The sequence below is a fragment of the Manis pentadactyla genome, chromosome 12 (genome assembly GCF_030020395.1).
Source record: "Manis pentadactyla isolate mManPen7 chromosome 12, mManPen7.hap1, whole genome shotgun sequence".
Lineage (NCBI taxonomy): Eukaryota > Metazoa > Chordata > Mammalia > Pholidota > Manidae > Manis > Manis pentadactyla.
This window is the reverse complement of record NC_080030.1, coordinates 89,576,719-89,648,807: the sequence shown is the minus strand read 5'-3', so window position 1 is coordinate 89,648,807 and position 72,089 is coordinate 89,576,719. Positions and strand designations below refer to the sequence as shown.

General features: G+C 48.5%; 1 protein-coding gene and 1 pseudogene across 1 annotated transcript; one reads left to right on the top strand and one right to left on the bottom strand.

The window, feature by feature from the left end:
- Positions 1 to 19,229: 19,229 nt before the first annotated feature.
- Positions 19,230 to 61,352, bottom strand: LOC130679811 (uncharacterized). Its single transcript, XM_057489240.1, has 8 exons — positions 60,846 to 61,352; positions 59,153 to 59,670; positions 35,440 to 35,551; positions 33,279 to 33,610; positions 32,535 to 32,801; positions 31,613 to 31,721; positions 19,996 to 20,086; positions 19,230 to 19,247 (listed from the first exon to the last, which is right to left on the bottom strand). Coding segments are annotated over exons 1-6 (1,737 nt in total). The 3' UTR covers positions 19,230 to 19,247; positions 19,996 to 20,086; positions 31,613 to 31,720.
- On the top strand, positions 29,099 to 31,002 carry LOC130679862 (cytochrome c oxidase subunit 1-like; annotated as a pseudogene).
- Positions 61,353 to 72,089: the final 10,737 nt, after the last annotated feature.

The window sequence follows — 72,089 nt, the reverse complement described above, 5'->3', positions numbered from 1 at the left end:
GAACAAAATATTAGCAAACCAAATTCAAAAATACATCAAGGGGATCAAACACCCTGATCAAGTGGGAATCATCCCAGGGATGCAAGGATGGTGACAGCATTCGAAAATCCATCCACACCATCCACCACATAAACAGAAAGAAAGACAAAAACCACATGATCATCTCCACAGATGCTGAAAAAGCATCCGACAAAATGCAACATCCATTCACGATAAAAACTCTCAGCCAAATGGGTATACAGGGCGAGCACCTCAACCTAATAAAGGCCGTATATGACAAACCCACAGCCAACGTCATACTCAACAGCGAGAGGCTGAAAGCCGTTCCTCTGAGACGGGGAACGAGACAGGGGTGCCCACTCTCCCCACCGCTATTCAACACAGTCCCGGGGATCCCAGCCACGGCAATTAGACCAGACAAAGAAATACAAGGAATCCAGACTGGTAAAGAAGCAGCTAGGCGGTCACCATCTGCAGATGACACGATACTGTACGTAAGGAAACCCTGAAGACTCCACTCCAAAACTGCTAGAACTGATAACCGGAATACAGCAGAGCTGCGGGACACAAAACCAACACACAGAAATCTGCGGCTTTCCTGTACACTAACAATGAACCAAAGGAGAGGGAAATCAGGAAAACAATTCCATTCACAACTGCATCAAAAAGAATAAAATACCTAGGAATAAACCTAACCAAGGAAGCGAAAGACCTATACCCTGAAAACTATAAGACACTCTTAAGAGAAATTAAAGAGGACGCTAACAAATGGAAACTCATCCCACGCTCTTGGCTAGGAAGAATTAATATCGTCAGAATGGCCATCCTGCCCAAAGCAATCCACAGATCGGATGCAGTCCCTATCAAATCACCAACAGCATTCTTCCACGTACTGGAACAAATAGTTCAAAAATTCATATGGAAACGCCAAAGATCCCGAATAGCCAAAGCAATCCTGAGAAGGAAGAAGAAAGCATGTCTCTGTGTGTGTGTGTGTGTGTGTGTGTGTGTGTGTGTGTGTGTGTGTGTGTGGTGTGTGTGTGTGGTGTGTGTGTGTCTGTGGTGTGTGTGTGTGTGTGTGTGGTCTGTGTGTGTGTGTGTGGTGTGTGTGTGTGTGGGTGGGTGCGGTATCTCGCTCCCCAACATCAAGCTCTACTACAAAGCCACAGTCTTGATCAAGACAGTTTGCTCCTGGCACTAGAACAGAGCCACAGACGGGTGGAACAGAATAAGAGACTCCAGACATTAACCCAAACATATGTGGTCAATTAATATATGATGAGGGAGCCAGGGACATACAATGGGGAAATGACACTCTCTTCAACAGACGGTGCTGGCAAAACTGGACAGCTACACGTAAGAGAATGAAACTGGATCACTGTCTAACCCCATACAGAAGAGTAAATTCGAAATGGATCCAAGACCTGAATGTGAGTCATGAAACCATAAAACTCTCAGGAAAGAACATATAGGCACAAATCTCCTGGACATAAACATGAGCGACTTCTTCAAGAACATAACCTCCCCGGGCAAGGGAAACAAGAGCAGAAATGAACTGGTGGGACTACATCAAGCTGAAGAGCTTCTGTACAGCAAAGGACACCCTCAATAGAACAAAAAGGTACCCTAAAGTATATGCGAGAATATATTCATCAATGACAGATCCGATAAAGGGTTGACATCCAAAATACATAAAGAGGAGCTCACGCACCTCAACAAACAAGAAAAGCAAATAATCCCATTAAAAAATAGGCAGAGGATCTGAACAGACACTTCTCCAAAGAAGAAATCGAGGTGGCCAACAGGCACATGAAAAGATCCTCCACACCGCCAATCCTCAGAGAAATGCAAATTAAAACCACCATGAGGTATCACCTCACACCAGTCAGGATGGCCACCATGGGGAAGACACACAACAACAGACGGTGGCGAGGATGTGGAGAAAGGGGAACCCTCCGACACTGCTGGTGGGAATGGACATCTCAGCTCAACCATTGTGGAAAGCAGTATGGAGGTTCCTCAGGAAGCTCAAAATAGAAATACCACTTGACCCGGGAATTCCACTTCTAGGAATTTACCCTAAGAGTGCAGCAGCCCAGTTTGAAAAAGACAGATGCACCCCTATGCTTATCGCAGCGCTATTTACAAGGGCCGAGAAATGGAAGCAACCTAAGTGTCCATCAGCAGCAGATGAATGGGTAAAGAAGACGTGGTACATACTATACACAATGGAGTATCACTCAGCCATAAGAAGAAAACAAATCCTACCGTTGGCAACAACACGGATGGAGCTAGAGGGTATTATGACTATGCTCAGTGAAATAAGCCAGGCGGAGAAAGACAAGTACCAAGTGATTTCACTCATATGTGGAGTATAAGAACAAAGAGAAACTGAAGGAACAAAACAGCAGCAGAATCACAGAACCCAAGAATGGACTAACAGCTCACAAAGGGAAAGGGACTGGGGAGGATGGGTGGGAAGGGAGGGATAACGGTGGGGAAAAAGAAAGGGGGCCATACGATTATTAGCATGTATAATGTGGGGCGGGGTTGGAGGGGGGCGCGCACAGGGAGGACTGTGCGACACAGAGCAGACAAGTAGTGATTCTACAGCATCCTACTACACTGATGGACAGTGACTGTCACGGGGTTTGTGGGGGGGGACTTGGTGAAGGGGGGAGTCGAGGAAACATAATGTTCTTCATGTAACTGTAGATTAAGGATAACAAAATGAATAAACATAAGAAAATGACAGTAAGAAAATAAAAAGTGTTTCCCAGTTTACTGTGTTGTGTTACTCGTATACCAGACACAGGCCCCAAAACGAGACCAAAGAGAAAAATCTGGGCCGCCAGGCTCAGTGAGAACGTGGAATGTTGCTATGCTGAAACCTGGTGGTCCCTGACCTACGCTTTCCGGGAAGCGAAGAAAGAACCTGCCCGCTAGCTAGAAAGGGAAGTCACGCGGACGGTCCCCTCCTCGGAATCTGTCACCCGCCTGGCTGGCCATGGCGGAGGAAGCATGTCTGGCTCCAGGCCTCCCAGAGAAGATGGGAAGGCCCAGGGCGAGGGCGGGCGGCGCCCCGGCAGCCCCGGCCTCAGGGACCGCGGGGGCACAGCATTGGCCGCCGCGCCCCGGGTCCCAAGCGCGTGCAGAGGCGACACCCGGGCGGGCGTAGCTCTGACAGACGTGAGCACTGCGGCCCTGAATGGTCTGCGTGGTGGTCTGGCTGGCCCTGACACCTGCACGGCCCTCGGCCGGCAGTCCCGGGGGGGGGGGCGGGAGGGCTGGGGACACTACTGGGGCTGGCGTGGGGCCCACGCCCTGTGACACTGGGCCAGGGTCTCCTCTGGGTGGGGCTGGTGTGCTCACGGCAGTGGGGGCTCCCCTCCCCCCTGGGTGACATCACGGTTGCCCGGGCGGCTGCTCTGTGATGCGTCCCCTGGCTGACCTATCAGAGGCTGCCCTAGCTGGGCAGCTCCGTGCGCGCTGAGGAGGTCTGAGGAGGAGTTGGAAGCTCTCCCTAGCTTCGTACCCTATTCTCATGCCTGTCTCAAACGAAGGACCTATGGACACCACACCGCTGGGGCCGGACTCTGACGCGGAGGGCGAGCCTCTGAACACCATGCCGCCCCCGTGGGCCACCGCCGCCCTGGGGCCGGACTCTGACACGGCCGGCGAGCCCATGGACACCACGCCGCCGCCGTGGGCCGCCGCCGCCCTGGGGCCGGACTCTGACACGGCCGGCGAGCCCATGGACACCACGCCGCCGCCGTGGGCCGCCGCCGCCCTGGGGCCGGACTCTGACACGGCCGGCGAGCCCATGGACACCACGCCGCCGCCGTGGGCCGCCGCCGCCCTGGGGCCGGACTCTGACACGGCCGGCGAGCCCATGGACACCACGCCGCCGCCGTGGGCCGCCGCCGCCCTGGGGCGGGACTCTGACTCGGCCGGCGAGCCCATGGACACCACGCCGCCGCCGTGGGCCGCCGCCGCCCTGGGGCCGGACTCTGACTCGGCCGGCGAGCCCATGGACACCACGCCGCCGCCGTGGGCCGCCGCCGCCCTGGGGCCGGACTCTGACACGGCCGGCGAGCCCATGGACACCACGCCGCCGCCGTGGGCCGCCGCCGCCCTGGGGCCGGACTCTGACACGGCCGGCGAGCCCATGGACACCACGCCGCCGCCGTGGGCCGCCGCCGCCCTGGGGCCGGACTCTGACACGGCCGGCCAGCCCATGGACACCACGCCGCCGCCGTGGGCCGCCGCCGCCCTGGGGCCGGACTCTGACACGGCCGGCCAGCCCATGGACACCACGCCGCCGCCGTGGGCCGCCGCCGCCCTGGGGCCGGACTCTGACACGGCCGGCCAGCCCATGGACACCACGCCGCCGCCGTGGGCCGCCGGCCCGGGGCCCGACTCTGACACGGCCGGCGCGCCTATGCGCACCACTGCGCCCCTGCGGGCCATCTTCCGGTCCCCACCGGCCCGATGCCACACGTGGCACAACCGCCGGGCTCAGCCCTACCCCCGACGACGGTGACGCGCTGGACACGCCGCCACCCTTGCGGCCGTCTACCGGTCTCCCCCAGCCCCGTACAAGGCCCATGTCCTTTTGTTGGCGCTTCCTATCCTCCCTGCTATCCATTAAAGAAAGTCTTTCCCAGATCTGTGTGGGTGTATTGTATTTTCCCACTAAACCCTGTTCTTGCTAATATGCCTCTGGCTGTCTTTACTCTTTCACTCTGCTACAGAGGAAGAACTCACATACACGAGTGATAACGCTTTGAGCCACACCGAACAATGTAACATGCCCCATGCCCCAGTGACCGGGATGTGGAAGTAGCCGCGTTTTATGACTGTGCGTGCTCCACGCGAGGCCTGCGTGCTGAGCGTTTAAGGGATGACAGCCCAGGGGGAGGCAAGTCCAGAGGAGGGAGACCGGGTTGGCTAACGAGGCCCCTTCCCTCTTCTCTGCCACTGCTCTGAGCTCGCCGCAGGCTAGGGAATCCCTGCTGTGACACAGAAAACCACTCTTTTCATTTTGGTTCTTAAACATGTTTAATTCTGTGTGTGTGTGTGTGTGTGTGTGTGTGTGTGCGCGCGCGCGCGCGTGCGTGTATCACTGCCCCTATCGGTCTAAAAGTAACAAAGAAATGCGCGATAGAGCGAACAACTTGCAAACAGTGACCAGAAAGAGTAAACTTTTCCACTAGCCTCTGGGGATATAGATATCCCAAGTGTTTCTATGCAATTGTAGAAAGATTTTGCTGGAAATCTCGCTGGGACCACTCTGAACCATCACGTTAGTTAAGGCAATAAGCCAGGACAGGAGAGCAGCAAAGAGCACCCACGGTGCGTCTCCTACGTATAAGGCCAAGGGGTACAGGCTTTAATTCTACCACCTCACTTCATCTCACCATGACTGACGTGGGGTGACCCTTACGCACCACCTTCATACATGAGTAAAAAGTTACTTCAGAATCACTTCCCTTAACAGAACATAAATAAATGCAAGGACATCAACATTCCTCGAATTCCTGCCACCGCCACCCAACTCTTTATGCTCAGCACCCTTTCCACACCAACAGAAAACACAGCTCTAAATGCTACTATTCCATTTCAGATAGACCTCACTCACATCTAAATGCCTAAATGCACTGAAACTCCACCTCCACCTTGACAACAGAGGGGAGCAGTTTCCCCGCGAGCTAGCTGGCCTGCCACCTCAGCAAGCCCACGGGCCACTAGCCCACACCAGCCCCGCGTGTCCCCAAGAAGGCGGCTCACTGAACCTGCGACTACACATGCTCTCTGGAGATGGGCGGCCAAGCAGGGCCACCCAGGTGACATCGGCGCGCAGGCACACAGACCTACTACTGGGCGTGCACCTGCCTCGGCCCCAGCAGGCCGGCCGGGGTGCTCCCTGTGTGGGGCCTCGGATCTGCCCCGCAGCTCACGCAGCCGCCCCGGCAGGGCCAGCCCCAGGGCAGAGCACCCGGAGGGCCCCAGCCCGCACTGGTTAGAGAGTCCAGCCGGCCATCTACACCCAGCGGACTCGGGCCACCTACCCAGGTGTTCCAACCCACGGCCACTCCTCTCAAGACCCAAAGACATAGCTAACTCACAGAAACAAACACAAGGAATCAAGACTGAGAAGGAGACAGAGGAATGACTGCGCGCCTAGTGACGGTACGTTGACAAAAATGGACAAAATAAATAAACACATAGATAGATTGAGACAGATACATGAGATAGATGGATAGATTAGATCAGACTGACAGATGAGATAGAATGATAGGTTACATAGACCATATAGATACATATAGAGAGATTAGACAGACTAGGCAGACAGACAGATTAGATAGATGATACATGATAGATCAGGTGGACAGATTAGACAGACACCTATAGATACACATAGATAGATGACAGGTAGATAGATTGATAAGATGACAGACTAGATAGATGATATAGATACATATAGGTTAGATAGCCACATTGATATAGATACATATAGATGACAGATAACAGACAGATAGGTGGTAGATTAGATAGTTTGGATAGATAGACACAGAGATGACAGTAGATAGATGAGAGTAGAGAGATCAGATAGATAAGATAGACAGATAGACAGACAGACAGACAGACAGACAGACAGACAAGACAGACAGGTAAGAAAGCATAATACTCAACAAACCTATCGCTCATAACCAGGAGAGCAACGATGAAAGCACAGAGAAGAACTACAAGCGAAAAGGAGACAGAAATCAAGTTGAAGAAGTGCCATAAGGACACAGCTATCAATTATCACAGTAAAGGGAAAGACTTTAAATGCTCCAAACAAAAGACACAGGGTTGAATGAATGGATGAAAACTCAAGACCGCCTACGTGCTCCCTTACAGGAGGCTCACTTGAGATCCAAGCACACAGACAAACTACAAGTTGAAGGGGTGGGAAAAGGTACCCTATCCAAGTGAAACTGAAACTGAAAAAGAAAAAAAAAAAAAAATTAAAGATGGCTTGGTGGGATTAAAGACGGCAGGCAGTGTGAGAGGGGAGGCAGAAACCTCCTCCGAAAACCACATACATGCGTACATTCATACAGTGTGGAAATACAACAACTACACCAGATCCTGGAAGAGAAGCAGGAGAGGAGGCTGCCGCGGCAGGCCGTCACCTCAAGGTGAAGGGTGACGTACCAAAGCCGTGATCCGGAGGGACCCGGCAGGCCCTTCCCGCACCCGAGCTCACCGGAGGGAGGAAGAGAAACGGAAACGGGGAGGCGGGTGGAGGCCTAGGGCTGCTGAACACCCAGCCCTGGAGATCTGCTCTGGGAGCACGGACCTACCTCACGTGATGCTCTGGAGGACCGGTGGGGTTGGAAAGCAAAGACAGGCGGAGCACTTGGAGAGACTTGAGGTTCCTGCCACTCGCGCCAACACAGGGATCCACATCCGGCTGCTGTGGGATGAAAGAAAGGCGGGCAGTCTGAGAGACTTCCTAACAGCGAGAGAGCTGCTAAAGGGGCAAGGGTTGCACAGAGCTTGCCGCTCGGGAGAAAGCACAGGTGCGCAAAACTGTCCGGGTGCACTCTGCCCAGCAGGTGGGGGAACTTTTAGGAGCTCCGGGCGCTCCACCCACCCTGGCTGCCTACGTAGCTCCAAAGCCCCCCACCGTGATGTGACTGATAACACAACACGGCGGCCTGCTGCACCTTCCTCCCCCGCCAGCACCGGCTCGCAAACCGGCTGCCCCCCTCCATCGCGCCAGGCCAGCGACAGGACGGCCCCACCTACGGCAGCCACGGGTGCAAAGCACAGAGGCTTCTCCCTGCGTGCTCCGCAAACTGGCCCTGGCGGTGGACACAGGCACTGCGGCCGGGAAGCGGGAAAGACCTCTTCCCTCCCGCGGGCACCAGCGCCGCCCCCGTGACCCCTGCCTGCCATCACCCCAAGGGCTGAGCAGCTCCAGAGGGAAAAGCTTCTGGGCGCTGTACAGGGCGCCACCTACAAATACGAAACGTCAAAGCCAAAGGAACCTGGTAACTGGACTCGATCCATCTTTGTGAGAGGGATCTCAACATAAAAATCAGAAACATGCTCATGGAGCTCCAGCAAAAAGTTGCCCCTGTCTCTTGGGCATAATTCTCTCTCTCTGTCTCTCTCTCTCTCTCTGTCTCTCTCCCAGGAGCACTTTGGAGGCCTTGTTCTGAGAGGGATGCTGGGGCAGCCCAGCAGGAACGGGCACAGCTCTCAGATCCACCCCGGCCAGTGCCAGGGCAGTCCCACACGGGGCCTGACCGAACTGCAACGGGGGGACGCCGCACGTGTAACTCCGCAGGAAATAACAGTGCCGCACGCTAGCCTTCCCGTTAATGGCTAGTGGCTAGGTGGCTCCACCGATACCAGGTGACGTCCACATCCCGGGCCTTACCTCCGTGGCAACCTTTTTTCCCCGTGAACCTTGAAAGCAGCACATGGAAAGATACTTACTACCAGTCTCCACCATCTCACCTCTCAGTTTAGGCTCGATGTTCCCGTATCACATCTTCTCCTCTTCGTTCCAGTTTTCTTGGCGGGTTGGTGTTCTGAGGGGGGGAAAAAAAAAAAAAAAAAAAATAATTGACTCAGAATTGGAACGAGATGGCAGGGGGTATAGGATTCTGTTTAAGCACCATCAGTAGAACAAAGACATCCGACAGCATGGGAGGACAGATTCAAAGATGGCATATCCGATAAGGGGTTGATGACATCTAAAATAAGTATGAAGTGCCCACGCACCTCCACACACAAAAAGCAAATAATCCAATTAAAACATGGGCAGAGGATCTGAACAGACACTTCTCCAAAGAAGAAATTCAGGTGGCCAGCAGGCACACGGAAAGATGCTCCACATCGCTACGATCATCAGAGAAATGCAAATTAAAACCACCACCATGAGATATCACCTCACACCAGTCAGGACGGCCACCATCGGGAAGACACACAACAACAGACGGTGGCGAGGATGTGGAGAAAGGGGAACCCTGCGACACTGCTGGTGGGCATGTACATCTCAGTTCAACCATTGTGGAAAGCAGTATGGAGGTTCCTCAAAAAACAGAAAAGTACAAATACCATTTGACCCAGGAATTCCACTCCCAGCAATGTACCCTAAGAATGCAGGAGCCTAGTTTGAAAAAGACACACGCACCCCTATGTCTATCACAGCACTACGCACAATAGCCAAGAAATGGAAGCAACGTGAGTGTCCGTCAGTAGGCGGATGGATAAAGAAGAGGTGGTACATACGCAAGATGGAATATTATTCAGCCGTAAGAAGAAAAGAAATCCTACCGTTTGCGACAACACGGATGGAGCTAGAGGGTATTATGCTCAGTGAAATGAGCAGGATGGAGAAAGACAAGCATCAGATGACTTCACTCATCTGTGGAGTAAAAGAACAAAGCAGAAACTGAAGGAACAAAACAGCAGCAGACTCACAGAACCCAAGAGTGGACTAACAGTTACCAAAGGGAAAGGGACTGGGGAGGATGGGTGGGGAGGGAGGGATAAGTGGGGAAAAAGAGGCATTACGGCTCGCACACATAACGTAGGGGGTGGGGCGGCGGGGGTGCCGGGGCCCGGGGAAGGCAGCATAACACAGAGAAGACAGGTAGGGATTCCACAGCGTCTTACGACGCCGAAGGACAGTGACTGTAATGGGGTAAGGGGTGGGGGGGACTTGATAAGATAGTGGGAGGGGGAGTCCAGTAACCATGTTGCTCATGTAATTGTACATTAACGGTCACACACACGCAAAAATCACAACGAGCTATCACCTCACACCAGTCAGAATGGCTAGTACCAAAAGAAGAGAAAAAAAAAAAAAACAAAAGAAGCAAAACAAGAAATAACAAGCGTTGATGAGGAAGTGGACAAAGGGAACCCTCGTGCACTGTTGGTGACCATGTAAATTGGTGCAGCTACTATGGGAAACAGTGTGGAGGTTCCTAAAAATATCCATAGCGGTACCACATGACCCAGCGTTCTTTTTCATACACAGCAGTGGAACTCCCTTCAGGATACCGGACCTGTTCCCAATGCATACACCACCAAGCAATTCTCCAACACCAGCAGGGTTTCTGAGAACTCTCAACTCTGATGACATCTGCCTGGACGCAGCACAAGATTCCCCAGGGTAAGGTTTCTATCCTCAAGACTGCCCTCCACCCCCAACTCCAGAGCCCGGTTGCCAGGCCCATGCAATTAGCTTGTGCTTCCCACCTACATACAGGCTAGGATTGGAAGTTCCAACGACCTCCCCCTTAGGTACTGCCCAAGTCGCTAGGGTGCCTCAGCAGCTCAGGAAAACACGTTTACCAGTTTAACAAAGAGTATCATAAAGGACACAGCAGCGCACGCGCGCGCTTCACACGCACACGCACGCGCACACACGGCAAGGTCCCAAGTAAAGGAGCTTCTATCCTCCCGGGACTTGGGGCCTGGCATGGTGGCATGTGCAGGCGACCTGGTTCCCCAAGCATGGAAGCTCTGACAGAGAAGCAGGAGATGAGAGAGAGAGCTGTGCTCTTCTCATAGGGTTCTGTGAGGGCTTCACTGCAGAGTCATGGCTGACTAAATCGCTGGCCATTGCTGATTCAACCTCCAGCCCTCATCCCTTTCCTCTTCCTTCCCTGGGGGCTGGGGGCTGCAAGTTCCCACCCGCTAACCACAAGCCTGGTGCCCCTGGCGACCAGCCTCTACCCTGGGCTAGGGCCCCAAAGCCTCTGCATTAACCTAACAAGACACCCATTGGACAGTCGTGGCTCAGAAGGATTTTCAGGAACTGCGGATGAGGAGCAAGAATACCTAGGAAATGAACAAAATATTAGCAAACCAAATTCAAAAATACATCAAGGGGATCAAACACCCTGATCAAGTGGGAATCATCCCAGGGATGCAAGGATGGTGACAGCATTCGAAAATCCATCCACACCATCCACCACATAAACAGAAAGAAAGACAAAAACCACATGATCATCTCCACAGATGCTGAAAAAGCATCCGACAAAATGCAACATCCATTCACGATAAAAACTCTCAGCCAAATGGGTATACAGGGCGAGCACCTCAACCTAATAAAGGCCGTATATGACAAACCCACAGCCAACGTCATACTCAACAGCGAGAGGCTGAAAGCCGTTCCTCTGAGACGGGGAACGAGACAGGGGTGCCCACTCTCCCCACCGCTATTCAACACAGTCCCGGGGATCCCAGCCACGGCAATTAGACCAGACAAAGAAATACAAGGAATCCAGACTGGTAAAGAAGCAGCTAGGCGGTCACCATCTGCAGATGACACGATACTGTACGTAAGGAAACCCTGAAGACTCCACTCCAAAACTGCTAGAACTGATAACCGGAATACAGCAGAGCTGCGGGACACAAAACCAACACACAGAAATCTGCGGCTTTCCTGTACACTAACAATGAACCAAAGGAGAGGGAAATCAGGAAAACAATTCCATTCACAACTGCATCAAAAAGAATAAAATACCTAGGAATAAACCTAACCAAGGAAGCGAAAGACCTATACCCTGAAAACTATAAGACACTCTTAAGAGAAATTAAAGAGGACGCTAACAAATGGAAACTCATCCCACGCTCTTGGCTAGGAAGAATTAATATCGTCAGAATGGCCATCCTGCCCAAAGCAATCCACAGATCGGATGCAGTCCCTATCAAATCACCAACAGCATTCTTCCACGTACTGGAACAAATAGTTCAAAAATTCATATGGAAACGCCAAAGATCCCGAATAGCCAAAGCAATCCTGAGAAGGAAGAAGAAAGCATGTCTCTGTGTGTGTGTGTGTGTGTGTGTGTGTGTGTGTGTGTGTGTGTGTGTGTGGTGTGTGTGTGTGGTGTGTGTGTGTCTGTGGTGTGTGTGTGTGTGTGTGTGGTCTGTGTGTGTGTGTGTGGTGTGTGTGTGTGTGGGTGGGTGCGGTATCTCGCTCCCCAACATCAAGCTCTACTACAAAGCCACAGTCTTGATCAAGACAGTTTGCTCCTGGCACTAGAACAGAGCCACAGACGGGTGGAACAGAATAAGAGACTCCAGACATTAACCCAAACATATGTGGTCAATTAATATATGATGAGGGAGCCAGGGACATACAATGGGGAAATGACACTCTCTTCAACAGACGGTGCTGGCAAAACTGGACAGCTACACGTAAGAGAATGAAACTGGATCACTGTCTAACCCCATACAGAAGAGTAAATTCGAAATGGATCCAAGACCTGAATGTGAGTCATGAAACCATAAAACTCTCAGGAAAGAACATATAGGCACAAATCTCCTGGACATAAACATGAGCGACTTCTTCAAGAACATAACCTCCCCGGGCAAGGGAAACAAGAGCAGAAATGAACTGGTGGGACTACATCAAGCTGAAGAGCTTCTGTACAGCAAAGGACACCCTCAATAGAACAAAAAGGTACCCTAAAGTATATGCGAGAATATATTCATCAATGACAGATCCGATAAAGGGTTGACATCCAAAATACATAAAGAGGAGCTCACGCACCTCAACAAACAAGAAAAGCAAATAATCCCATTAAAAAATAGGCAGAGGATCTGAACAGACACTTCTCCAAAGAAGAAATCGAGGTGGCCAACAGGCACATGAAAAGATCCTCCACACCGCCAATCCTCAGAGAAATGCAAATTAAAACCACCATGAGGTATCACCTCACACCAGTCAGGATGGCCACCATGGGGAAGACACACAACAACAGACGGTGGCGAGGATGTGGAGAAAGGGGAACCCTCCGACACTGCTGGTGGGAATGGACATCTCAGCTCAACCATTGTGGAAAGCAGTATGGAGGTTCCTCAGGAAGCTCAAAATAGAAATACCACTTGACCCGGGAATTCCACTTCTAGGAATTTACCCTAAGAGTGCAGCAGCCCAGTTTGAAAAAGACAGATGCACCCCTATGCTTATCGCAGCGCTATTTACAAGGGCCGAGAAATGGAAGCAACCTAAGTGTCCATCAGCAGCAGATGAATGGGTAAAGAAGACGTGGTACATACTATACACAATGGAGTATCACTCAGCCATAAGAAGAAAACAAATCCTACCGTTGGCAACAACACGGATGGAGCTAGAGGGTATTATGACTATGCTCAGTGAAATAAGCCAGGCGGAGAAAGACAAGTACCAAGTGATTTCACTCATATGTGGAGTATAAGAACAAAGAGAAACTGAAGGAACAAAACAGCAGCAGAATCACAGAACCCAAGAATGGACTAACAGCTCACAAAGGGAAAGGGACTGGGGAGGATGGGTGGGAAGGGAGGGATAACGGTGGGGAAAAAGAAAGGGGGCCATACGATTATTAGCATGTATAATGTGGGGCGGGGTTGGAGGGGGGCGCGCACAGGGAGGACTGTGCGACACAGAGCAGACAAGTAGTGATTCTACAGCATCCTACTACACTGATGGACAGTGACTGTCACGGGGTTTGTGGGGGGGGACTTGGTGAAGGGGGGAGTCGAGGAAACATAATGTTCTTCATGTAACTGTAGATTAAGGATAACAAAATGAATAAACATAAGAAAATGACAGTAAGAAAATAAAAAGTGTTTCCCAGTTTACTGTGTTGTGTTACTCGTATACCAGACACAGGCCCCAAAACGAGACCAAAGAGAAAAATCTGGGCCGCCAGGCTCAGTGAGAACGTGGAATGTTGCTATGCTGAAACCTGGTGGTCCCTGACCTACGCTTTCCGGGAAGCGAAGAAAGAACCTGCCCGCTAGCTAGAAAGGGAAGTCACGCGGACGGTCCCCTCCTCGGAATCTGTCACCCGCCTGGCTGGCCATGGCGGAGGAAGCATGTCTGGCTCCAGGCCTCCCAGAGAAGATGGGAAGGCCCAGGGCGAGGGCGGGCGGCGCCCCGGCAGCCCCGGCCTCAGGGACCGCGGGGGCACAGCATTGGCCGCCGCGCCCCGGGTCCCAAGCGCGTGCAGAGGCGACACCCGGGCGGGCGTAGCTCTGACAGACGTGAGCACTGCGGCCCTGAATGGTCTGCGTGGTGGTCTGGCTGGCCCTGACACCTGCACGGCCCTCGGCCGGCAGTCCCGGGGGGGGGGGCGGGAGGGCTGGGGACACTACTGGGGCTGGCGTGGGGCCCACGCCCTGTGACACTGGGCCAGGGTCTCCTCTGGGTGGGGCTGGTGTGCTCACGGCAGTGGGGGCTCCCCTCCCCCCTGGGTGACATCACGGTTGCCCGGGCGGCTGCTCTGTGATGCGTCCCCTGGCTGACCTATCAGAGGCTGCCCTAGCTGGGCAGCTCCGTGCGCGCTGAGGAGGTCTGAGGAGGAGTTGGAAGCTCTCCCTAGCTTCGTACCCTATTCTCATGCCTGTCTCAAACGAAGGACCTATGGACACCACACCGCTGGGGCCGGACTCTGACGCGGAGGGCGAGCCTCTGAACACCATGCCGCCCCCGTGGGCCACCGCCGCCCTGGGGCCGGACTCTGACACGGCCGGCGAGCCCATGGACACCACGCCGCCGCCGTGGGCCGCCGCCGCCCTGGGGCCGGACTCTGACACGGCCGGCGAGCCCATGGACACCACGCCGCCGCCGTGGGCCGCCGCCGCCCTGGGGCCGGACTCTGACACGGCCGGCGAGCCCATGGACACCACGCCGCCGCCGTGGGCCGCCGCCGCCCTGGGGCCGGACTCTGACACGGCCGGCGAGCCCATGGACACCACGCCGCCGCCGTGGGCCGCCGCCGCCCTGGGGCGGGACTCTGACTCGGCCGGCGAGCCCATGGACACCACGCCGCCGCCGTGGGCCGCCGCCGCCCTGGGGCCGGACTCTGACACGGCCGGCGAGCCCATGGACACCACGCCGCCGCCGTGGGCCGCCGCCGCCCTGGGGCCGGACTCTGACACGGCCGGCCAGCCCATGGACACCACGCCGCCGCCGTGGGCCGCCGCCGCCCTGGGGCCGGACTCTGACACGGCCGGCCAGCCCATGGACACCACGCCGCCGCCGTGGGCCGCCGGCCCGGGGCCCGACTCTGACACGGCCGGCGCGCCTATGCGCACCACTGCGCCCCTGCGGGCCATCTTCCGGTCCCCACCGGCCCGATGCCACACGTGGCACAACCGCCGGGCTCAGCCCTACCCCCGACGACGGTGACGCGCTGGACACGCCGCCACCCTTGCGGCCGTCTACCGGTCTCCCCCAGCCCCGTACAAGGCCCATGTCCTTTTGTTGGCGCTTCCTATCCTCCCTGCTATCCATTAAAGAAAGTCTTTCCCAGATCTGTGTGGGTGTATTGTATTTTCCCACTAAACCCTGTTCTTGCTAATATGCCTCTGGCTGTCTTTACTCTTTCACTCTGCTACAGAGGAAGAACTCACATACACGAGTGATAACGCTTTGAGCCACACCGAACAATGTAACATGCCCCACGCCCCAGTGACCGGGATGTGGAAGTAGCCGCGTTTTATGACTGTGCGTGCTCCACGCGAGGCCTGCGTGCTGAGCGTTTAAGGGATGACAGCCCAGGGGGAGGCAAGTCCAGAGGAGGGAGACCGGGTTGGCTAACGAGGCCCCTTCCCTCTTCTCTGCCACTGCTCTGAGCTCGCCGCAGGCTAGGGAATCCCTGCTGTGACACAGAAAACCACTCTTTTCATTTTGGTTCTTAAACATGTTTAATTCTGTGTGTGTGTGTGTGTGTGTGTGTGTGTGTGCGCGCGCGCGCGCGTGCGTGTATCACTGCCCCTATCGGTCTAAAAGTAACAAAGAAATGCGCGATAGAGCGAACAACTTGCAAACAGTGACCAGAAAGAGTAAACTTTTCCACTAGCCTCTGGGGATATAGATATCCCAAGTGTTTCTATGCAATTGTAGAAAGATTTTGCTGGAAATCTCGCTGGGACCACTCTGAACCATCACGTTAGTTAAGGCAATAAGCCAGGACAGGAGAGCAGCAAAGAGCACCCACGGTGCGTCTCCTACGTATAAGGCCAAGGGGTACAGGCTTTAATTCTACCACCTCACTTCATCTCACCATGACTGACGTGGGGTGACCCTTACGCACCACCTTCATACATGAGTAAAAAGTTACTTCAGAATCACTTCCCTTAACAGAACATAAATAAATGCAAGGACATCAACATTCCTCGAATTCCTGCCACCGCCACCCAACTCTTTATGCTCAGCACCCTTTCCACACCAACAGAAAACACAGCTCTAAATGCTACTATTCCATTTCAGATAGACCTCACTCACATCTAAATGCCTAAATGCACTGAAACTCCACCTCCACCTTGACAACAGAGGGGAGCAGTTTCCCCGCGAGCTAGCTGGCCTGCCACCTCAGCAAGCCCACGGGCCACTAGCCCACACCAGCCCCGCGTGTCCCCAAGAAGGCGGCTCACTGAACCTGCGACTACACATGCTCTCTGGAGATGGGCGGCCAAGCAGGGCCACCCAGGTGACATCGGCGCGCAGGCACACAGACCTACTACTGGGCGTGCACCTGCCTCGGCCCCAGCAGGCCGGCCGGGGTGCTCCCTGTGTGGGGCCTCGGATCTGCCCCGCAGCTCACGCAGCCGCCCCGGCAGGGCCAGCCCCAGGGCAGAGCACCCGGAGGGCCCCAGCCCGCACTGGTTAGAGAGTCCAGCCGGCCATCTACACCCAGCGGACTCGGGCCACCTACCCAGGTGTTCCAACCCACGGCCACTCCTCTCAAGACCCAAAGACATAGCTAACTCACAGAAACAAACACAAGGAATCAAGACTGAGAAGGAGACAGAGGAATGACTGCGCGCCTAGTGACGGTACGTTGACAAAAATGGACAAAATAAATAAACACATAGATAGATTGAGACAGATACATGAGATAGATGGATAGATTAGATCAGACTGACAGATGAGATAGAATGATAGGTTACATAGACCATATAGATACATATAGAGAGATTAGACAGACTAGGCAGACAGACAGATTAGATAGATGATACATGATAGATCAGGTGGACAGATTAGACAGACACCTATAGATACACATAGATAGATGACAGGTAGATAGATTGATAAGATGACAGACTAGATAGATGATATAGATACATATAGGTTAGATAGCCACATTGATATAGATACATATAGATGACAGATAACAGACAGATAGGTGGTAGATTAGATAGTTTGGATAGATAGACACAGAGATGACAGTAGATAGATGAGAGTAGAGAGATCAGATAGATAAGATAGACAGATAGACAGACAGACAGACAGACAGACAGACAGACAAGACAGACAGGTAAGAAAGCATAATACTCAACAAACCTATCGCTCATAACCAGGAGAGCAACGATGAAAGCACAGAGAAGAACTACAAGCGAAAAGGAGACAGAAATCAAGTTGAAGAAGTGCCATAAGGACACAGCTATCAATTATCACAGTAAAGGGAAAGACTTTAAATGCTCCAAACAAAAGACACAGGGTTGAATGAATGGATGAAAACTCAAGACCGCCTACGTGCTCCCTTACAGGAGGCTCACTTGAGATCCAAGCACACAGACAAACTACAAGTTGAAGGGGTGGGAAAAGGTACCCTATCCAAGTGAAACTGAAACTGAAAAAGAAAAAAAAAAAAAAATTAAAGATGGCTTGGTGGGATTAAAGACGGCAGGCAGTGTGAGAGGGGAGGCAGAAACCTCCTCCGAAAACCACATACATGCGTACATTCATACAGTGTGGAAATACAACAACTACACCAGATCCTGGAAGAGAAGCAGGAGAGGAGGCTGCCGCGGCAGGCCGTCACCTCAAGGTGAAGGGTGACGTACCAAAGCCGTGATCCGGAGGGACCCGGCAGGCCCTTCCCGCACCCGAGCTCACCGGAGGGAGGAAGAGAAACGGAAACGGGGAGGCGGGTGGAGGCCTAGGGCTGCTGAACACCCAGCCCTGGAGATCTGCTCTGGGAGCACGGACCTACCTCACGTGATGCTCTGGAGGACCGGTGGGGTTGGAAAGCAAAGACAGGCGGAGCACTTGGAGAGACTTGAGGTTCCTGCCACTCGCGCCAACACAGGGATCCACATCCGGCTGCTGTGGGATGAAAGAAAGGCGGGCAGTCTGAGAGACTTCCTAACAGCGAGAGAGCTGCTAAAGGGGCAAGGGTTGCACAGAGCTTGCCGCTCGGGAGAAAGCACAGGTGCGCAAAACTGTCCGGGTGCACTCTGCCCAGCAGGTGGGGGAACTTTTAGGAGCTCCGGGCGCTCCACCCACCCTGGCTGCCTACGTAGCTCCAAAGCCCCCCACCGTGATGTGACTGATAACACAACACGGCGGCCTGCTGCACCTTCCTCCCCCGCCAGCACCGGCTCGCAAACCGGCTGCCCCCCTCCATCGCGCCAGGCCAGCGACAGGACGGCCCCACCTACGGCAGCCACGGGTGCAAAGCACAGAGGCTTCTCCCTGCGTGCTCCGCAAACTGGCCCTGGCGGTGGACACAGGCACTGCGGCCGGGAAGCGGGAAAGACCTCTTCCCTCCCGCGGGCACCAGCGCCGCCCCCGTGACCCCTGCCTGCCATCACCCCAAGGGCTGAGCAGCTCCAGAGGGAAAAGCTTCTGGGCGCTGTACAGGGCGCCACCTACAAATACGAAACGTCAAAGCCAAAGGAACCTGGTAACTGGACTCGATCCATCTTTGTGAGAGGGATCTCAACATAAAAATCAGAAACATGCTCATGGAGCTCCAGCAAAAAGTTGCCCCTGTCTCTTGGGCATAATTCTCTCTCTCTGTCTCTCTCTCTCTCTCTGTCTCTCTCCCAGGAGCACTTTGGAGGCCTTGTTCTGAGAGGGATGCTGGGGCAGCCCAGCAGGAACGGGCACAGCTCTCAGATCCACCCCGGCCAGTGCCAGGGCAGTCCCACACGGGGCCTGACCGAACTGCAACGGGGGGACGCCGCACGTGTAACTCCGCAGGAAATAACAGTGCCGCACGCTAGCCTTCCCGTTAATGGCTAGTGGCTAGGTGGCTCCACCGATACCAGGTGACGTCCACATCCCGGGCCTTACCTCCGTGGCAACCTTTTTTCCCCGTGAACCTTGAAAGCAGCACATGGAAAGATACTTACTACCAGTCTCCACCATCTCACCTCTCAGTTTAGGCTCGATGTTCCCGTATCACATCTTCTCCTCTTCGTTCCAGTTTTCTTGGCGGGTTGGTGTTCTGAGGGGGGGAAAAAAAAAAAAAAAAAAAATAATTGACTCAGAATTGGAACGAGATGGCAGGGGGTATAGGATTCTGTTTAAGCACCATCAGTAGAACAAAGACATCCGACAGCATGGGAGGACAGATTCAAAGATGGCATATCCGATAAGGGGTTGATGACATCTAAAATAAGTATGAAGTGCCCACGCACCTCCACACACAAAAAGCAAATAATCCAATTAAAACATGGGCAGAGGATCTGAACAGACACTTCTCCAAAGAAGAAATTCAGGTGGCCAGCAGGCACACGGAAAGATGCTCCACATCGCTACGATCATCAGAGAAATGCAAATTAAAACCACCACCATGAGATATCACCTCACACCAGTCAGGACGGCCACCATCGGGAAGACACACAACAACAGACGGTGGCGAGGATGTGGAGAAAGGGGAACCCTGCGACACTGCTGGTGGGCATGTACATCTCAGTTCAACCATTGTGGAAAGCAGTATGGAGGTTCCTCAAAAAACAGAAAAGTACAAATACCATTTGACCCAGGAATTCCACTCCCAGCAATGTACCCTAAGAATGCAGGAGCCTAGTTTGAAAAAGACACACGCACCCCTATGTCTATCACAGCACTACGCACAATAGCCAAGAAATGGAAGCAACGTGAGTGTCCGTCAGTAGGCGGATGGATAAAGAAGAGGTGGTACATACGCAAGATGGAATATTATTCAGCCGTAAGAAGAAAAGAAATCCTACCGTTTGCGACAACACGGATGGAGCTAGAGGGTATTATGCTCAGTGAAATGAGCAGGATGGAGAAAGACAAGCATCAGATGACTTCACTCATCTGTGGAGTAAAAGAACAAAGCAGAAACTGAAGGAACAAAACAGCAGCAGACTCACAGAACCCAAGAGTGGACTAACAGTTACCAAAGGGAAAGGGACTGGGGAGGATGGGTGGGGAGGGAGGGATAAGTGGGGAAAAAGAGGCATTACGGCTCGCACACATAACGTAGGGGGTGGGGCGGCGGGGGTGCCGGGGCCCGGGGAAGGCAGCATAACACAGAGAAGACAGGTAGGGATTCCACAGCGTCTTACGACGCCGAAGGACAGTGACTGTAATGGGGTAAGGGGTGGGGGGGACTTGATAAGATAGTGGGAGGGGGAGTCCAGTAACCATGTTGCTCATGTAATTGTACATTAACGGTCACACACACGCAAAAATCACAACGAGCTATCACCTCACACCAGTCAGAATGGCTAGTACCAAAAGAAGAGAAAAAAAAAAAAAACAAAAGAAGCAAAACAAGAAATAACAAGCGTTGATGAGGAAGTGGACAAAGGGAACCCTCGTGCACTGTTGGTGACCATGTAAATTGGTGCAGCTACTATGGGAAACAGTGTGGAGGTTCCTAAAAATATCCATAGCGGTACCACATGACCCAGCGTTCTTTTTCATACACAGCAGTGGAACTCCCTTCAGGATACCGGACCTGTTCCCAATGCATACACCACCAAGCAATTCTCCAACACCAGCAGGGTTTCTGAGAACTCTCAACTCTGATGACATCTGCCTGGACGCAGCACAAGATTCCCCAGGGTAAGGTTTCTATCCTCAAGACTGCCCTCCACCCCCAACTCCAGAGCCCGGTTGCCAGGCCCATGCAATTAGCTTGTGCTTCCCACCTACATACAGGCTAGGATTGGAAGTTCCAACGACCTCCCCCTTAGGTACTGCCCAAGTCGCTAGGGTGCCTCAGCAGCTCAGGAAAACACGTTTACCAGTTTAACAAAGAGTATCATAAAGGACACAGCAGCGCACGCGCGCGCTTCACACGCACACGCACGCGCACACACGGCAAGGTCCCAAGTAAAGGAGCTTCTATCCTCCCGGGACTTGGGGCCTGGCATGGTGGCATGTGCAGGCGACCTGGTTCCCCAAGCATGGAAGCTCTGACAGAGAAGCAGGAGATGAGAGAGAGAGCTGTGCTCTTCTCATAGGGTTCTGTGAGGGCTTCACTGCAGAGTCATGGCTGACTAAATCGCTGGCCATTGCTGATTCAACCTCCAGCCCTCATCCCTTTCCTCTTCCTTCCCTGGGGGCTGGGGGCTGCAAGTTCCCACCCGCTAACCACAAGCCTGGTGCCCCTGGCGACCAGCCTCTACCCTGGGCTAGGGCCCCAAAGCCTCTGCATTAACCTAACAAGACACCCATTGGACAGTCGTGGCTCAGAAGGATTTTCAGGAACTGCGGATGAGGAGCAAGAATACCTAGGAAATGAACAAAATATTAGCAAACCAAATTCAAAAATACATCAAGGGGATCAAACACCCTGATCAAGTGGGAATCATCCCAGGGATGCAAGGATGGTGACAGCATTCGAAAATCCATCCACACCATCCACCACATAAACAGAAAGAAAGACAAAAACCACATGATCATCTCCACAGATGCTGAAAAAGCATCCGACAAAATGCAACATCCATTCACGATAAAAACTCTCAGCCAAATGGGTATACAGGGCGAGCACCTCAACCTAATAAAGGCCGTATATGACAAACCCACAGCCAACGTCATACTCAACAGCGAGAGGCTGAAAGCCGTTCCTCTGAGACGGGGAACGAGACAGGGGTGCCCACTCGCCCCACCGTTATTCAACACAGTCCCGGGGGTCCCAGCCACGGCAATTAGACCAGACAAAGAAATACAAGGAATCCAGACTGGTAAAGAAGCAGCTAGGCGGTCACCATCTGCAGATGACACGATACTGTACGTAAGGAAACCCTGAAGACTCCACTCCAAAACTGCTAGAACTGATAACCGGAATACAGCAGAGCTGCGGGACACAAAACCAACACACAGAAATCTGCGGCTTTCCTGTACACTAACAATGAACCAAAGGAGAGGGAAATCAGGAAAACAATTCCATTCACAACTGCATCAAAAAGAATAAAATACCTAGGAATAAACCTAACCAAGGAAGCGAAAGACCTATACCCTGAAAACTATAAGACACTCTTAAGAGAAATTAAAGAGGACGCTAACAAATGGAAACTCATCCCACGCTCTTGGCTAGGAAGAATTAATATCGTCAGAATGGCCATCCTGCCCAAAGCAATCCACAGATCGGATGCAGTCCCTATCAAATCACCAACAGCATTCTTCCACGTACTGGAACAAATAGTTCAAAAATTCATATGGAAACGCCAAAGATCCCGAATAGCCAAAGCAATCCTGAGAAGGAAGAAGAAAGCATGTCTCTGTGTGTGTGTGTGTGTGTGTGTGTGTGTGTGTGTGTGTGTGTGGTGTGTGTGTGTGGTGTGTGTGTGTCTGTGGTGTGTGTGTGTGTGTGTGTGGTCTGTGTGTGTGTGTGTGTGTGGGTGGGTGCGGTATCTCGCTCCCCAACATCAAGCTCTACTACAAAGCCACAGTCTTGATCAAGACAGTTTGCTCCTGGCACTAGAACAGAGCCACAGACGGGTGGAACAGAATAAGAGACTCCAGACATTAACCCAAACATATGTGGTCAATTAATATATGATGAGGGAGCCAGGGACATACAATGGGGAAATGACACTCTCTTCAACAGACGGTGCTGGCAAAACTGGACAGCTACACGTAAGAGAATGAAACTGGATCACTGTCTAACCCCATACAGAAGAGTAAATTCGAAATGGATCCAAGACCTGAATGTGAGTCATGAAACCATAAAACTCTCAGGAAAGAACATATAGGCACAAATCTCCTGGACATAAACATGAGCGACTTCTTCAAGAACATAACCTCCCCGGGCAAGGGAAACAAGAGCAGAAATGAACTGGTGGGACTACATCAAGCTGAAGAGCTTCTGTACAGCAAAGGACACCCTCAATAGAACAAAAAGGTACCCTAAAGTATATGCGAGAATATATTCATCAATGACAGATCCGATAAAGGGTTGACATCCAAAATACATAAAGAGGAGCTCACGCACCTCAACAAACAAGAAAAGCAAATAATCCCATTAAAAAATAGGCAGAGGATCTGAACAGACACTTCTCCAAAGAAGAAATCGAGGTGGCCAACAGGCACATGAAAAGATCCTCCACACCGCCAATCCTCAGAGAAATGCAAATTAAAACCACCATGAGGTATCACCTCACACCAGTCAGGATGGCCACCATGGGGAAGACACACAACAACAGACGGTGGCGAGGATGTGGAGAAAGGGGAACCCTCCGACACTGCTGGTGGGAATGGACATCTCAGCTCAACCATTGTGGAAAGCAGTATGGAGGTTCCTCAGGAAGCTCAAAATAGAAATACCACTTGACCCGGGAATTCCACTTCTAGGAATTTACCCTAAGAGTGCAGCAGCCCAGTTTGAAAAAGACAGATGCACCCCTATGCTTATCGCAGCGCTATTTACAAGGGCCGAGAAATGGAAGCAACCTAAGTGTCCATCAGCAGCAGATGAATGGGTAAAGAAGACGTGGTACATACTATACACAATGGAGTATCACTCAGCCATAAGAAGAAAACAAATCCTACCGTTGGCAACAACACGGATGGAGCTAGAGGGTATTATGACTATGCTCAGTGAAATAAGCCAGGCGGAGAAAGACAAGTACCAAGTGATTTCACTCATATGTGGAGTATAAGAACAAAGAGAAACTGAAGGAACAAAACAGCAGCAGAATCACAGAACCCAAGAATGGACTAACAGCTCACAAAGGGAAAGGGACTGGGGAGGATGGGTGGGAAGGGAGGGATAACGGTGGGGAAAAAGAAAGGGGGCCTTACGATTATTAGCATGTATAATGTGGGGCGGGGTTGGGGGGGGGGGCGCGCACAGGGAGGACTGTGCGACACAGAGCAGACAAGTAGTGATTCTACAGCATCCTACTACACTGATGGACAGTGACTGTCACGGGGTTTGTGGGGGGGGACTTGGTGAAGGGGGGAGTCGACAAAACATAATGTTCTTCATGTAACTGTAGATTACGGATAACAAAAAAAAAACTTAACAACAAACTATCACCTCACACCAGTCAGAACGGCTTGTACCAAAAAACAAGAAATAACAAACGTTGATGAGGATGTGGAGAAAATGGAGCCCTCGTGCTTTTTTGTGACCATATAAATTGGTTCAGCTACTGTGGAAAACAGTGTGGAGGTTCCTAAAAATATCCATAGCGGTATCACATGACCCAGCGTTCTTTTTCATACACAGCAGTGGAACTCCCTTCAGGATACCGGGCCTGTTTCCAATGCATACAACACCAGACAATTCTCGAACACCAGCAGGGTTTCTGAGAACTCTCAACTCTGACAACATCTGCCTGGAGGCAGCACCAGATTCCCCAGGGTAAGGTTTCTATCCCCAAACTGCCCTCCACCCCAAATCCAGAGACCGGTTACCAGGCCCACACAATTAGCCTGTGCTTCCCACCTACAGGCTATTATTGGAGGTTCCAACGACCTCCCCCTTAGGTCTGACCAAGTTGCTAGAGTGCCTCAGAAGCTCAGGGAACACGTTTACCAGTTCAACAAAGAGTACATATCATAAGGCACACAACAGCCAGATGAACACACACATACGGCAAGGTCCCAAATAGAGCAACTTCTATCCTCCAGGTTCTTGGGTTCTGGCATGGTGGCCTGTGAAGGCGACCTGGTTTCCCAAGCAAGGAAGCTCTGATAGAGAAGCTGAAGTTGAGAGAGAGAGATGTGCTTTTCTCATGGGGTTTTGTGAGGACTTCACTGCAGAGTCATGACTGACTAAATCGCTGGCCATTGCTGATTCAACCTCCAGCCCTCATCCCTTTCCTATTCTTCCCTGGGGGCTGAAAGTTCCCACCCTCTAACCACAAGCCTGGTGTTCCTGGCAACCAGCCTCTACCCTGGGCTAGTGCCCCAAAGCCTCTGCATTAACCTAACAAGACACCCATTGGACAGTTATGGCTCAGAAGGATTTTCAGGAACTGTGGATGAGGAGCAAAAATACCTAGGAAATGAATTTTGGTCATCTGAATTACCAAATATTTTCTTCTTATCAATCATTACATCGTAACAGGTGTCCACACATACCCATAATGCCTGCAGGGACCTCTCTCTCCCTGAGAGGAGGCACAGAGCTCCCCACTTCCACTATTATTTCCTTCCTTCCTGTGTCATTGATCTGCACCAAAGACGATCCCTTTCAGGAGAATGAAGCCAAGGCTTCCGGCATATGCCAAGGCCGAGGCCCTCCTCCCCAGGGACATGGGCAGAGAGATGGGAGAAATGGCTTCAGGAGTCTGTTTTCCTGTCAGCCGCTCTCCACTCCCCCAGCCTCAGCTGTCACCTCACCACCCAGCCTTACACACTGGGGCCTATGAAGACCAAAACCCTGGAGTCAGAGCAGCTGGATAGCTGCCGTATGTGCTCAGCTGTGCAATGCTAGGGGCTCCGCTCCTCTCAGGGCTCAGGTTGGAAAAACCCGACAGGGAAGAGGAGGTGGCCCAGCGACTCCCCGTCACCATGTCGAATGTGGCAGCGCAAGCTCCACTTCCGCTGGAGATTCTTCCTGGCTGTCTGAGCACTTGCAAGGCAGCACGATACGGTGTAGTTAGGGCGGGAATTTCCCAAACCTAGAATTTTAATTTCCTGAGTATGAGCAGACTTTATGCTGCTCTGACTACAATGGAGCACAAAGAATGTCTATGCAGTAGGTCCCACTTCTGAGTGACAGCACCCACGTCACCCGTTCGCAGCTGCCTCTGGTGACCAAGATGAGAACTAACTGGATGTTACTGGGAAGTTTTGACTGTCAAAGAAAGTACAGAAGTTTTTGAGACACGTTCTCCATCCACTCTCTGCATTTGCAGTGACACAGAGCAGGGAAATGGGATGAGGTTCATGCCACTGTAAAATACACTCAGCCTAAGAAAAGCCCACTTTATACTTTAACTTCATCTACATGCTGTTCTGCTTCTTCCAGCCCCTCTATCAATTAAGGAACATTGTAACCACGATGGGAGAGAGACCTGAGAAGGGCAAATGAACCTAGGGTGATAAAAAATGCTGAGATCTGGATCAACACAGTCCCCTGAATAATTCTACTCTTAAGACAAAACTTCAAAGGAATTAGGAATCAGCTGTATGCAGCATGCCTTACACCCAGAGCTACCCAAAAGGCCCTTAACTGCGCCTCCTCTCTCAGGTCACCTGCACTCCCGTTTGGGTGTGTACACTGTCTGACAGTAAATGAACCTTCTTGTTGCACAAGCCAACTGGACTTGTCTCTGAACTATTTACCCTAAGACAAAAACCCTCTGACCTCCACGTCCAGCGGTAAATGTCTCTGTCACTTTGCTACTTTATTCAGCTTTCTAGTTTTATAATCCTTTTCTCTCTCCCTGTTTTATTTAAGGCCAATGGAGAAGCAGTAGTTCTTAGGAGATAATCTCACTCCATCCAGTGTTCCATGGCTCCCCAAATTCTGGGACTGTAGGGATATAATTCTCACGCCGTGCAGATCAAGTGGACACCGGATACCAGGAGTTGCCAAGGAATATGCCCTGTGCCAAGCAGCAATTCAGTGAACTTTCTTTTCTCCCTCTGCTCTTCCTTGCTCTCTACTGCCTGCACAGCTCCTGACATTCGCTTTCTACTCTTGCTTTAATGAATTCCTTTCTTACTGGCACACATTTGACCTGGTCGAGAATTCTTTCCCTATCAGAGTCAAGAACTGTCCCTGATTCGGGGTGAGGTTTCACCTAGTACCCAGGGAGAGACCTGCCCAGCAACACCAGCATTCAGCTGCTGCTGTATAGGAGAGGGACCCACATGGGCTGAGTCCACACCCACAGCCATGTTCCTGGAAAAGCAGGTGAGGCCAGGCTTCCACTCCTAACCCAGGGCCTTGGGCTCCTGAATTCTCTCCAATTCCCCTTTCCCGTCCGTCCGTCCCTGGACAGTGTCTGCCACTGCCGCACCTTCTACAGCACGGCAGTCCATCTTGATCTCTCCAGGTCTCCACCAGGACTCCAAATAAAAATACTTGCTATAATTCCTATTTTAAGGAAAAAATTCAATCCGCAATCTATAGAGGCAACAACAAAACATTTCCTAGTACAAGCTACCGCCCGCATCTATATTACTAATGCTAGCCATCACTACCAATCTCATATTCTATGGACAATGGGCTATCACAAAAATGTATGATACCATGGCATCTATCATCATTACCACAGCCATAGCCATAAAACTGGGAATAGCCCCATTCCACTTCTGAGTTCCAGAAGTAGCACAAGGAACCCTGCTGTCATAGGGCATACTACTATTAACCCGACAAAAAATCACACCCATCTCAGTTCTGTGTTAAATTTCACCCACAGTTAACATAAACTTGATAATACCTATGGCAGCACTCTCAATTTTAATTGGAGGCTGAGTGGGTCTAAACCAAACACAATTACAAAAAAATTACAGCTTACTCCTCAATTGCCCACACGGGTTGAATAATAATAATAACAACATTAGAGACTGACGAAAATTAGGCTTGGGGTGGATTAATGATTGTGCATTGAGCATTGACTCCCCTATACAGAATTTTATTGTTGTTAACAACCATTTGATCAATAAATATGAGAGATGCCCTCACAAAAAAAAAAAAAAAAAAAAAGAAGGACAGACTTCCAATGGTAAAATAAATAAGTAACCAGGATGTAATGTATAGCATAAGGAATATAGTCAAGATATTGTAACAGCTTGGTAGGGTGATAGCTGGAACCTAGAATTATGTATATAAATGTTTTATCACTATGTTGTACACCTGAAACTAATGTAATGTAATACTGTGCGTCAACTACCCTTCAATAAAAAATAATTATCTAAAAAAAATAAATAAATAATAATAATAATAATAATAATAACAGCATATAACCCAACTATTACTATTCTAAATCTCCTAATGTATATTATAATGACCCTATCAATATTCATAATGCTAATATACAATTCATTGACAACAACCTTATCTTTGTCTCACCTATCAAATAAGACACTGCTAACTACAACCATTATGCTCACAATCCTAACTATCACTTGGAGGCCTTCCACCATTATCCAGATTTTTACCTAAGTGCATGATCATTCAAGAACTTAGCAGAAACAACAACATAATATTGTCAATAGCAGCGATAGCTCTACTAAACTTCTATTTTTATATGCGCTGACTTACTCCACAACACTAACAATATTCCCAATAACCAACAACATAAAAGTGACAATTTGAAACTATGAAACACATAAAATTAGCCCCACCCCTAATTATTCTATCCACAATAAATACTTCCACTAATTCCGACCGTATCAATTCTAAACTGGAAATTTAGATTACACAGACCAAGACCCTTCAAAGCTCTAAGCAAGTATAAAACACTTAATTTCTAATCCTAAGGACTGTAAGACTCTATCCTACATCACTTGAATGCAAATCAAACACTTTGATTAAGCTAAATCCTCACTAGATTGATGGGATACAAACCCATGAAACTTTAGTTAACAGCTAAAAACCCTAATCAGCTGGCTTCAATCTACTTCTCCCGCCATAAAAAAAAAAAAAAAAAAGGTGGCGAGAGAAGTCCCGGCAGAATTGAAGCTGCTTCTCTCAATTTTCAATTCAGTATGTAAAACACCTCAGGACTTGGCAAGAAGAGGACTTTACCTCTATCTTTCGATTTACAGTCTAATACTTATTCAGCCACCTTACCCATGTTCATCAATCATTGATTATTTTCAACTAATCACAAAGACATCGGCACATTATACCTTCTTTTTGGCACTTGACCTGGAATAGTGGGACCCGCTCTAAGCCTCCTTACAGTGCTGAACTAGGCCAGCCTGGGACCCCTTAGGTAGTGACCACATCTATAATGTAAGCATAACCGTGCACGCCTTTCTAATAATTTTCTTTATGGTGATACCTATTATAATAGGGGGCTTTGGAAACTGACTAGTGCCTTTAATAATTAGTGCCCCAGACATAGCATTTCCCCATATAAATAATAACATAAGTTTTGACTCCTCCCTCCCTCCTTTCTTCTTCTCCTAGCATCCTCTACAGTCGAAACAGGAACTGGAACCCGGTGAACCATACATGCCCCCCTTAGCAGGTAATTTAGCACATGTAAGGGCCTCAGTGGATTTAACCTTTTTTTCTCTTCACTTAGCAAGTGTCAATTCTAGGGGCTTTAGTAACTGCATCACAACTATTATTAACACAAAACCTCCCACTATAAGCCAATATCAAACTCCACTACTTGTGTGATCAGTTCTAGTTACAGCCGTACTCCTACTACTGTCTCTACCGTGTTCTAGCTGCCAGCATTAGTATGCTTTAACAGATATCAACCTAAACACATTTTTTGATCCTGCTGGGGGAGGGGATCCAATTTTATATCAACACTTATTCTGATTTTTGGTCACCACAAAGTATATATTTTAATCCTTCCTGGCTTTGGAATCATCTCTCATATTGTAACCTACTATTCTGGGAAAAATAACCTTTTGGGTATATGGGCATAGTCTGGGCAATAATGTCAATTGGCTTTCTAGGCTTCATTATATGAGCATATACATTTACAGTAGGCATAGACGTTGATACACAAGCCTGTTTTACATCCGCCACTATAATTATTGCAATTCCAACAGGTGTGAAAGTATACAGTTGATTAGCAACTCTGCATGGTGGAAATGTAAAATGATCCCCGGCCATATTATGGGCCCTGAGCTTTATTTTCTTGCTTACAGTAGGGGGCTTAACTGGTATTGTACTACTTAATTCACCATTAGACATTATTCTTTATGATACTTACTATGTAGTACAGCCCATTTTATTATGTGCTCTCCATAGGTGCGGTTTTTGCTATTATGGGGGGATTTGTACATTGATTTCCTCTATTTTCAGGATATACCTTCAACCCTACATGAACAAAGATTCACTTTACAATTATATTTGTAGGTGTTAATATAATTTATCCCCCCTCAACATTTTCTCAGACTTTCAGGAATACCACATTATTCTGATAACCCAGATGCTTACACAACATGAAATACTGTGTCGCCCAGAGGATCCTTTATTTCACTAACTGCTGATAGTTTTTATAATCTGAGAAGCTTTAGCTTCTAAATGAGAAGTGCACATAGTAGAACTAACTAATACCAATCTTGAATGATTACACAGCTGCTCCCCACCTTACCATACATCTGAGGAGCCTGCCTTTGTCAACTTAAACAAACAAGGAATCAAACCACCAAAAAATGCTTTCAAGCCAATATCATAACCTCTTTCTCAATTACTGAAGTATTAGTAAAATTTACATAACTTTGTCAATGTTAAATTATAGGTCTAAGTCCTTCATACTTCCATAGCATGCCCCTTTCAACTCAGGCTAAGGCCTTGGGAGCCACAAGCCTAGAGGGAGAATGAACTCGATGCTACCTGACATTTACCCCAGGAAACTGACCCTCTGGCTGGGCTTCCTGGTGCTCATCAGGGTCTGTAAGTAACGCCAAGGAGAGGGGGGCCAGGAGATTATGTGTGCTTCAGGCCTCCTCACCTCCTCTGTCCAAAAGCTACCCTCTGTTTTGATAGCACCATGGAACAAAATATTAACTCCTATACTGTACTTCATTATTTATTAGTTTTCTAATAGCATGTACCAGATTGGGTTGCATCAGCAAGCTGGAATGACCACTTCACTAAAAAGCCTGCCTAGATGGCTGCACGACAGAAACTACCCACACCTACACCCACGGATGCATGTATATTAGAGCAGCCCAAGTTCACCTCCACAGAGTGCCAGAATACACGCTGTGTGTCTCTCTCTCCAACACTGACCCTTGTCAAAGGACCATAATTTTTGTTCTTAAAAAAACTTTACACCAAAATACATACAATAAAATGCACAAATCGCAAAGCTTGATGAAGTCTGATGTATGTACACACATCACCATCGCCTAGATCAAGATTATCAAATATTCTCATTTTCTCACCCCTCACCTACTTCAAAGACATTTTTGCCAAGGAGGCATACAGATGGCCAACAGACATAAAAAGATGCTCAATATCACTCATCATCAGGGAAATGCAAGATTAAATCCTATGAGATGTCACGTCGCATTAGTCAGACTGTCCAAAATCCAAGAGACAAAAAAATTACAGGTGTTGGCAAGGATGCGGAGACAACGGAATGCTGGTGGGACAATGGCTGCAAGTTGATGCAGCCACCACAGAAAGCAGGAGGGAGGTTTCTCAGAGAACAGCTGTGCTCTCTGTAATGCTATCGGATGAGGAAGGACACTGTGAATGGTGGCTTGCTAAGGATGCTAAAAGGACTTACCTACCTGCCTCGTGTGACCCTGAAGGTAGGGAACAGCAGATGTTTGCACAAATGGATCAAGTAGAACTTTCATGAGCTGACTTCAGACAGACAAAGTTGTTCCCTGTGGAGACCTTATAGGGAAAACAAAAATGTCACTAAGAGGGTGAACCTCACCCACTGGGCTTCCCCACTAAGAAGGGACAGTCCACTAGCAGATGGCTTTTTCAGAGGCAGGGGCAGTGGGTCACAGGGGAAGCCCTGATTTGCAGGCAACCTGCCAGGTGGAAGGGGGTGGGGAAGGATGCTCTCACCTATGACTATGCATGCTCCAGGGGCCTCCCTGCTGAGGCCAATCTCCCCAGCAGCCCGCCCCAGTCTCCCCACCTGACTTCTCTGCTAGGCAGTTATAGAAAACCAGCTGCCTTCCTCAAGCTCTCCTAGTGCACAGGCACCCAGAGACACAAACACTGTCCCAGGCCGCACAGTGCTCTCACACACCACACGTTCAAGAGCTACCACACACACACACACACACACGCGCGCGCGAGCGGAAGGCAGCAGACACCACAGCGACACACTCACCAGTGGGCCAAGCCGCCAACACGCAGCCGCAGGTACCTTCGCACACTCCCTGGACTACTGGCCTACTCCTGCGCTGACCTGTTTGGGAGCACAGGAGACCCCCCGAACCCCGCAGATGCACCCTCGCAGCAGCCATGCCCGCGTACCCACGGACCAGACATCTGAACCATTACCCAAAGTCAGAGAAGCTGGCGGGCCTGGGGAGCTCCTGGCTGAGACCCAGTCACCTTCCTGGCTGGGTAGGTGCATGCGCTGCCCATTGCTTTCCAATGCCCACCCACAGCTTTCCACTTTCCTCCCAAGGACCATGCAACACCCCCAAACTCCCTGATAGAAAAGCCAACATGAGGGTGGCTACTTACTATGAACTGAGGTTGCTGCAAGGCAGCGAGGCCTGCAAGGGAACCAGGGAGCTGGGTCCCTGGCAGGGGGGCCCCTGCTGGCAGTGGTACGAGTCTGAGGGATCTCGCAGTGGAGGGCCATGAGCGCTGGCGAAGGCAGCAACATCGGCATCAGCGGAAGAAGGCATTGGAGGGCGGTGGTAACGGCAGGCGTCTAGGGCGGGTGTCAGCGGGAGGCACCGGCGGGCAGGGCAGAAGAGAGGCCGGGCTCCAGGATGGGTGGATGCGCTTTGGTGGAGAGAAGCGGCGATGGAGGCCAGTGGCTTTGCCTGGCGCGAGGGGGGCATGCTGGGCATTGGCTGCGGGCCGACTCCGTCCCCTTACACCGCTGCCGCTCCGCCCCCAGAACCGACACAATCGCCAGCCATGGACGCTGCCCTCCCACTGCCAATGCCCCCGTCACCTTGCCCTCGCCTCTGGCTGCGCACCTGCCAACGGCAGCCTCGGAAGTCCACCTCGGGCACAGACACCCGCGCAGCAGACGCCACGGCCCACCATGGAGCGCAGCCTGTCCACACTGCCGCCCACTGGAGACCCTGCTCCCCGCCACCGCCTCTGCCGCCTCTCACGGTGCACCTGCAGACGGCGGGCTGGACTCCGCCCCCGGCCGCAGACCCCGCCGCCGAGGAGCAACAGCCCGCAGCTCCCCATAGCAGACTCCTTCCCCAACCCGAAGACGCCTGCCCTCTGGGGATGGCTGCTTACGGTGAGCTGCCGCTGCGAGGCCAGGACTGCGTGAGAAGGGCACAGGGACCCTGGCAAGGTGGGGCCCTGGAGCCGGCGGTAGGCAGCCGCTGTTGGAGGGCTCCGGCCGGCGGTGCAGGGCTTTGGCGAGACAGCGACATCAGCGGGAGGAGGCCTTGGCCGGCGGGGACGGTATGAGTGGGAGGCACTGGCGAGCGGCGGGCGGGATCAGGCAGGAAGCTTCCTTCTCTGCAGCAGGTGATGGCCCAGCTGGAAGGACACGTGGCGGGCACCGGAAGTAGGTGGCGCTGGCCGGCAGGAGCATGCGCAGCAGGCACTGGAAGTGGGCGGTGCTGGAAGGCGGGAAGAGCGTGCGCAGCCTTGGTTGCGGGCAGACCCCGCCCCCCCGTGCGCAGCGGGCTCCGGAAGTGGGCGGCGCTGGTAGGTGGCACGAGTGTGCGCAGCCTTGGTTGCGGGCAGACCCCGCCCCCCTCAGGCGCTGCCCCCAAACCCCAACGACAGAGCACGCGCATCAGTCCCACACTCCCCTTTCTGTGCAGCATCCATGTAAAATAAAAGATGGTATTCACAGAACCCAAGAATGGACTACAGTTGCCTAAGGGAAAGGGACTGGGGAGGATGGGTGGGAAGGGAGGGATAACGGGGAAAAGGGGGCATTACTATTAGCAGACATAATGTAGAGAGGGGCACGGGGAGGGTTGTACAACACAGAGAAGACAAGTAGTGATTCTATAGCATCTTACTACACTGATGGACAGTGACTGTAATGGAGTATGCGGGGGGACTTGGTGATAGGGGGAGTCTAGTAAGCAATGTTCCTCATGTAAATTGTAGATTAATGACACCGAAATTAAAAAAACAAAGACGGCATACAAAAAAAATTTAGGAGCTCAAAATAAGTTAGCAGAAACAATATTCTGGGAAAATCTTGGTAGCCGGAGTCCAAGCTTCATGCCAAAGCCTCCTCACCATGTCTATATATATATGGAGAAGCTGGAAGGACAGGGTGGGAGGGTAAAATATGGGAACAGGAAACAGTACTTGCACTGAGCTGACGGAATAGACAAACGCGCACACACACACACACACACACACACACACTCACACACACACACACACACTCACACACACACAAACACACACTTCCCCTAGAGAAACCTAGTCAACAAAAAGGAAAGGTAACTTAAAGGCCATTAGCTTGGGGTTGGTTTGGCCCGTCCCCACAACTGAGCAAGGCAGGACATGGCTCTAATAGGGCAGGGGGATGTTATCAGGCCAGCCCAGAAGGCTTGGAAACGGCTCTCTCAGGAAGCCAGCTCCACTCAGACAAGGCACACGGACGCCCACACATGTCAACAAGCATCCCTCAGAGACTTTAAGCCCCAGTTCAGTCCCTGCCCTCGGAAAGTATGATCTACAGGGAGAAGTCTCAACAAGTCCTGACCTGGTGGTGTGGACAGGCCACCAGGAAACTCAGAAGGGTGTCAGAAGGAAGTGAGGTCTGAGCCGGGCTTGAGGAATTTCTCCAAGTGAGACTCCAGGCAGAAGGGAGCCTGGACACAAGTGGTGTGTGTGGTGGGGCAGGGGCAGAGGCTACCACAGGACGTGGGCAGCTGTGAAAGGACTGAAAGAACCACTTTCAGAAGCCTCCAAGCCCAAGAGCGGACTCCCTTGGCCCAGTGGACAACAGGAAGGGAGTGGTATTTACTGCACACTCCTGGCTTGGCACCACCAGCACTGTCACCTCACCGAGTTGGATGCTCCCCCCTACACCCAGCTGCCTTGACAGAAAACACTGCTTCCTTGTTAGACTGGATCCGACGAGGGTCAGAGAGGGCAGGTCTCAGGGAGAAGGACTCACAGCAAAGTGGCTGAGCCACCCATATGTGAGGAGAGCAGGACAGGAATGGTCAGCAGAACATAGGAGTCCCAGAACACCCCTGAGAAAGGCCGCTCAGCAAGGGTCCACCCCACAGTGCACAAAAGACATGGGGAGAGAAGGTCACAGGCATTCAGTCAGCCCAAATAGCAATCCATCAGACACTCAGCCCAAGGAGGGCAGGGCCCCACACAGTCCCCCTAGGAATGACACCAAGAGTCGTAGCATCTCAGGTGACCCCACAGCCCTTGTCCTCTACCACTGCAAGCCCTGACCACATACATGTATGCCCAGCCTCAGTGTCCTAGACTTGAGCATAAGGATGGTCTTCGTGATCACTGCATTCCAGGTCCTCAGGACAGGGGCTGACACACAGTGGGGGCTCAGCAGGTATCTGATGAGTAAATGAACCCAAGTTAACTCCCTAAAGGCTGAGGCCGAGTTGTTCCTTTAACAATTAGTTGAGAATCCACTGTGTGCCGGACATGCTATTGGTGCTTGCTACATAACCATGAGCAAAAGAGCACAAGAGCCCTGCCCTCCTGGGGCTAACAGCCCAGTGGCCACATTCACCTTTGTGTCCCCATCACATCACATGTCAGAGCATTCCCACCCCCTATGCCAGGCTCACTGAAGCAGAATGAATGGACTGTGGGAGGCAGGGTGACTCAGAACTGGGTTGAAGCCCTGGCTCTGCACTGACTAGTTCTGAGCCCAGCTAACACCAACTCTCATCAGGCGGTAAGCAGCATGCAGTACACCAGAAGCCCCATCCGCATCCACACTCCCCACTCCCACACCCCCTGCGGCCACTGCTGCCCTACCGGCTTCCTCCCCCTGTACAGGACTGAGTATCTGGACCTTTACATCAGTCAGGCTGCTTCAGACAACACTGATGCCCAAAACATGGCTCTCTCAGGAAGCCAGCTCCACTCAGACAAGGCACACAGACACCCACACGTATCAACAAGCATCTCTTGGAGACTTCAAGCCCCAGTTCAGTCCCTGCCCTCGGAAAGTATGATCTACAGGGAGAGAAGTCTCAACAAGAGAACCTTAGCCCCACCAGGAACCCAGCTGCACCCTGCAGTCCTGGAAACAATGCTGTCATTGCTCTCCTCAAGGAGACATTCTGTCCCACCACTTGGACAGTCATGTTCACAGTCTAGTCCTGGGACTCCCGGAGCCACAACCACCTGGAAGCTAGTTAACAATCCTGCTTCCTGAACTCCAGCCGCACAAAGACCTCCCAAAGCAGAAGACCACCCTCCACGGGCCAGCTTCACTCCTAGGCCAGGTGCTCTCATGGTCACGAGATGGCTGCAGCTCCAGGCCTCAAAAGTGAACAACATTCTCAGAGGAAAAAGACCATCCTTCTTCCCTCTTAGGCATGTACGGTGCCCACTCCTACCACCAATGCCTCTAATGTCTCATTGGCAGGAACTAAGTCACTCAACATGTTCATACCTCAGCCAATCCCAGGCAAGGGAGCAGAACCACGAAGCCAGAGCCCAGGGCCACTGTCTCGACAATGGGTTTCAACCCCGGGCAAGTTCGCTATGGATTCAGTGTGACCAAAGTAAATAACAGCAAAACGTTCTTGGGGTGAAAAGGTTATACCCAACTTTATTTCCAGGTGGCAAGTCAGTCACTAAAATCCCGTTCACTCAGAGCGAGTCTGCATGCAGCAAGCTGGTCTCTGCCTCTGGGTCCCTCTGTCCACACAGCTGTCCACTGGGCCCCTCTGTCCTCACAGCCATCCTCAGGGCCCCTCTGTCCACACAGCCATCCCGCACAACCGTCCTCCGGGCCTCTCTGCACAGTCGTCCCCCAAGCCTCTCTGCACAGTCGTCCCACACAGCTGTTCGCTGGGCCTCTGTCCTCAGCACTGCCACCACTCCAGCCTCTGCTCTGCTCTCCTGCAGCCTTGCAGCCCTGCCACCGTGTCGCACCCAGAGCACTGGGCGGAGCTCTTCATATAGAGTCAACAGCCATGTATTGCCCACAGGTGTGCAGTAAGCTTAGTCAACAAGGGCCAGGTGAGAATCCTGGCCACAGGAACTCTCATTTTATCCACAGACACCAACAGTGAAGCAGAAGGCAGGCAACTGGAGAGGCTGAGAACTGAGCAAACCTGGGCTCAGTCTGGAAAACAGTGAGTGCAGTGGAAAATGCTGGACTGACAACCAGGGGGCCTCTGGATGTCCCCAGGCCACCTGACAACAGCAGCCCCAGAAGTAAAGACCAGTCCTCGCAGGGCACCACCTCTCAGGGACAGCCACCACCTGTACTTTGGCACTCACTTCCATTCCAGAAGGACCTTGGCCTCACTTCTCTAAGCCTGTTCCGACTGCTGAGCCCTCTAGAGAAAGTCCTGTGGGCCAGTTCAGCACGGCTCACCAAGTGTGAGCCTGACAGCTCATGACCACACAAACACAGCCCTCTGTCCTCTCGACACCGACCACCTGGGTGAGGAGACAAGGCCTGCACTGAGATGGGCAGTGTAGGGGAGAAACAGCCCTGAACTGGGAGATGGGGGAGGAGACGACAACACCCGCCAGAGACGGTGGCTGAAGGCTCACCCCGCATGGGCACCTGACCCGCAGTTACAGGCGAGGGTGCTGGTTGGGGTTTTTCCTTCCCTCTCATCTGGTCTTTACAACCACACTAGAAGTTTGGCACTATTATTACAGGTTCATAATCCCTTATCCATAATTTTTAAAATCCAGAACTCTCTAAAAACCAAAAGCTGATTTTGTTGTTAATTGATTGGGCAGCAGAGCTTCAACTGAACCAACACAAGACTATGACCTATCTACCCCTTCTGCAATGACTGCTCATACGTTTTGAATCAGAAATAGTGACGTTTTACACAGTGCTGCCCTTAAATCCCACCAGCAGCGCCATATAATCCAGTATATGTTCCACATTCTGAAAAGTTCTGCATTCAGAAACACATCCGGCCCCAAGGGTTTCAGAACAGGGGCTGGGGGTGTGTATTACTACTCTACACAAGATAAAGTGACTCTCTTAGGAAAAAGCAGAACCGCACCTGGAACTAAGCAACTGAACTCACAGGCCAGAGCTATGACCCACTGTGCTTCCATCACTCACCCACTGGTGATTTTAAGGAATACACACCCCACCCCACCCCACCCCGTAGACCTCATCTGTCTTCTCATCCATAAAATGGAGAGCTTGGACAAGATCAGCAGGTTTCAAATGTGGTTTAAAGCCGATTGGCCCTTCCTTCAAGGACACCTTAAGGAAAAGTGTCACTGCTCCAGTGAGCACGTTCGCAGCAGGGTTCCTCAACAGCACAGTTTGAAAACTGCTATGCAGTGATCTTTTGGGGCCATCTGGTTCTAACATTATATGGTTGTCTTCTCGAGGCAAACAGCCTTTCCTGTGAAAGAAGGACACCTGGAAAGAATGTGAACCAGACCCTGACAGACAGATAGGCTTCTGACCTGCAGAGAGGACTCCAGAGCCAAGCAGCAAGCTCAAGTAAGGTGTGTGAGAGGTTCCAGGAGGCCAGGCCAGCCAAGGGGGTTCCTGGGCCAAGGTGACAGGAGGACATACATGCTGGAAAGGTTGGCTGATCAGGCAGATGAGTGTCAGGAATCCTCTTCCCTACCCCCTCGGAGCCTGAAATTTCTCCAAACAGGAGGCCAGGGGACAAGTTAGGCAGTCCCGGCCCCACTGTGTGCAACCACAAATTCACAGTTCTGTCCTCACTATAGCAACCAAGAGCCTCAAAGCTTAGCTCACAGCCATCAATATGTTATTGTCAAATAAGTGACTCTTGTGATTCCAAAAATCAGAGCATATGATCTGCCACAAAGACACATCCTTCAGAGGACAACAGGACAGAGTAAGAGCAGGACGGCGGCCCTGGGCAGGCCAGAATGGAGGGTCACCAAGTCTCACTGGTGTCCTTCCCACTGTCTAGGGGCAGTATGACTCCCACGGGTCTGCAGCAGCCCAGGAATGTCCAGAAGCCATTCTAAACAACAGTGCCGCCTTCTCGCCTCGGCCCTGCAGACTCTCAGGCTGTTTCCAAAGAAGCCCTTCAGGCCAGTGGGCAGCCCCCCAGTCTACCATTAACTCTTCCCTCTTTGGGGCTCCAGAGGCCTTACTGAGACCAGAGAGTGGTCCAGGAGCCCAGCCTGCCTCCAGGAGGGGAAGCCCCAGGGCTGGCAACAGTGCCATAAGAAATATCAGCTATTGGCAAATGCAAGAACTTCACTCCTACTCAATGGTGTAAATACATTTTGTAACCAAACTTTGCCCTAGAAATAGTATTTGTTTCAGGCACCATTTCCCTACCTACCCATCACCAAGAGGTAATTAGAGTGTCTCATAATCACACCTAATCAGAAGGGCAATGATCCCTTAAAGGACAAACTACCATTTGGGGCCTAGTTGCTCTCTCTCAGGGAGCTCACTCACTGAGCTCCTGTAATAAGATTAACAGATGGGCAAAGGGAGAAAGAAGCAGACACTGCCTCAGAAGGGAGTGGCTAGCTGTCAGGGCTGGTTCAGGCCTCCAAGATGCCTGCTTCTGTTATTGAAATACGTGGGAGGCATGAGTTCAGGTGTGTCACTTCTAGCCAGGTCTTCCTCCCAGCCAGCTGACATCAAGGACTTGGCCTGCCTTGCCTGGGGTTACTGCGAGTCAGTAGAAGGAAGTGAACACCAGAATTTTGCATATACCAAGGTTTACGTATCATCAAACCATTACATCCTCACAGCCACCATAGAGGAACAGGATTACTAACCCTATGGTACCCATGTGGAAACACAGGCTCTGACGGGTCAAGTGACCAGCTCAAGGTCACCCAGCTAGCTATAGACAGAGTCCGAATAGAGTAATACAGTTTCTCATAGGGCAATGAACCTCGCCATCGGGAGGCTGGAGGGTGACATTCTGGGGAAAGAGGGTAGCTGGGACCTAGTCTTGAGTGGAATTTTCTCCCACCACCCCCTTAACTTGTGTGATGACACTCTTGCTGGAACTCACCGGGGCCTGGCATAAAGCTGCTGCACATTTTGCTTTCTTGAGATGGAGTGATTTTGAGATGGAGTGATTACCATTTGGGGCCTAGTGGCTCTAAGTGAGCTCACTAGCCTTCATGGGGGAGTATGAGGCAGAGAAGGGATTTCTGGGTTCTGTTTTCAGCTTGGCATTTGCCCTTTTCTTCCTTATCCACCTCTTGGCAGAACTGTCTAAACCTCTTTATCTCCAAGGAATCAGGCTGGAGCAGAATGCTCTGAGGGTGTCCGCTATTTAGAGTCCTCGTGGGGAGGGGCCACCAGGCTCCCTTCCCATAGTTACCAAAGGCTGCTGAGGGGGAGGCCCACTGCAGGCAGCAGCATGGGGATTGAGTGCTTCCTCTGCTCAGAACCCTCCCATGGCTCCCACCTCACTCACAGAAAAGCCAAAGACTTGACCATGACCTCTGAGGCCCCACGTGATCTGGCCCTGCCACCCCTCTGCTGTCATTAGGCTTCTGCCCTTGAGGCCCCCTCCCTGAAACACCCTTCTCCATCACCTCAGGCCTTATCTCAGATGCTGCCCTCCTAGTGAGGCCCTACCTGGTCACCCTATTTAAACCAGGAGTCCTGTACCCCCACAGCACCACACTCCCAAAGCACTGTCTCTCCTCCCCTCTTTATTCCTTTGCTACCACCAACCACTCTCTCACATCCTGTAAATCTGACTTAATGATATGATTCATCTGTCTCCCTGCCCCTTCCCCACTGGCACATGTACTGCATAAGGAGAGGATGTTTATCCATTCTGTTTTGTTCACTGGTATACCCCCAGTGCCCCAAATGGAAACTAGCACATAGCAAGTACTATTTGTGGAATGAAGGAATGAATGAATGAATGAATGGCTTGCCTACTAAGGCATCAGGCTCTGTGCCCAGCCCTGGAATTCATTAGCTCCTTCGATCCTCCTCACAACCCAGACCAACTAAGTCTTTAACTCTCCGTTCTAAGATGAGGAAACACGTTCAAAGTAGTGAAGGATCTGGCTAAGGACACAGTTAGGAAGTAGCAGGGACTCAGGCATTGGTCTGGGTGGTTCCAAACATGATGGTCTTTTCTGCCTGGGGCTGCTTTCAAACTGTCTTAGTACAACACACGACATTAACTTGCTTTCCTTATTCTCAGCAACAAGTGCTGTAGCTTAAGGATTTTGCCAAACATGCCCAGAATCTGATGTCTAGTGTAACCAAAAGGATTTAAGGGGGAGATGGTATGACCAAATCTATACTTTTAAATCACTGGCTTTGACTGCATCAGGACCTCTTCTTTCCCAATTCTATCCTTAAGCACAGACAATTCCTAAGGCCCATTAAAAGTTATGATAGAGTGTACGTTTAAATAAAAGATGAATGCTTTGGTTGAAATATGCACTCCTAGAAGTCCTGGTTTCTATGGAAACCTCTTGACTATTAAGTGACAGTTGTTCTTAATGTTTTATGTTATTGTGGTCCCCAAAGGAGCAATTCTGTGGCTTCCTTATCTGTGGCCATTCAACTTCTGCTTCATTATATCCTTGGGAACTACAATTCTACTACTAAATACTCTTTTCATTTGTATGCTTTGCCTAGATCAAGCCCAAATTGGCCTCTGTTTAACCTCTTGTGCAGCCTTCTGGAGAGTTTTTCTATTACATCTTCTACAGGACTGACTGATCCCATGTCCCCCCTTCAACTTTAGTCTTGCCCCCTCATGTTCTGAGAGAAATCTTCTGCATACATGGATGTTTATTACCCTCGTCTAGCTCGGATTAACACATAGTCTACAGGCACACACCTGATCATCTACATTTGCTCTCTTACAACACTAAACTCTGTTTTCTACCTTTATCTCATATCTACCTACCACTTCAGCATTTTATTAAAAATAATAATAATAGAGAAATGTGGTATCCACATATAAATCAAGTTTAAAAATCAAATGAATATTCATATTTGAACTGTTTATAGTTCATAATGCATGAACAAAACCGAAAGCTTCTGTGATGACTGCCCTTGCACTGTTCACCATGTAACTTATTCACTATGTAAGAATTTGTACTCCATGTAAGAATTTGTTCGTTATGCATCAGAAGATTGGAGACTGACGAAAATTAGGCTTGGGGTGGATTAATGATTGTGCATTGGGTATTGACCCCCCTATACAGAAATTTATTGTTGTTAACAACTATTTGATCAATAAATATGAGAGATGCCCTCACAAAAATATATATATATATATATATATAAACACACTTCCAATTGTAAAATAAATAAGTAACCGGGATATAATGTATAGCATAAGGAATATAGTCAAAATATTGTAACAACTTGGTATGGTGATAGCTGGTACCTAGAATTATCATGTATATAAATGTTGAATCACTGTGTTGTACACCTGAAACTAATGTAATGTAATACTGTGTGTCAACTACCCTTCAATAAAAAAATTAAAAAAAAATTTAGTCTTGTTCACAAATAGCCCCATTTCCTACAATAGCTCCTTATGTGATTGTCTTGTTAGCAGAAAAAGGGAAACAGGAAGGGTGATCTGATTTGGTGGTGAATAAGTTGAGTTCAAAATTGAGTCACTCAGAGGTTGAGTTGCCCTCCGAATGGAAATGTACCACAGCAGGAGTGGAGCCCAACTCATTCTGAAGATGGACATTGACAATTACCCTTATAGAGGGGCTTGATTTACTATAGGAGTGAGTGTAGAGAGGGCTGTAGTGGTGAGGAGAGGGGCAAGAACGATCAAAGAAGAAAAGCAAGTGAGCCGGGGAGAAGATGGGAAATAACGTCTAGTAAATATCTACCAGAGGCCAGGCACTGGGGGCTAGGCAAACACTACCACATTCCCAACTCCCATTTCTGGGTGCCATTCTTCCTGCTTTACAGACAGAGGAAACAAGACTTGAGCGACCTAGGTAACTTGTCTTAGGGCAAGAGAAGCCCAGAGGCTATGAATATCTGTAACAGTGGGGCTGTGGGGCCCAAGGAGAGGCAGAAAGGCTTCCTGGAGGGATGGAGCAGAGGTTATCTACCCTAGACTTACTTGATTCCCAAATCCATGCTTTCTCTAGCCCTGCAAATTAGAATACATCTAGAAAGGAGTAGGAGGTCAGCAGAACTGCAGACCTACAAGTCCAAAAGATGGGGGCCTGGAAGAGGCAAAAAGTCAGACAGAATGGAGCCACTGTGACCCTGAAGGTGGGCTCTCTGCAGACCATGTGAATGGGAATGAGACCGGGTGGGGGATATGTGGGAAGGAACAAGAGGCTGTAAGCACCGATCATGTGTTTGAGAAGAGTGGCCAGGAAAGGAAGGAGGAAAATGCTTAGGGGTAGTGGGTTTGTGTGGGGGGCTTTGCTTTTTTGTTCAGTTACAAGTTTTTTTGGAAGAGTAAGAATGGTATGAGAAATTGATAGTATCCAAAAACAGGATTGTTTTCCTGACCAAAGATCAGAATGGAATAATCACAGGCTCCTGGCAGAGGGTGAGGAGGGAGGAACTTATTTGGCAGGGTGCTCACCCAAGTGAGAAAGGCGGGTTTGAAACTGATATTTGAGGGAGAGGCAGGAAAAACCTTGACTGAAAAAGAGGAGCCAAATGCTGTGGAGACTGAGTAGATAAGGAAATGGAAGCTCCGCCAGGGTAGCAGCCTGGAAGCCTCTACAGGAAAGAGTAGGATTAAATCTCATGGCTCCGTATTACTCTGTAATATGGCTATCACAGAGAATGGCCAAAATTCAAATAATTGTATTTGATAAATACAACATCTATTACTACTGAGTGTTTCCTAAGTGCAAGCCTACATGTATTACCTTTCTGCATGGCATTCAAATGAAATGAAACTGAAGTTTCAGGGAAATTAAGTTAATTTACTCAATTCATACAAGTTTGCATAACCAGAAAGTTGCAGTCGAAACTCAAACCCAAGTTTGTCCATTTCCTGAACCATCAGCCCTACTGAGTCTTCAGGCTGGCAGAGATGACCTCAGGGAACATATCTGGATGGAAAAGATGAATATCAATAAGAATTCCTTTCTGAAAGACAGTAACCAACAGAAGCAGTAGAGAATGAACTTGGGATGTCTGGGAAGAGGTATATCGGAGTGGGGATTCATACCCTTGGGGACAGAGGTCGGGTGGTGAGTCACTGGACAGGAACTCATCATAGGAGAAGCTACAGGTTACATGTTCTTGGCCCTTGAACACTATGGATAGGGAAGATGTGGCTTTCCTAACATGGATCTCAAAGCTGGTCTAATAGAGGCAAGACAGAATAGTTTCTTCTACCATCTCCTGAGCAGTAAAAACCTCATGTACTATAAAGCAGAGCTTCAGATTATTTCTTGAGTTTCTCAGTAGACAATACGATCTCCCGAAGAATACAGATGGCAGCAAAAGAAAATCCCATCTTGTGCTGAATTCAGATACTTAAAAAAGAACTAGTTGTGAAGTGGAAGGAAAGGAACTTTGGGGAAATGAGTTACTTCATACGAGCCAGGCAGATCATACATAAACCTGGACATTAAGAAGGCATATTAAAAAGCAGAGAAGATTTAGATCAGATACTGTAAAGAGAGGATAGCTTGAGACTAAAAAGTTCACAAAAGCAAAGTTGTGAAGACACAACCACAATCAATAGGCAGAAATAAGTAGAATAAAGAGAAAACGGACATGCTGGCATATGTATTAGTAGTTTTTCAGTCACTCGGAAATGGCAGTTGTATAGTGGTCAAGTTATTGAAGATCAGAGATGGATTTCCAAGGGACAGGCACCATGAGGTAGCTCTGGAACACAGGCAAGATTATGACATGATTCCTAGCTCTGAGTTGTATACAAAAGTGTCTCTCTCAGTACTTAAAACAGAGTAAGGATACAAAAAGTGTTCAGATCAGCTTGGGGAAGAACCAAGTGAAATTCTATAAATCGATTTTATTGTGTTGAGTCTGATAAAAAGATATTGTCAGTATTACAATAGCCATCATTTATTAAGTGGATCCCACATGCTAGCAATTGTTTGAACTATTTTCCATGCATTTAATATTTACAATAACCCCAAGAACTAGGTGTTATTAATATCCATATTTTATCCTCATATGAGGATAGAGAGTTGATTAACTTGTCCTGCAGAAGGTGGTCTACAGTCATTACTGTAAGTGAAAGTGTTACCTTCACCAAAGGCTGATTCTCTTCGTATGACATTCAGGAATCCTACTGGAAGGGATTTCATTATAGTGGTTTCTGTGTCTGTTACTGCATCATATGGATCCTGCTTTACTCATGGTGAGACACATATCCTGTTAGAAGAGAAATTCTGCTTCCCAGATTTGATCTCAATTCTTGAGTGAGTTGACTCTGATGCTGAGCTTCTATGGTGTAATTGTTCCTGGGGATCTGAACAGTGCAGCTGAGGCACAGTAGACCTGGAGCAGGAAGACTTGGCATACAGGGCCTGCCCTAGAGCTTGGACAGGTCACCTGCCACCATGGAGACAGTCAGCAGCAAGCTTAGATCAGGACTTTGGTTCATGGTCAGTTCTGTCTCACAGATGGTGAATGACTGTGCAAGTTAATGTCAGCAACCCAACCCCACTGCTATGGGCTAGAGTGTATCCCCCCAATTCATATGTTGAAGCCTTAACCCCCAGTGTGACTATAATTGGAATCTGGGCCTACAGGGAGGTCCTTAAGGTTAAAGGAGGTCATAAGCGTGGAACCTCATCCAATATAACTGATGTCTTTCTAAGAAGAGGAAGATAAATTAGAGATCTCTCTCTCCATACATGCACAAAGAAGAGGCCATGTGAAGACACAGCGAGAAGGCAGCCACTTACAAGCCCAGAAGAGAGGCAGGCCTCACTGATAACCAACTTGAATGGCACCTTGATCTTGGCCTTCCAGCCTCCTGAACAGTGAGAAGATAAATCTGTTGTTTGAACTACCCAGTCTCTGGTATTTTGTTATGGCAGCTCTAGATGATTAACAAACCTGCCAAGCCTGCTTTCCTACGAGGTGGGGATTAATGATAATACATACTCATAGCTCCTGTCTGCTCCTGTGTTCTAAGAAAGGCCATGTAAAAAGCTGAGGGTAGTGCCTTGTGCACAGTAACAGCTTGATGATTTTCAGTTATGTCATTAATACTGAAGTACAGTTCCTTCTCCAGTAACCTGGACATGACAGTCCTACTTCCCACACAGTAGTTATGGGGATGCAATGAGATGTGTTTCTTAAGTCTTCCTTCCCTGACAACAGTCCAACAGGAGACAGTGCACACACCCACCTGGGGACAGGGGCGTGACAAGAAAGGTCTACTGGAGAGGGGCGGAAGATGGCGGCGTGAGTAGAGCAGCGGAAATCTCCTCCCAAAACAACATATATCTATGAAAATATAACAAAGACAACCCTTCCTAGAATAAAGACCAGAGGACACAGGACAATATCCAGACCACATCCACACCTGAGAGAACCCAGCGCCTCGCGAAGGGGGTAAGATACAAGCCCCGGCCCCGCGGGAGCCGAGCGCCCCTCCCCCCAGCTCCCGGCGGGAGAAGAGCAGGCACAGCGGGAGGGAGACGGAGCCCAGGGCTGCCGAACACCCAGCCCCAGCCATCCGGGCCAGAGTGCAGGGCCCTCGATACTGGGAAAACAGGGCAGCAAGAACAGTGAGCAGGCACTGGAGGCTGGGCGACAGAGGACATAAGAAAAGCGCGCGACCATTTTTTTTTTTTTGCTTTTTTGCTGCTTTGTTTTGGCGAGCGCTTTATGGAAGTCTTAAAGGGACAGGGACCCCAATACTAGGGAAACAGGGCAGAAAGACCGGTGAGCAGAGGCCTGAGGCTGGCACCGGAGAATAAAGAAAAACAAACGACCACTTTTTTTTTTAATTAAAATTTTTTTTTTTTTAATTAAAAAAATTTTTTTTCTTGTTTTTTTTTGTGGTCGTTGTTTTGTTTTGGCGGGTGCTTTTTGGAAGTCTTAAAGGGGCAGGGCGGGTCACTTAATCCAGAGGTAGGGAATCCGGGACCTCTGGGCACCCTAACCCTGGGCTGCAGGGAGCAGGGAGGCCCCTTACGGAGATAAATAGCCTCCCAGCAGCTCCTGCTCCAACGCGACTCCACCATTTTGGAGTAGCTGCCCGAGCCAGGCCACGCCCACGGCAACAGCGGAGATTAACTCCATAGCAGCCGGGCAGGAAGCAGAAACCCTGTCTGCGCGCAGCTGCGCAGCACAAGCCACTAGAGGCCGCTGTTCTCCCAGGAGAGGAGGGCCACAAACCAACAAGAAGGGAAGTTCTTCCAGCCGTCACTCGTCCCAGTTCTGCAGACTATTCCTATCACCATGAAAAGGCAAAGCTACAGGCAGACAAAGATCACAGAGACAACACCAGAGAAGGAGACAGACCTAACCAGTCTCCCTGAAAAAGAATTCAAAATAAGAACCATAAACATGCTGACAGAGATGCAGAGAAATACGCAAGAGAAATGGGATGAAGTCCAGAAGGAGATCACAGATGCCAGAAAGGAGATCGCAGAAATGAAACAAACTCTGGAAGGGTTTATAAGCAGAATGGATAGAATGCAAGAGGCCATTGATGGAATTGAAATCAGAGAACAGGAACGCATAGAAGCTGACATAGAGAGAGACAAAAGGATCTCCAGGAATGAAACAATATTAAGAGAACTGTGTGACCAATCCAAAAGGAACAATATCCGTATTATAGGGGTCCCAGAAGAAGAAGAGAAAGGAAAAGAGATGGAAAGTATCTTAGAAGAAATAATTGCTCAAAACTTCCCCACACTGGGGGAGGAAGTAATCAAACAGACCACGGAAATACACAGAACCCCCAACAGAAAGGATCCAAGAAGGGCAACACCAAGACACATAATAATTAAAATGGCAAAGATCAAGGACAAGGAAAGAGTGTTAAAGGCAGCTAGAGAGAAAAAGGTCACCTATAAAGGGAAACCCATCAGGCTAACGTCAGATTTCTCAACAGAAACCCTACAGGCCAGAAGAGAATGGCATGATATATTTAATACAATGAAACAGAAGGGCCTTGAACCAAGGATACTGTATCCAGCACGACTATCATTCAAATATGATGGTGGGATTAAACAATTCCCAGACAAACAAAAGCTGAGGGAATTTGCTTTCCACAAACAACCTCTACAGAACATCTTACATGGACTGCTCTAGATGGGAGCACTCCTAGAAGGAGCACAGCACAAAACACCCAACATATGAAGAATCGAGGAGGAGGAACAAGAAGGGAGAGAAGAAAAGAATCTCCAGACAGTGTATATAACAGCTCAATAAGCGAGCTAAGTTAGGCAGTAAGATACTAAAGAGGCTAACCTTGAACCTTTGGTAACCACGAATTTAAAGCCTGCAATGGCAATAAGTACATATCTTTCAATAGTCACCCTAAATGTTAATGGGTTGAATGCACCAATCAAAAGACACAGAGTAACAGAATGGATAAAAAAGCAAGACCAATCTATATGCTGCTTACAAGAAACTCACCTCAAACCCAAAGACATGCACAGACTAAAAGTCAAGGGATGGAAAAACATATTTCAAGCAAACAACAGTGAGAAGAAACCAGGGGTTGCAGTACTAATATCAGACAAAATAGACTTCAAAACAAAGAAAGTAACAAGAGATAAAGAAGGACACTACATAATGATAAAGGGCTCAGTCCAACAAGAGGATATAACCATTCTAAATATATATGCACCCAACACAGGAGGACCAGCATATGTGAAACAAATACTAATAGAACTAAAGGGGGATATAGACTGCAATGCATTCATTCTAGGAGACTTCAACACACCACTCACCCCAAAGGATAGATCCACTGGGCAGAAAATAAGTAAGGACACGGAAGCACTGAACAACACAGTAGAGCGGATGGACCTAATAGACATCTATAGAACTCTACATCCAAAAGCAGCGGGATATACATTCTTCTCAAGTGCACATGGAACATTCTCCAGAATAGACCACATACTAGGCCACAAAAAGAGCCTCACAAAATTCCAAAAGATTGAAATCCTACCAACCAACTTTTCAGACCACAAAGGGATAAAACTAGAAATAAACTGTACAAAGAAAGCAAAGAGGCTCACAAACACATGGAGGCTTAACAACACGCTCCTAAATAATCAATGGATCAATGACCAAATAAAAATGGAGATCCAGCAATATATGGAAACAAATGACAACAACAACACTAAGCCCCAACTTCTGTGGGACGCAGCAAAAGCAGTCTTAAGAGGAAAGTATATAGCAATCCAAGCATATTTAAAAAAGGAAGAGCAATCCCAAATGAATGGTCTAATGTCACAATTATCGAAATTGGAAAAAGAAGAACAGATGAGGCCTAAGGTCAGCAGAAGGAGGGACATAATAAAGATCAGAGAAGAAATAAATAAAATTGAGAAGAATAAAACAATAGCAAAAATCAATGAAACCAAGAGCTGGTTCTTCAAGAAAATAAACAAAATAGATAAGCCTCTAGCCAGACTTATTAAGAAGAAAAGAGAGTCAACACAAATCAACAGTATCAGAAACGAGAAAGGAAAAATCACGACAGACCCCACGGAAATGCAAAGAATTATTGGAGAATACTATGAAAACCTATATGCTAACAAGCTGGGAAACCTAGGAGAAATGGACAACTTCCTAGAAAAATATAACCTTCCAAGATTGACCGAGGAAGAAACAGAAAATCTAAACAGACCAATTACCAGCAACGAAATTGAAGAGGTAATCAAAAAACTACCAAAGAACAAAACCCCCGGGCCAGATGGATTTACCTCGGAATTTTATCAGACATACAGGGAAGACATAATACCCATTCTCTTTAAAGTTTTCCAAAAAATAGAGGAGGAGGGGATACTCCCAAACTCATTCTATGAAGCTAACATCACCCTAATACCAAAACCAGGCAAAGACACCACCAAAAAAGAAAACTACAGACCAATATCCCTGATGAACGTAGATGCAAAAATACTCAACAAAATATTAGCAAACCGAATTCAAAAATACATCAAAAGGATCATACACCATGACCAAGTGGGATTCATTCCAGGGATGCAAGGATGGTACAACATTCGAAAGTCCATCAACATCATCCACCACATCAACAAAAAGAAAGACAAAAACCACATGATCATCTCCATGGATGCTGAAAAAGCATTTGACAAAGTTCAACATCCATTCATGTTAAAAACTCTCAGCAAAATGGGAATAGAGGGCAAGTACCTCAACATAATAAAGGCCATCTATGATAAACCCACAGCCAACATCATATTGAACAGCGAGAAGCTGAAAGCATTTCCTCTGAGATCGGGAACTAGACAGGGATGCCCACTCTCTCCACTGTTATTTAACATAGTACTGGAGGTCCTAGCCACGGCAATCAGACAAAATAAAGAAATACAAGGAATCCAGATTGGTAAAAAAGAAGTTAAACTGTCACTATTTGCAGATGACATGATACTGTACATAAAAAACCCTAAAGACTCCACCCCAAAACTACTAGAACTGATATCGGAATACAGCAAAGTTGCAGGATACAAAATCAACACACAGAAATCTGTGGCTTTCCTATATGCTAACAATGAACCAACAGAAAGAGAAATCAGGAAAACAACTCCATTCACAATTGCATCAAAAAAAATAAAATACCTAGGAATAAACCTAACCAAAGAAGTGAAAGACTTATACTCTGAAAACTACAAGTCACTCTTAAGAGAAATTAAAGGGGACACTAACAGATGGAAACTCATCCCATGCTCGTGGCTAGGAAGAATTAATATCGTCAAAATGGCCATCCTGCCCAAAGCAATATACAGATTTGATGCAATCCCTATGAAACTACCAGCAACATTCTTCAATGAACTGGAACAAATAATTCAAAAATTCATATGGAAACACCAAAGACCCCGAATAGCCAAAGCAATCCTGAGAAAGAAGAATAAAGTAGGGGGGATCTCACTCCCCAACTTCAAGCTCTACTATAAAGCCATAGTAATCAAGACAATTTGGTACTGGCACAAGAGCAGAGCCACAGACCAATGGAACAGACTAGAGAATCCAGACATTAACCCAGACATATATGGTCAATTAATATTTGATAAAGGAGCCATGGACATACAATGGCGAAATGACAGTCTCTTCAACAGGTGGTGCTGGCAAAACTGGACAGCTACATGTAGGAGAATGAAACTGGACCATTGTCTAACCCCATATACAAAAGTAAACTCAAAATGGATCAAAGACCTGAATGTAAGCCATGAAACCATTAAACTCTTGGAAGAAAACATAGGCAAAAACCTCTTAGACATAAACATGAGTGACCTCTTCTTGAACATATCTCCCCGGGCAAGGAAAACAACAGCAAAAATGAGTAAGAGGGACTATATTAAGCTGAAAAGCTTCTGTACAGCAAAAGACACCATCAATAGAACAAGAAGGATCCCTACAGTATGGGAGAATATATTTGAAAATGACACATCCGATAAAGGCTTGACGTCCAGAGTATATAAGGAGCTCTCACGCCTCAACAAACAAAAAACAAATAACCCAATTAAAAAATGGGCAGAGGAACTGAACAGACAGTTCTCCAAAAAAGAAATACAGATGGCCAACAGACACATGAAAAGATGCTCCACATCGCTAATTATCAGAGAAATGCAAATTAAAACTACAATGAGGTATCACCTCACACCAGTAAGGATGGCTGCCATCCAAAAGACAAACAACAACAAATATTGGCGAGGCTGTGGAGAAAGGGGAACCCTCCTACACTGCTGGTGGGAATGTAAGTTAGTTCAACCATTGTGGAAAGCAGTATGGAGGTACATCAAAATGCTCAAAACAGACTTACCATTTGACCCAGGAATTCCACTCCTAGGAATTTACCCTAAGAACGCAGCAATCAAGTTTGAGAAAGACAGATGCACCACTATGTTTATTGCAGCACTATTTACAATATCCAAGAATTGGAAGCAACCTAAATGTCCATCGATAGATGAATGGATAAAGAAGATGTGGTACATATACACAATGGAATACTACTCAGCCATAAGAAAAGGGCAAATCCAATCATTTGCAGCAACATGGATGGAGCTGGAGGGTATTATGCTCAGTGAAACAAGCCAAGTGGAGAAAGAGAAATACCAAATGATTTCACTTATCTGTGGAATATAAGAACAAAGGAAAAACTGAAGGAACAAAACAGCAGCAGAATCACAGAACTCAAGAATGGACTAACAGGTACCAAAGGGAAAGGGACTGGGGAGGATGGGTGGGTAGGGAGGGATAAGGGGGGGAGAAGTAGGGGGGTATTAAGATTAACATGCATGGGGGGGTAGGAGAAAAGGGAGGGCTGTACAACACAGAGAAGGCAAGTAGTGATTCTACAGCATTTTGCTATGCTGATGGACAGTGACTGTAAAGGGGTTTATAGGGGAGACCTGGTATAGGAGAGAGCCTAGTAAACATAATATTCGTCATGTAAGTGTAGATTAGTGATAGCAAAAAAAAAAAAAAAAAAAAAAAAGAAGGGCAGTTCCTGTGTGGTAACCTCCAACGAGTTCCACACAAGGGTATAAAGGGCATATAAAAGTGTAGGCAAAGGGTCTGTTTGTGTTTATACAGAGGATCAAAGCCTAATTGGGCTACCCCGAAAATGAACTAAGATACGATATGAAAAAGAACTTCCAACATCTGCACTCTCTGGAAGACTCATGCCAGAAGATGATCATAAAAAAAACCCCAACAAAGATCCACGCACTGCTACAGCTGTAGATGCACTCATCCCACCAGTTCCTGGACTTGCCATGGGAATGAGGAAGGAGATATCTAAGCTGGCCTGTGCATACAGTAAAACAACAAAATTGGACTGGATCTATACTGTTGGAACTCAACCAAGAATTTGGAGAAGTGCAAATTGTAGCGCTCCAAAGTCTTACAACTACAAACTATTTACTGTTAAAAGAACATATCGCATGTGAACAGTCCCCAGGAATGGGTTGTTTTAATTTGTCTGATTTCTCTCAGACTGTTCAAGTTCAGTTGGACAATATCCACCATATCATAGATAAGTTTTCACAAATGCCTAAGGTGCCTAACTGGTTTTCTTGGTTTCACTGCAGATGGCTGGTAATTACAGATATGCTTTGGTTATGTAACTATACTCCTATTATGTTAATGTGTGTGTGCAATTTAAGTAGTAGCTTAAAACCTATACATGCTGAAGTTACTCTACAAGAAGATATATCAAAGAAATAATCAATCTTCCCATGTTTTCTTCCGCCTGCTGCTTCTATAGCTTTTCTTCTTCCTTCCTAATTACAACCCTTAAATAGAATTCGTGCCTCATATCAAATTTACCGAGTATCATAATTCTTCCAAGTGGTAAAGATACCTCAAGACAAATGCTGGGCATAGAAGCCACAGGGCATAAATATGCAAAGAAGTAAAAAGCTAACTTTTTCAAACAATAAGGCTTCTCTCTCACTTACCAACTTCACATTTCCCTGTATGGCCCCGGAAGATGACTGGTTAGCCAGAGACGGGTAAGATTCCTCAAGGGAGGAACAACCTAAGACAGGCACAGTCGCAGGGGGGCCATCAGGTGAGAAATTGGGGATCAACAGAGGTGAGGCTTAGAACCTCACCCCCCTGTTCTGAGAGAAATCTTCTGCATCCGTGGATGTTTTATTGCCCTGGTCTAGCTTGGATTAACACATAGTCTACAGGCACACACCTGATCATCTACATGTGCTCTCTTACAACACTAAACTATGTTTTCTACCTTTATCTTGTATCTACCTACCACTTCAGCATTTTATTAAAAATAATAATAATAAAGAGAGAAATGTGGTATCCACATATAAATCAAGTATAAAAACCAAATGAGTATTCATATTTGAACTGACTGTTTATAGCTCATAATGCATGAGCAAAACCGAAAGTTTCTGTGATGACTGCCCTTGTACTGTTCACTATGTAACTTATTCATTATGTAAGAATTTGTTCTACATGTAAAAACTTGTTTGTTATGCCTCAGAAGATTGGAGACTGACAAAAATTAGGCTTGGGATGGAATAATGATTGTGCATTGAGCATTGACTCCCCTATACAGAATTTTATTGTTGTTAACAACCATTTGATCAATAAATATGAGAGATGCCCTCACAAAAAAAAAAAAAAAAAAAAGAAGGACAGACTTCCAATGGTAAAATAAATTAGTAACCGGGATGTAATGTATAGCATAAGGAATATAGTCAAGATATTGTAACAGCCTGGTAGGGTGATAGCTGGAACCTAGAATTATGTATATAAATGTTCTACCACTGTGTTGTACACTTGAAACTCATGTAATGTAATACTGTGTGTCAACTACCCTTCAATAAAAAATAATTATTTAAAAAATAAATAAATAAATAAATAAATAAAAAATAAAAATAAAAATAAAAATAAATAAATAAATAAATAAATAAAAAGAAAGGTCTACTGGAATGATTTTTGGTCTCATGCTTTATCTTAAAAACACATATGCATCTTGCACTCTAATTCATATATAGTCATGTTTGCTTTAATTCGTAAGATGTTTGCCTTTATTTATCAGTTAGACAACTTATGATCTAGACAGATAACTTGGTCTTGTGCACCTCACCCACATGACCACTTCATTCAAATTTTAAGAAGGCCTTTGCAAGTCACAAAGAACTGTCCTGATGTGAGGATTTAGTTATTTTGAAAAATCAACATTGCAATTAATTAATTTGGGGTGGACCATAAGGTGTGTTTCATATTACTAATTAATTAACTGAACCAACCATGTTAGTGAGCTTCTACTATGTGCCAGCAGAGCAACCACACAGATCCCTTCCCAGCCTTCCATTAGCTGACAGGCAGGCAGGCAGGTGGACACCAAACACACAGTCCAATAACTAACTGTTAAGAGTTATGGCACATCCTCAAGACAAATGCTGGGCATAGAAGCTACAGGGCATAAATATGCAAAGAAATAAAAAGCTAACCATTTCAAACAATAAGGCTTCTCTCTCACTTACCAACTCTACATTTCCCTGTATGGCCCCGGAAGATGAATGGCTAGCCAGAGACGGGTAAGATTCCTCAAGGGAGGAACAACCTAAGACAGGCACAGTCGCAGGGGGGCCATCAGGTGAGAAATTGGGGATCAACAGAGGTGAGGCTTAGAACCTCACCCCCCCTGTTCTGAGAGAAATCTTCTGCATCCGTGGATGTTTTATTGCCCTTGTCTAGCTTGGATTAACCCATAGTCTACAGGCACACACCTGATCATCTACATTTGCTCTCTTACAACACTAAACTATGTTTTCTACCTTTATCTTGTATCTACCTACCACTTCAGCATTTTATTAAAAATAATAATAATAAAGAGAGAAATGTGGTATCCACATATAAATCAAGTATAAAAACCAAATGAGTATTCATATTTGAACTGACTGTTTATAGCTCATAATGCATGAGCAAAACCGAAAGTTTCTGTGATGACTGCCCTTGTACTGTTCACTATGTAACTTATTCATTATGTAAGAATTTGTTCTCCATGTAAGAACTTGTTTGTTATGCCTCAGAAGATTGGAGACTGACGAAAATTAGGCTTGGGGTGGATTAATGATTGTGCATTGAGCATTGACTCCCCTATACAGAATTTTATTGTCGTTAACAACCATTTGATCAATAAATATGAGAGATGCCCTCACAAAAAAAAAAAAAAAAAAAAAAGGACAGACTTCCAATGGTAAAATAAATAAGTAACCGGGATGTAATGTATAGCATAAGGAATATAGTCAAGATATTGTAACAGCTTGGTAGGGTGATAGCTGGAACCTAGAATTATGTATATAAATGTTTTATCACTGTGTTGTACACTTGAAACTAATGTAATGTAATACTGTGCGTCAACTACCCTTCAATAAAAAATAATTATCTTAAAAAAAAAAAAAGAGTTATGGCACATCATGACAAAAGCTGTGAAGGAAGAATGCTAGGAAAGCCTGCAGCAGCAAGGGAGATGGTAAGAGCCTTAGAACATTCTGAGTATGAACAGATTCCTGGGAAATCCAGATTCCTAAGGAGAATGCTCTGGAGGCAGCCTCCTGAAGTGAGGTGTCAATTATTATGCTTTTAAAGCTCAGTTATTGTCACCCTTGGTTTGTCTAAGGAGGATATTGTTTCCACAAGTCTGGGAAGGCTAGGTATGAATTTTTATACTGGGGACCAGACAGGGTGATATTTGACAACTTTCAGGGAGGTGATGGACTTGGGGGCAGTGCTCTTTGCCTTAGATGTACGGTATGATGTTGGAGGTGGGAAAGTAGGCTTGAGGGACATTAGAGGTGCCTCCTTTCTCTTCCTGTTTTTCTTCCCTAGTGAGCGTGTATGCACTTTGCACACTTGTCCAGGAGTCACTTAACACGTGAGAACTGCTTTACAGATCACAGTCTTAGTACCCGAACAGTCAAACAGAAGAAGCCCCATCCATTTCCTGCCTGCCCTTTCAGGCCCTGAAAGGAGGAGGTGTCTGCAGTATTTGGTTGGGATTGGGGGGTGGGAGGAACGTTGTCGCCAACATATTGGACTGGAAGCCAGGGGTTCCCTACAGAACTCCTGCCGCCTGGCTTTGCCTGTACTAGGAGTGCAGGGAAACTTATGCCAAATCCTGCTCATGTGCTCTTCCCTGTCACCAGCCCTCCTGTAGCTTCCACATTCCTGGTCAGTGCGTGTTTCCTTCCTGGGGGCCTCAGCACAGCAGAGAGGCAGATGGAAGAAAGGTGTAAAATTAATGTAGGGAAGCGGAGGGACTTTCACAACATTTGGCAACAATGCTTCAATATGTTGGCACAGCACTCTACAACTTACAAGTACATTCACACCTGCTATCTGTCTGGCTCTCAGAGGTGGGCGGGGATCCCCAGCCTTAGATTCTGCCTCCCATTTCTTTACAGACACATGTCCTTTGAGATGTCTAGGTCTTTTCTAGACCACGGTCCCAGAGGAAGAATGAATTCTTTCCTCATGTCAATTCCAATTTCTGCAAGCCCTCACCACTTCTGTGAAACTTCTATCAAACACATTTCTGAAAGAGTCGGGGCAGGAAGGGGCTGCAGAGACCATCTAATCCAACTTAGTCACTAGCCCAAAGAAGAAAAGGGACTGAGCTAAGGCCCCACAGCCTGTCAGGAAACCAGCAGGGCTCAGAAACCTGAAGGTAGACACACACACGTACGCTGCCCCCATTCTCCCAATGTCTTACATAGCTGCAAACTTCGCCCTCCTGGGGCTTCTCACGGGTGCACAGTGGGTGCTTCCTAAGTCGGGGTGTTTGGGAGTGTAACCTGTCAACCTTATTTTACCCTTCCTGAGGGGAATGGGGTGGGAGGAGCTCGCCATTCTCAGGGATCCTGTAGGGGATTCTTTTACAAAATGAAGACTCTAGTATGAAAACTGGTTTTGCACACAGGAGGCGACTCAGTCCTGGGACTGAGGGACTGACACAAACGCGGGCTGCCCTACCAGGAGGCACCTGTAAACACAGCATCCAGCCTTCCAAACCCTGATCGCGCGACCCCTCTGAACGCTGCTCAGCCCCCACCCCACTGCCACCTCTCCCCCCCACCTCCACCTCTCCAGACAGTTCTCCCAAGGTGGGCTGAGGTCGTAGACGTCTGTTTGCTAAACAGTAAGTTAAGAATCTTACTTCTTAACTTCCTGGGTGTTAAAATGCAATCTTATCTTTAAGATGGGATCCTTTCTGCCTTTTACTATATATTGCTTGTGGCTGGGCTTACTTGCTATATTAATTGCCCAGGTTATATATTACTTGATTAGGGGCTGGAGGAGGAAGAGCAGCATCTAGGCAAAGTTAAAGATAAACTGGGTCTTTTAGCAGGCTAAAGTAAATTTTACAATAGCCTCACTTAATTGACACAATGAAGACATGGGCTAGGCTGAGGTATTTTCTTATCTGAGGGATGTTCAAACATTCCAGGCCAGGTTACTCCTGGCTTTTTAGTTTTAACTGATCTTCACGGAAGAATGCTTATACGACCAGTTTGATATTTTACTTTAGAGAATTAATGTGACTCTGACTTTGCTGAATTGTTTAATACGGAGTTTCGGTAGGGGTCTTTTTCCAGAGGCCCCCACCCTACTCTGACTACACCCATGGTCCCTGTCTCAGAATCCCTGTGGCTAGTTATAAGTTAGTTACTCAGCTGCAGATTTCAAACCGAAATGACAGAAAGATATTAATTTCTAAATACAAGAAAATGCACTGTCAGTTCCCAGATCAAAGTAAAGAAACTTCATTACCAAATAAAAATTACGAGAGATACCTATTGAAAAAAATTTTAATTTTAAAGGCGGTGCTTCCGGGCGGCCTCTCCCCCGCCGCGGGTCACACTTGAACTTCAGCCGGCCCGGCCCTCGCCGAAAAAACCCACACACGGCAAAACGCCCGCCGGCCTCCCCGTCTGCGCAGCCCGGCCCGGGCGGCGAGAGCAGGTAGGCGGCGCGACCCCGGTCCGAGCGGACGCGCGCCGCGGAGCGGAGCAGCCGCCCTCACCACCCGGGCCGGGACAGAGGAGCGGCAGCTCCGGCGGGCCCCTCCCCCTAGCCCCGGCGAACTTCGGACGCCCGCCCTGGGCGCACCTGCTCCGCTCCCTCCCTTCACGGGCGGCCCCTCCGGCGGAGCGCGTCAACTCCCGGCCCCGGCCGGGCCCCACAAGCCCACCATCCACGTCGGCCGCTTCCCGGCCCCGCGGGCCACGCGCTGTCCGCCGAGCCACTGCACAGCCGCCCCCTCGTCCGGCTCCACCGCGCCCTCAGGCGGATGCAGGGGTCCCCGCGCCCCATCCGTGTTCCGCCGCGCCCCGCGGCCACGTACCTTCCAGCCCGCAGAGCTGTCGCTGTCGCCTTCGCCCCAGAAGTAGGGCCCGCTCTGGACCCTCCACTGCAGATCTGCGACAGCGGGAGCCGCTTCTCGGCCGAGCTCTCTGAAGTCCGTCCGGGGCAGCGGCTCCAAGCCGGGTCGATCGCAGCCCTCCGCCAGTCGCAGGAGACCCGAGAAAGGCGAGTGCGGCACCGGGAGCCCAGCGGGCGCGAGGCGGCAATCCGAGGCTGGGGCACAAGGTCGGTGCCGCCCCCGCATGCGCGCGGGGAGGATGGCGCAGCCGACCACGGCGCGGGTCCATCAACATCTGGTCTTCGCAGGGCCCGCTGCGCGGACAGGACGGCACGGGCCGCTCCTGCCCGGGCCAGCGGACCGAAGCACGGAGAGAGCAGCCGGAGGTCCCTCGCCCGCGGCGCTCGAGACGCTACTGACTTGAATATGGCGGTAGGGGCGCCTACAGCTACTACGCAGCCGCAGGACTTACGCGCCTGCGCCCAATGACTGTCCGCCCCCTACTGACGCCCCTTAAGACCAATGAGCGCGAGGCGCCGAGGCGCAGGCCCGCCTCCGACTGACGGCCCTCACAGCCAATGAGCGCGCGGCGCCGCGGCGCTGGCAGGCAGATGTGTCTATTCCCTCCTGCTACCTTGGCCAACCCTCCCTTCCAGGACCCACCGAGATCTGGCGAACCCTGTGCATCAAGCACTCAGATGCCTCCTGCCAGGGGCGGCGATTTCCTTGTGTGGTTCCAGCCTTGCTCTAAATAACACCACACATGACCAGGCAGGGAGACAGGCCCTTCTACCGACCATGTGGTATGAACTCCATTAACATCTGCTCTGACTTGCGCTGATTCCATCGTTAGCCGTACATACATCTCAAAATCTCCCTAATGCTAAAAGGCAGTAATGGGCGTCTGCTATGCTTGTTTAGTGCATCCTAAAATGAGCCAGTGGGACGATGTGTTTCTTCCCATCCAGCCCCCGGCTAAGTAATGGCCAGGAACTGGAAGAAGGGCAAGATGCACCAGACAGTAGCTCAAAGCGTTGGCTCTTCTAATCACAACTGATTAAAAGGCAAAAATATTTACATGCACATACTGTTTTCCATTGCCTTAAAAAAATCTCAGTAATTACTTCTCCATCATCATTTTGGGAGAATGTTAACAATATCGATCTTTGATCCTTTAATTATGGTAAGCCCTGATAGGAGGATCTTAGGGGCTGGCTCCTCCCCACCTCCGCTCCTCTACTCAGACCTGCATGCCTACCTCACCTGTGTCCGGCTTCCCTCTGTGGTCCACAGTCCCCAAGGTCGTTCCAGCTCAGCAGGGATCCCCTGACCTGAACTCCTTTCATGACTTATATTTTAGCAAATGCTGACTTTTTGTGTAAGAGAAATTTTAGAAGAAAACACACCCATAATTCTTTTACTGTACAAATTCTTGCTCCCATTTGCTCACATCCTCTACCATTTTCATTACTAATGTGGACGTTTTACGTGGTCTCTGCCTTAGTGCACATATCAAATTGTTTTTATATCTACTCGGCACTATTTTCTCAAGATCTAGGTCTCTGAAAACGACCACTGTATGAACTGCATCATATCCCAGCACCCTTGGAGCCATCGTTCAACTTCCATCCCGCAGGTGCAGACATGGTTCTTCTCCCCCCGTGTGAGCACTCACAGGTAAAGCCACCAGGGTATCCAGGAACGTGAGCCTACCTCTTGTTGTTGTTACTAAGCTTTCCTTTGTTTCTACAGTTGATTTCCTCATGGGGTCCATGGGGATGAATAGCTTTGTGGGTCTTGATTCCCAAGGAGGCCATGCAGATCTGCCATGACACCTGTGGCACCTGGGTGGGTTTCCCAAGGACAGAGCTGGACGGAGCCAGGTGACAGGCTCACAACAGGTGACTCGCAGGGCTCTGTGTCGGATGGGGTCCCCTCCCCTGTGCGTGGCCAGGCCCTGGGGACTGACTTCTAATAGGCGGGTGACAGGACAACGGCTCTTCCTGGGGCATTCCATGTCTCTCTCCCACCCTCCGCTGCTCCCGGGGCACTGCAGCTCCTTTTTCAGGCTGTGTGACAGACAGCGGGTCTCAGAGTGCTGGCACCGGTCACTAGCCTCCCTGCCCCAGGCCTCTGACCATGCAGCCCACTGAGAATCTACCATCTGGGGCCCGATGCACATCCCTTTTCCTCATGGCCCATGCCTTCCTAGTTCTCTGTGTCCCAGACTCAGGGCAGGCCAGGCTTCTCAAAGGCCTTCCAGGATGGCTGCTTAGTGAGCTCAGGGTCAGGGAACCAGATGCAAGGCCACCGTGAGCCCCAGAGGATTACTCCCAGGGGCCCACAGTGCTGCCAAGGGCGGCCAGGATCTGGTGGGTCTGGGGTCTGCGGGCAGGTTTGCCCCCAGTGGGGCACTGGCCGTCCTGCTGCTGTGCCCCTCCCATCTGCTTTCCAAGGGCCCAGAAATTTGGCTCTGCCTGGAGCCACACGATAGCTTTGAGAACTAGTAGGGGGAAGAGAAGAAGTGCTTGGTGGAGACAGCCCTTTCCAGAGCCGTACCCCAGTGACCTGGGAACCACCCAGGTGGTTCTGAGCCAGGCAGGCAGAGCCCTGTTCTCTCAGTTACTCATCGACGTGCAGCAGCTCCAGGTGGGGGCTGACACCCAGCCTCATGCGGTGGGAGGAGCCGGGGTCTGGCTGGGGCCTCCAGAGCCATCCAGAGAAGCCCTGTTCCTCCAGGCCTGGGGATATGGCATGTACATACATATATGAGTTCACATGTACACACACACATATGCACAGAAGAGACTCCCAGGTGTGTCCCTCATCCCTCAGCTCTTCCCCCACAGGGTTCGTCCTAGCTTCTTTGTGCAGGGGTCATGTCTAGGTTCTGAGCTCTCCAAGTATGCTCCAGAAGGCACCTTAAGGAGCTGGGGCACCCAACAGGGCAGTCCTGTTCCTTCCCCCTGCCATCAGGCTCTCTGCAGCCAGGTCTCCCTTCTGGGCCTGCATTTCAGAAGGACCAGTGCCCACTGTTCTGAGGCCTCTCTCCATGAGTGACCTTGGCATCTGCCTGCCCTGGCTTGCCTTAGTTTACCCACTGGTGCAGTGAGCAGGTGAATCAGAGCATCGCCAGGGGCCACTGTAGCCTTGCTGGTGGAGGACTTAATGCCGCATTGCCCCAGTCCTGGCCAGTTCTCCCCGCATCCTGCAGTTTTCTGACAGTGGGGGGCATGTAGCACTTGAAGTGTTCTCACCTCCTGCTATTTTTGCAAGAGGCCTGAACACAGTTGTTAAAAATTGAAATAATGAGGGAAAACAGCCACTTCTGACTTTGAGTCATGAGGCAAGGACAGGATCCCAGTATCCTCTCTGGCTCCTGATGATAAATGATCATCGCACTGTGTCTGTCATTAGCTAATTTATCCTTGGCCCAGAGAGAAAGTTTCTGAAATTTTTTTTTTCAGAAAGCTGGAAGTTTCTCAGAGCCTAACAGCTTCACCTGCTCTATTCTGTGTGTTCTCTGCCTGGAATGCCATGGGGAGCCTGTTCCCTCTGCTCTGCGGCATTGCCAGAAGCCAGCATGGTCTGGCAGACCTGGATGTGCTGGGGTGATGCCCCTGCTCCTTCAGTTGTGTCTGCCCCCCTGCAAAGGGGCCCAGGAGGCAGGGCCTCCAGCACCCTCAGGGAGACTGTGTCAGAGGAGCTGCCAGGGCAGGGTACATGGTGTTCCAGGCCCCCATCCTCTGGCTACTGTGTGTACAGTGTCTCTTGAAGATGCAGAAGTCCGCACCTATAAAGCCCTTACCATCTGCCCCAGTGGCTCCTCCTGGATCCAGGAGGATTCAGGTGTTGGTGTCTCTTTTAACTCCCTACACACACACTGCCACTCCCTGAGCTGTGCTGTCGCTCTTCTGATCAAGAGGAACCCCAAGCACCCAGGACCCTCAGAGTGAGGAGGAGATCATCAGAAAGGCTGGCACCCACCTCCAAGGCGCCCAGAAGTGAGAGCGACACTGCCTCCCCTGGCCTTGGGTTCATGGTCTGCACTGATATCAGCTTCAATTTTTAAATTCCAGGTTGAGCTCACAGTGGTGCCTTCTGTCTTCAGAGAGCTAACTCTGGAGAGACTCAAGAGGAGACAGACTAAGACTCTCCTGGAAGTTACAGGGAATGCATGCACAGCTGGGCAGCAAGAGGTATGTCCCTGGTCCACAGGGGTGCCTGGCCCGTGTTAGCACCCCAGTGTGTTTGGAGAGGGGGCAGGTTAGCCTTTTGTCCTTTATAGTTTACTTCCAAGGCAGGTTTTGGATCCATGACAGGAGCTACCTAAACAGTTGCTTCTGCCCATCTGCTGTGTCTGCTGGGACATGGACATGGATGTCAGCCTGCTGTCATACCTGCCTTGCATTTGTGTCCATTCACAGTTCTCAGTGTAGTTCCTGCTGGTGCAAAGAGTGGGTGTGGAGCTGTACATATATGTGAGTACACAAACAAGTGCATGCACATATATGTGAACATACACGCACATGTGTGTGACATACATGTGTGTGTGCACCTACCTATCTCCTGTGTGTGCACACAGGCACATGCTCAGGTGTGGAAAGGCATGTGCAGGTGTGTGTGTACATCTGCCCAGCCACTCCGTAACGCTCTGCCCTAATTCCCTGGGGCCTTGCAGTTGACAGCTGGCTGGTAAGCCCTGGTGAGCCCGTCCTTGGCTGGCTCGTCCTGCTGCTATGACAGAGTAGCTCTTATACTAGATGAGTAGGAGCTGAACTGCCTACTGGGGATTCCCAGGGTTTCTTCTGGTCCACCAGGAAGATGACAGCAATGAGACAACCTCATACAACAGTGATGCCTAACATTTGCATAATCTTTCATGTCATTCAAAATAATGTAAAAATAGTAGCGCAGAAGATTAAAGGGCTAGCCCAAAGTCACACAGCAACTCAGCAATACAGCTGCTCCCAGGAAGCCTGCCCTCACTGCACAATTTTACTGGCCAGCTTTCAGAGAACTTGTGACTCTGACAGAGGCCCAGGGAAACACACCTTGTGCCAGTGAATTCCTCCATGTTCCAGGAAATGATGCCCAGCCGTAGGATCAGCGGCTTCCCAGGTAGGGTGTGGCATGCACCCCCAGAGCCCGAGGGTGGGTGACCTGGCTGCCAGTGGGCTCGAGGGATAAGGGGAGGTTAGAGGGCCCAGGGGTCTTGCTTTGAAACCAGCATCAGCCACTCAAGATGGACAGGAAGATGGTGCCAGGTGGGTTCAGGGGAAGACAAAAGCCTGCGGTCCTTGTGGGGCTGAGAGTCTGTGACGTGACCCCAGTGAAAACTGTTTTGTGCTTTGTGCCCGGCCAACCCTCCTGTCTGACTCCACAACCACCACACCAGAACAGCACATCACAAGCACACGCGACCACACACGCCTGGGCCCAGCCAGCCTCATGGGCAGTGCCCAGTGCTCTGTTTCCACTGGGCTCTCTGGGAGGGCCGCTCCCTGAGGTCTCACAGGCAGACGTGGTCCAGGGGAGGGTGGGCCTGAGTGGCCTCCAGCAGCATGGGCTGGGTACTCCCGGGAGTGTCCAGGGCCTGACACTGTCACCACGTTAGCTCCTGCCTCTCCTCCTCAGGACAGGGAGGCCCCACCTCAGGCCCTACGGCTACTAGACACCCCTGCTATGCTGCCTTCACTGGTTTCCTCACTTTCAAAACCTCTCCACTTCCAGAGCACAGCACAGCCACCCTGCACGGGCTCCTCTAACGTGGCCATGCCTCCCATGGGCAGGAACCCTGTTCTGAGCACCTTTGGGCATGCCACACTTCACACACCCGCTCTCCAGGCCTGCTTAGCTGTCATTCCTACTGTGCCCAGAAGAGGAAACTGAAGCTTTGTGCCACAGAGCTGGGCTGTAGGGTCTGGGGTCCCCTTACTGCCCAGGACTCCAGGTAGCCTCAGAGAAACGCCAAGGTTGGCTGTCCCACAGGCCACGCACCTGTTCCCTCCATCCATCCACAGCGGAACCTGCAGCACCAGGCCAGTACAGGCTGGCACAGAGGTGGCAGCAGAGGGATGTGAGGAGAGCCCTGGCAGAGGGGCAGTGGGCACACGGGCACATGCCTGGGTGTGAATCCCAGCAGCAGCATCGTGCCCAGATTTTAGAAACGGGCAGATTGGTTGGGATGAAACCCCCACATTGCTCCTCATTGTTACTGTGAAGATTCTGAGGATGGGGGGCCAATGCTCTTCCCCTACGCAAAGGTCAGCCAGTGAAGAAGGGTCTGCCACTCACCCTCCTCATCGCCTGGACCCAACTTGTGGGGTCTCTGCTTCCACCCCTCCTGCTGGGGATGGGGCTCACCTGTGGGTGTTGTGGTGATGAAATGCAGTGGGGGGCTCCTGGCACCAACACTCAGCATGTGCTCAGTGGCACTAACTCCTGGGTCCCCGAGTCCCCGGCCTCCATGGCCCTGGCCCCCACAGTCCCTCTGCCAGCACCTTTCCCAGGCTTGGGCCCTCCTCCAGCACTGCTGGTCTCAGCTCCCTTGTGAAGAGGCCAGGCCAAACCACGCCCAAGTGAAGATGGTGGGCCACCTGAACAGTCAGAGAGAGTGGGGAGGCGGGAGCCAGAGGAGCAGGGAGAATCAGGCCCTGCAGGGAGGGGTCCCAGGAGCAGAGACACTAGAGAGGTCTTGAGGCATGTGTAGGAGCTCACAGGAAGAGGGAAGGGGCAGGGAGAGAAGTAGGACAGACCCGCAGGTCAGGGGCAAACCCAAGTGGCCCGAAGGGCTCCCCCTGAGCACACTGTCCCTCTTCACTCTGCCGAGGCCCCACAAATGACAATGCAGAGATGTGATAAAAGCCACCTGTCAATCATAGAATTCAACGTCACCTTTCTGTAAAGCCATAAGCCATCTGGGCCTCAGCCAAAAAATGGCCTATAAAATCCTGAGTAATGACCTTTCTAATATAAAGAATATTTTAGGCAGCTGTTTCCAGGATTTATCTGTGTGAGTAATTTTATGCCCCAACCTATTACGTGCTCAGTGTCTGATGCCCTGTTCAGCAGCTCCTACACATTTTATTAATTCACATCTTCATTTGGGCATTATAAATATAAATACAGGTAGAATAGTGCAGGGAACACTCAATGTAGGATTCATTTTGTGTCATCTTATGGATTCCTTGCATTGCTTGTACTGAATGTGATTAAGGCACAAAGTAAGCTAGGTCACTTGTAATAAAACCTAGATTAAGCATGGAAATGAGTTGGTTCCAACTTGGGGGTGATAGAAGGACTCCCTTACCATTGCCTGTTCTGTTTGGAACAGTAGGTGATGAGTGACAGGTTATGCCTAGGTTCTCTGTCTGTCCCTATCCAGTGTATCCGTAGTTCCAGGTTATCACATCCTCTTTACCTTACCTTTATAATTTTGAGATTGCAGGGTAGAAATGAGGAGTTTAAATGAAGCAAAATGCAGTGGTAATTTTTCCCTCTGATTTTTCAACAAACTTAAGTCGATAAAAGATTTCATTAAACTTGTTTTTCTTCTATATATGATACTTCATGCTGAGAAAAACAAATTAACTTGATAAAGGCTTTCCCAAAAGCCTATCTTACATGCAGAGGGAATGAAATTGTGTTATTATTCTGTATATGTCTCTCTGCTTACTACACATCTACATACATCCTGGGTAACTATGCCTATTTAGCCTGAATTATCTCTTCAAACCTTAATTTATAAACTTGCATCAGTACGGAATGCCCCTCTGTTCTGTTCTGTTTTTTTTCTGGCTTATCAATATTTTATTTCATGGTTCATACTTTTTTGTCTTATCTGAAAAATCTTTTTTTTTTAATTTTGATATCATTAATCTACAATTACATGAGCAACATTATGGTTACTAGACTCCCCCTCCCATTATCAAGTACCCACCCCATACCCCATTACAGCCACTGTCCATCAGTGTAGTAAGATGCTACAGAATCACTACTTGCCTTCTCTGTGTTATACTGCCTTCCCAGTGCACTACCACCCCCGCTGCCACACCCCCTACAATTTGTGTGTGAATCTTAATGCCCCTTTTTCCCACTTATCCCTCCCTTCCCTCCCATCCTCCCCAGTCCCTTTTTCCCTTTGGTAATTTTCAGTCCAGTCTTGGGTTCTGTGAGTCTGCTGCTGTTTTGTTCCTTCAGTTTTTGCTTTGTTCCTACACTCCACAGATGAGTGAAATCATTTGATGCTTGTCTTTCTCCATCCTGCTTATTTCACTGAGCACAATACCCTCTAGCTCCATCCATATTGTTGCAAATGGTAGGATTTGTTTCCTTTTTTTTGTTGTTGTTTGTTTTTTTATTTTATTTTGGTGTCATTAATCTGCAATTACATAAGGAACATTATGTTTACTCAATTCCCCCCATCACCAAGTCACCCCCACAAACCCCATTACAATCACTGTCCATCAGCGTAGTAAGATGATGTAGAACCACTACTTGTCTTTTCTGTGTTGCACAGCCCTACCAGTGCCCCACCAACGCATTATACATGCTATTCGTAAATGCCCCCTTTATTCACCTCCCCTTATCCCTCCCTTCCCACCCATCCTCCCCAGTCCCTTTCCCTTTGGTAACTGTTAGTCCATTCTTGGGTTCTGTGATTCTGCTGCTGTTTTGTTCCTTCAGTTTTTTCTTTGTTCTTATACTCAATATATGAGTGAAATCATTTGGTACTTGTCTTTCTCCACCTGGCTTATTTCACTGAGCATAATACCCTCTAGCTCCATCCATGTTGTTGCAAATGGTAGGATTTGTTTTCTTCTTATGGCTTAATAATATTCCATTGTGTATAATATGTACCTCGTCTTCTTTATCCATTCATCTGCTGATGGACACTTAGGTTGCTTCCATTTCTTGGCTCTTGTAAATAGTGCTGCGATAAACATAGGGGTGCATCTGTCTTTTTCAAACTGTGCTGCTACATTCTTAGGGTAAATTCCTAGAAGGGGAATTCCTGGGTCAAATGGTATTTCTATTTTTAGTTTTTTGAGGAATCTCCATACGGATTTCCACAGTGGTTGAACTAATTCACATTCCCACCAGCAGTGTCGGAAGGTTCCCCTTTCTCCACATCCTCACCAACTTTTGTCTTCTGGATGGAGGCCATCCTGACTGCTGTGAGGTGATATCTCAAGGTGGTTTTAATTTGCATTTCTCTGTTGATTAGTGATGTGGAGCATCTTTTCATTTGCCTGTTGGCCATCTGAATTTCTTCTTTGGAGAAGTGTCTGTTCAGCTCCTCTGCCCATTTTTTAATTGGATAATTTGCTTTTTGTTTGTTGAGGTGTGTGTGTTATTTATATATTTTGGATGTTCACCTTTTATCCTATTTGACATTTATGAATATATTCTCCCATACTGTAGAATGTCTTTTTATTCTACTGATGGTGTCCTTTGCTGTACAGAAGCTTTTCAGCTTGATATAGTCCCACCTGTTCATTTTTGTTTTTGTTTCCCTTGCCTGGGGAGATATGTTCATGAAGAAGTTGCTCATGTTTATGTCCAAGAGATTTTTGTCTATGTTTTTTCCCAAGAGTTTTATGGTTTCATGACTTACATGTAGGTCTTTGATCCATTTTTAATTTACTTTTGTGTATGGGGTTAGACAATACACCAGTTTCATTCTCTTACATGTAGCTGTCCAGTTTTGCCAACACCCGCTGTTGAAGAGGCTGTCATTTCCCCATTGTATATCCATGGCTCCTTTACCATATATTAATTGACCATATATGTTTGGGGTAATATCTGGACTCTCTATTCTGTTCCACTGGTCGGTGGGTCTGTTCTTGTGCCAGTACCAAATTGTCTTGATTACTGTGGCTGTGTAGTAGACCTTGACATTGGGAAGCCAGATACCCTCTGCTTAACTCTTCCTTCTCAGGATTGCTTTGGCTATTTGGGGTCTTTTGTGGTTCCATATGAATTTTAGAACTGTTTGTTCCAGTTTGTTGAAGAATGCTGTTGGTATTTTGATAGGGATTGCATTGAATCTGTATATTGAGTTAGGTAGGATGGCCATTTTGACAATATTAATTCTTCCTAGCCAACAGCATGGAATTACTTTCCATTTGTTACTTTCCTCTTTTATTTCTCTTAAGAGTGTCTTGTAGTTTTCAGAGTATAAGTCTTTCACTTCCTTGGTTAGGTTTATTCCTAATTTGATGCAATTGTGAATGGAATTGCTTTCCTGATTTCTCTTTCTGCTAGTTCATTGTTAGTGTACAGGAAATCAACAGATTTCTCTGTATTAATTTTGTATCCTTCAACTTTGCTGAAATCATATATTAGTTCTAGTAGTTTTGGAGTGGATTCTTTAGCTTTTTTTATGTACAATATCATGACATCTGCAAATAGTGACAGTTTGACTTCTTCTTTACCAATCTGGATTCCTTGTATTTCTTTGTTTTGTCTGATTGCCATGACTATGACCTCCAGTACTATATTGAATAACAGTGGGGAGAGTGGGCATTCCTGTCTTGTTCCCAGTCTTAGGTGAAAAGCTTTCAGCTTCTCTCAGTTAAGTATGATGTTGGCTGTGGGTTTGTCATATATGGACTTTCATATATTGAGGTACTTGCCCTCTATACCCATTTTGTTGAGAGTTTTTATCATGAATGGATGTTGAATTTTGTCGAATGCTTTTTCAGCATCTATGGAGATGATCATGTGGTTTTTGTCTTTCTTTTTGTTGATGTGGTGGATGATGTTGATGGACTTTCAAATGTTGTACCATCCTTGCATCCCTGGGATGAATCCCACTTGATCATGGTGTATGATCCTCTTGATGTATTTTTGAATTAGGTTTGCTAATATTTTGTTGAGTATTTTTGCATCTATGTTCATCAGGGATATTGATCTGTAATTTTCTTTTTTTTTTTGGTGGCTTTGCCTGGTTTCAATATTAGAGTTATGCTGGCTTCATATAATCAGTTTGAAAGTATTCCCTCCTCTTTTATTTTTTGGAAAACTTTAATGAGAATGGGTATTATGTCTTCTCTATGTGTCTGATAAAATTCAGAGTTGAATCCATCTGTCCTGGGAGTTTTGTTCTTGGGTAGTTTTTTGATTACCAATTCAATTTCATTGCTGGAAATTGGTCTTTTTAGATTTTGTGTTTCTTCCTTGGTCAGTCTTGGAAGGTTGTATTTTTCTAGGAAGTTGTCCATTTCTTCAGGGTTTTCCAGCTTCTTAGCATATAGGTTTTCATAGTATTCTCTAATAATTCTTTGTATTTCTGTGGGGTCCGTCGTGATTTTTCCTTTCTCATTTCTGATTCTGTTTATGTGTGTAGATTCTCCTTTTCTCTTAATACGTCTGGCTGGGGGTTTATCTATTTTGTTTGTTTTCTCAAAGATCCAGCTCTTGATTTCATTGATTTTTTCCTATTGTTTTATCCTTCTCAATTTTATTTATTTCTTCTATGATCTTTATTATGTCCTCCTTCTGCTGACTTTAGGCCTCATTTGTTCTTCTTTTTCCAGTTTCAATAATAGTGACTTTATTCATTTGGGATTGTTCTTCATTCTTTAAATATGCCTGGATTGCTATATACTTTCCTCTTAGAACTGCCTTTGCTGCATCCCACAGAAGTTGCAGCATTGTGCTGTTGTTGTCACTTGTCCCCTATATTGCTTGATCTCTGTTTTTATTTGGTCATTGATCCATTGATTATTTAGGAGCATGTTGTTAAGCCTCCATGTGTTTGTGAGACTTTTTGTTTTCTTTGTAAAATTTATTTCTAGTTTTATACCTTTGTCATCTAAGAAGTTGGTTGGTAGAATTTCAATCTTTCTGAATTTACTGAGCCTCTTTTTGTGGCCTAGTATGTGGTCTATTCTGGAGAATGTTCCATGTACACTTGAGAAGAATGTGTAACCTGCTGCTTTTGGGTGTAGAGTTCTGTAGATGTCTGTTAGGTACATCTGTTCTACTGTGTTGTTCAGTGCCTCTGTGTCCTTATTTTCTGTCTGGTGGATCTGTCCTTTGGAGTGAGTGCTGTGTTGAAGTCTCGTAAAATGAATGTCTTGCATTCTATTTCCTCCTTTAATTCTGTTAGTATTTGTTTCACATATGTCAGTGCTCCTGTGTTGGGTGCATAGATATTTATAATGGTTATATTCTCTTGTTGGACTGCCCCCATTATCATTATGTAATGTCCGTCTTTGTGACCTGTTACTTCTTTGTTTTGAAGTCTATTTTGTCTGATACAAGTACTGCAAATCTGCTTTTTTCTCCCTATTGTTTGCATGAAATATCGTTTGCCATCCCTTCACTTTTAGTCTGTGTATGTCTTTGGGTTTGAGATGAGTCTCTTGTAAGCAGCATATAGATGGGTCCTGTGCTTTTATCCATTCTATTACTCTGTGTCTTTTGATTGGTGCATTTAGTCCATTTACATTTAGGGTGATTATTGATAATTACTTATTACAATTGCAGGCTTTGGATTCGTGGTTACCAAAAGTTCAAGGGTAGCTTCTTTACTATCTAATCGCCTAACTTAACTCTCTTATTACGCTATTATAAACACAGTCTGAATGATTCTTTATTTCTCTCCCTTCTTATTCTCCCTGCTCCATTCTTTATATGTTAGGTGTTTTATTCTGTACTCATTTGTGTTTCTTTTGTCTGTGTTTGTGGATAGTTGATTTTATTTTTTGCCTTTAGTTAGTATTTGGTTGGTGTGCTTTTTTTACTGTGATATTATTTTCTCTGGTGACATCTATTTAGCCTTAGGAGTGCTTCCTTCTAGAGCAGTCCCTTTAAAATATCCAATCAAAAGACATAGAGTCACTGAAAGGATAGAAAAACAAGACCCATCTATATGCTGCTTACAAGAGACTCACTTCAAACCCAAAGA

Excerpts from the sequence above, each read along its gene's own strand:
- LOC130679811 (XM_057489240.1), bottom strand. The coding sequence starts at position 61,352 with ATGTGCATCGGGCCCCAGATGGTAGATTCTCAGTGGGCTGCATGGTCA. Across the intron at positions 35,552-59,152 it reads ACAGCTCTGCGGGCTGGAAG|ATACCTGCTGAGCCCCCACT; the intron begins GTACGTGGCCGC and ends TTTACTCATCAG. Across the intron at positions 33,611-35,439 it reads CACTGAGGCTGGGCATACAT|CACCGCCCACTTCCAGTGCC; the intron begins GTATGTGGTCAG and ends CCCGCCTTCCAG.